The sequence below is a fragment of the Pinus tabuliformis genome, chromosome 7 (genome assembly GCF_031772625.1).
Source record: "Pinus tabuliformis cultivar Carrire ecotype Pingquan chromosome 7, CPIR1, whole genome shotgun sequence".
NCBI classification, from domain to species: Eukaryota; Viridiplantae; Streptophyta; class Pinopsida; order Pinales; family Pinaceae; genus Pinus; species Pinus tabuliformis.
This window is the reverse complement of record NC_142293.1, coordinates 1,723,962,514-1,724,034,602: the sequence shown is the minus strand read 5'-3', so window position 1 is coordinate 1,724,034,602 and position 72,089 is coordinate 1,723,962,514.

The window sequence follows — 72,089 nt, the reverse complement described above, 5'->3', positions numbered from 1 at the left end:
AATTCATATCCTGGATGCCCACAAGATACCAAAAGGATAACAATTACTTTATTTCTACCTCAAGGACTAAAATCCTGGAAATTACTCCCACCTTAATCCAAAGGGCCTTAATTTTTCTTGTTTCTTCCATAACTCAACCTTTCACCGACGCTACCATGGTCCATCACTTCGTTACACTCCCCCCTGATGAGAAAAAATCCTTCTTGGACGAAATCCTAGTCCCTAGAATTAAAGCCATCCCTCCAGTAGAGTGGTTCCCAATAAACCTCTTCCAAAAACTCGTTTGACCCATCCTGACTGTAATCGCCTGCTTAATGGGTGAAGATGACTCACAAACAATAAACAAAGCCACCTTGGGGTTTCTGCACAAGATGAGGCAACCATATTTCTTACTTAACATCCCACTCTACCTATCTGCTGCCATATGCCTTCAATTTCGTTTATTCCCTCCTTCTTCTTATTTTCACCACTATTCCCTTCTATTTTACCTGTTCCTATACACCCATGTTGAGGAATTCCAGTGTCTAGATCTTCAAGTGTTTTCTCCCAACAAGCAACAAAATTTTGTCTTTGATTGGAATCTCTCAGTGATAAAAAGGCCTGGCTTGGGTGGGTATTCACAATTCATCTCAACCTTCATGGATATTTCTTACCGTATTACCCATGGAACCCCACACCTAGAATCTTTCCACAACATAAATATTTTCTCCAACTCAGCAATGATGCCATGATAGGTGTTTGGTACCTCTATGAGGACTACACAAAAATTTGGGTTTACAGTTGTGAACTTGATTCATACCATTTGCCAGTATTCATGCCTATGAGGGTTTTCACCCTTGAATTCATCTAACAAATCCTCAGTGTCGACCTGCTCCATTTTGTACCAGCAAAGAAGGGCTACATATTTAAAATGGGACAACTAGTAGGTCCTTTTGTGGTAAACACAAGGAAAGATTTTAAAATAGCTGAGGCCCTACTTGAATCCATGGAGCTAGAAAAGGGAGACACTTGGCATTATGATCCCCATGACATCATTACTCGAAGGAGAGAAAAGATTAAAGAATCAACATACGTGCATGACTCTAAGCACGAAATTGAATGGAAAGCTAGCTTTGATTCATGGCCTCTTAATATAGAGATGGAGACCAAATCCCCAGTTAGCACGAGAAAAGCATCAAAGAGGACTACTGACTCAGCAGGGGATACTGACACCGAGGAGGGCCATATAAATAAAAAATCTAGGAGTCAAGGTCTCGAATAGGAAGAAGAAGAGGAAGATGAAGTGGGGATACAAATAGAAGCACTAGTTCCAAATTAGCCAAGCTTTCAGATCAACCTAGAAAATCCACCAACAACCACAGCTTCTCCTAAAGTTGATGTAGTTATTCCCGATCTTGAAGACATTGTTGCTGCTATAGGATCCAATTGGCCTATAGGAAGAGCTATTAATGAAAGCAACAAAATGGTCAAAGAGAGAATGCATAGAACAATGATTGCTGAATTAACTCCTTGACACACTAGAATACTGGCTGCTATGGACCTCGAGAAGGATGAAATGAGAATTTCACTACAACACCCATCAGTGCAAGTCTTTCCTACAGGACCTCAGTTCAAGACCTTGGATGCCTCCTTGAAACTAGCAATTGTCCCGATGATAGATAAGGTCAACCTACACAAGCAGGTTGGGAGATGTTATATAATTATTTGGGTAGAAACCTCATGACTATCAATAGAGATGAAACATATATAGGAAAGGTATCCAATAAAATGAAAATAGAGAAGGACAACTGTAGAGCTCTATATCTCCAGAAAGAATCATACAAGGAGTTGATAATTAAACTAGGTATCAACCCAAATGAAAAATCGGCAATAGAATTCATTCTGCGTACAAATCAAAAGGAAAATTAGGAGCTAAGGCATCAGCTAAAGATTCTTGTTGGTGAACATATTCAGACAAAGGAGCTAGAACAAGTAGAGATGAAGAAATAAAATATGATGAAGGAGTTGGCAAACAATAAAGATAAAGTATCATCTTTGGAGAAAACTGTGACTGATTTGCAAAAGAAGATTGATTCCCATGTATGTACAATAGTAGTGCCTAAAGATCCACAAAACCCCACTGATCGTCTCACTCAAGCTCTGATCGAGCTTCAACTTTCTGAAGGTGAACTAAAAAAGACACAAAGGGACTTGGACACTACCAAATCCCAGCTAGCCCAAAAAGAGAAACAACTGCAAAACTCGGTTATTAATGCTGAACATGTAACTAAAAACCTACAGGCTGCCACTCAAGAGATAACTGAACTGAAGGACAAACTGAAGGGGAACATGTATCTCCTTGAAGCCAGACAGTTGGTGTGGGAACATGCGACTTTGATACATGATCACAAGTTCTTTAGTGCAGAGTATGGATCACAAATAACAAAGGCTAAAGAGGTGAGAATAAGGAACTCCCAGTTTTCTTTGAAGTTCCTTCCAGGGAAAATTTTAAGAACCCCCCCTAAATTTATATGTATAATAAATGGGCGAATCTCCATGGTATATAGGAAAAATGGAAGGCGATTTTATCAATAATATAATATGTATATATAATTTTTTGGCGAATCTATCACCAGGCATGGTGAATATTTTACTCAATTATAAAATCATGTAAGATCTTGGCGAGTCTTTCACTAAATAATAAAACTTTGTAAAGTCCTAGTGAATCTTAGCATTTTGAACTCTTAGAGAATTATTTGAAAAAGTATAAAACCATATATGACAAGAGCCACATGGTGGCAATATCACTGTTCTTTTTTCACATTTCCATGACATGGAACTTGTTTATAAAATTAGAAAAAAGCCAACCAAGTCCCTTATAATATGGAGGTAAGCTTATAACAGAGTCTGATACCTCTACTATGCTTGTCTTCATTCAAGTGTCATAGCTGCTATACTTAACACTATGAATCACAACTCTCTCAGAACTCAACTCTATAGTGTAATTAAAACCTTTGGAAATTGAATCTGACAACTCTATAAAAAGGATTAGTGAAATAGAAGCTTTTGTGAATGAGCCCACTAACTATCACTGCTAAACAATCAATCTAGACTATGAAGTCTTCCATCTTGATCACAATCGTGCTCACGATCAAGGGAGTGAGACCACCTGGGCTAACATAATGGCCATCATAGCTTCCAATAATCAACAACCACCTTGCAAGGACATCCTAGCTCATGTCTCATGAATTTTATTCATCAATCTTAACTGATATAAATCTTATAAAGATGATATTAGAATCCTCTCCAGATTCACTGTTAATACAAGGGTAAAGGAAATTTTCTAGCTCAAGGCACTAGCCAATACCAACTTTGGTATTTGTGACCCCTTTGTGGGGATGCACCTACCCTGCCCCGTTGGGTTTCTGCCTTGTAACATAGTTCAAGGATCACAAGACTTTCCAATATTCCTACTCCATTAGACACACTTTATATGCTATACATAGTGAATGGAAAAGAAGCATTATAGAACACACAATTTCACAGAAGGAAGAAAAATCTTAGCCAGTTCAATATCAAAATCTTAACCACTGATTAATAAATAATAACAGGTAGTGTGATGAATTGTTCCGAGTTATTTATTTACAAGATGTAAGGAATGTAGTGGAATGGAAAATATTACTAGGCAACCCTTGAATATTTTCTACTAATATGTATATGCATGTACATATGAAATTAAGAGCATTGTTGAATACAAAGTTTCCTTTTCTCTTCCCTCCATTTTGACAAATCAGTGTCACTTTGAATCTCCTTTCCTGTGTGGATGCTTTGACAAATCAATGTGAAATCAAAGTCACTTTGAATTTCCTTTCCTGCGAGGGATCACATCCACAGTTGATTAGTAAAAGATAATCTACTATATATTATGTTCAAGAAACTGACTGCAATCTACAGCGGAAACGAGACCTCAATTCTTATTATGAATTTGAATATCTCAGGACAACATAAGAGATAAAAATGCATATGGCCTTAGTAGCTAGAAAACAATCACTCCATCATTACAAGACCACCTAGATTTTGGCACTTAATCTAAATAATGGCACTAGTTGCAGTGCTTATTTGCATGAACACCATGGAAAAGCAACAACAATGTTTCAAAGCACACTTACTGGAAAAGTTGTAACGTTCCGAGCATATTTAATGATAACATGAACCTCGTAGCTATGTTGGGGAAACTAGGGAACCCAAATCTTGGAAGATATCTCATACCAAATCTGTGAAAAAAATAAAAAAGGGAAAAAATCAAAATCTATAAATCAAGCAATGAATTGTTTACAAATCAAATAAAATTCCTTTAACTAATAGTTAAATTGTGGTGATATATTTAAATATTTAGTAAGAGGGGAACTTCAAACCATGGAATATTACCTTTGTCATTACTATCATCCCTCAGTGACTGAGATTACAAATCAATACTTATGGAAAGATTGTAAGAAATTCTGTGAAATAGTGAAGCCCAACCTCTATTTTCAAGTAACAAAAATCAAGACATTGTTACATCAAGAGCCATAATTGATACATAATCAATAAATCAAGTCCTTGTATGGCACAGGCTTGTTTCACAACCTCTATTTTCTCAATAACAAAATCAAGACATTGTATATTGCCAAAAGGAAACTGCGTTCTAATTTGGAAGAGGATCTTATCAAAAGACATGGATTTATTCAAAGATACAAAGCCTAATGGGTTACTGAAAAATAAGTTGGAATATGGGATCATGATACTTAAATTGAAAAAATATGCTTTCCTTTTAGAAACATTACAGTTATACAATGTCTTTTGAAAGCATTTGAATTTGAAATTGGGCCTTTCTATCAAGACAAATTTTCATTAACAGAATGTACTTTCCTACCTGAAACGTTGTAGATATCCAAGAAAAACTTGAAAAGCATAAGAGAACTTAGCATAATGTACTTTCTTTCCTTCCTTAATATTCTTAAAGAGTTGAGGTTCCCAAGTCATTAGGTAACTTTCGAAGGAAACGACAGCTAGTAATAGTCCAATTCACAACTGAAGATGTGTCACAAATACAAGGGGGCATCTCCTCCAAATCACAAAAGTGCTCCAGGTTAAAATCTAGCATTATTGGAAGCTTAATGCTGGACTGGGTGTTATTGAACCCACACATTTTTCCAATCTTCACTAAAAGCTTAAAGATAGCTTCTATAAGTTCTACATGACTTTACTATGCTCTTGAAGTGGGGGCACATGCAGCCTCTCCAAGTGAATAGTCTTAAACCAAGTGAAGATAAGGCCGATAGATCATTTAGTGTGGATCTCTTTAACCCATAATTGAATACTATGTCTCTCTTGAACCCATAATTGAATACTATTAGGACTTTCAATTTTTTCATGGAACTCAAAAATGTTGGAAGAAAGTATTTGCTTCCAGAAAAGAGTAAAACTAAAGCCTCTGCTTGAGGACAATTGATGTCACACCACTAATACTTCTCCATGGAATCTGTATAGGTAAACCACAAATGCAAAATTCCATTAGAATATTGTGTTTATTGAATACACAAATGAAATCATTGCATTTCTTTAAAATATCTTTTGAAATCAAAATTACCGAAATTACATATCGATAACCTAGTGGGTGTAGGATAAAATTCACCTGTGTCATTCACAGAAAGCATGAGAAAAAACCTAATACTATATATAAAACCAAGAAAAATTCAAATTTATCACTTCTAGGGACCTCGTAACCACCCTGCCAATACAAGTATGTTCCTGTTTGCAGTTGGAAAAATTACCCAAATTACAGTCTGTTTACTCCAGCATATGTTGGAAAGTTATAGAAGGATGACTAGTGCAATCAATCCGTTCCTTTTAGCCCTGGATTTGTTTCAGTTTAAAACAGAAGTATATAAATATACTTGTCCAATGTCTATGCTTTAACCATTCACCTTAAGATGTTTTTACAATATAATTTCCTAAGTCTATTTAATATCTTCATTATCATAAAAACCAACCTATATCCACCTTAACTCCACATCTACCACTCTTAGGGGGATGAAATCTATTTATCCCTCTGAGCACTTGGTAGACCCTGAATTAAGATGGATCTAAGATGATAGAATTTCCCCTTTAAATAGTATATGCTCACATGAATACCATGGTATTACCATGGGTCAATACCATGGGTTATCATAAACTTGGAGCTTAAAAATTACTACTAGTAATTTATAAAAATTAATAAAATTAATAGTTGATTTTTATTTTAACCAAGCTAAAATGTTTAACATACATTAAATTACAACATCCATTTTTACTCTTGATCCACCAAGCCCTGAGAGGGATCAAATATTTTTTCACTCTATGCTAGTTTGCACATCACGATATTTGATACCTCTCGGGGGTTAGTAGATCCAGAGTAAAGATGGATCTATGCTGGTTTAATTCCCCCATTTAAATAGGCTACATTCCAGGTGAATACCATGGGTCAATACCATGTGCCATTTTGGTGAATACCATGTGTCAATACCATGTGCCATTTTTATGTTTATTAATACTAATATTAGGGTTAATAATGTTTTTTTGCATGGTATTAATAATAGTCTAGCCCATGGTATTTGTCCCATAGTATTTTGCCCATAGGTTTCACCTAAATATAACGCATTTTTTGAGTGTTCGTAAATATAAGGTGACTTATGGAGTAAATATAAAAAAATGTTTTATTTGTTTACCATACCTCTCGTTTATTTATATTTTTATTAATTTACCATACCTCTTTTACAAATATGGTATTTGGCCCATAGGATTCACTTAAATAAAACCTCTTTTTTGAGCCTTCATAAATAGAACGAGGGTTATGGACTAAATATAAAAAGATGTTTTATTTATTTACGGTACGTCTAGTTTATTTATATTTTTATTTATTTACCATACCTTTTGAGTGAGTATAAAAAGACGTTTTATTTATTTACCATACCTCCACTTTACTTATATTTTTATTTGTTTACACCCTTGCATGTATATAAGGTGACTTATGGAGTAAATATACAAAATGATTTATTTATTTACCATACCTCTCATTTATTTATATTTTTATTAATTTACCATACCTCTTTTATAAATATGGTATTTGGCCCATAGGATTCACTTAAATAGAACCTATTCTTGAAAATTAGGGCGAATGGAAGGTTGTAACTCCTAATTTCAAGGGATAAATTTACCTTTTTTACCCTCTCCCTTAAAATAAGGTGGGCTATTTGAGGTGATTTGTAAAAATGTACTATGATACAAAATATTTGCCCACTAAAAATTTAAAACCCCTTAATTTCGCCCAAGGGTGAACATTCGCCCCTAAAATTTTCCATGGTTCCTTCATTTCTTAAGGAATAGGCTAATCAAAGATCTAAGGCCAATAGAAATAACAGATAGAGTCAGTGTAGTGGAGGAGATCTCTAACGTGATTTCGAAAGAGGAAGCCCTAGCTAGAGCAGAGAAAATCTTATTCAGAGTACAAAAAGATGTGGCTTTCTTCAATGAAGAGTTTGATCAAAAAATATAATCAAGAGAAATATAATAAAAAAATGATAGAGGCAAAGAGCAGGGCAGGGTCAACTCATGAGAAAAAAACCATGCTTAAGGGTAAAACTATGGTAAATTTCATGATGTAGGAATTTCAGTTACTTGGGATGGTTAGGACTAATTTTTATCATAGGATGGACTACTCAGGGGTGATTGATCTAAATCTTAGCTACAAGCGGTTCAGCTCTGCCCCCCTCCAGCCTTGTGACAATGGGTCAGGGTCAACTCATGAGGAAAAAACCGTGCTTAAGGGTAAAACTATGGTAAATTTCTTGATGAAGGAATTTCAGTTACTTGGGATGGTTAGGACTACTTTTTATCGTAGGATGGACTACTCAGGGGTGATTGATCTAAATCTTAGCTACAAGCGGTTCAGCTCTGCCCCCCTCCAGCCTTGTGACAATGGGTCAAGCAGTTTGTGAATTCACCGCTCGTACAATCGGTCCCTCCTCATGCTTCACATGCTACTCATCAGGCTTCATCATCTCGTCATTCATGAAGATCATCCAAATTATGCTAGTCTTGGCATTTCATTTACATTAGAGTTATTTTTACTCATGTTTTTCACTTTATCTTGTTATATCAGTACATCATGGTTAAACAACTATGCATTCACACACGCTGGAATTTTGAGTATTGTTTTGGCATAATGAACCAAATCAAGAAGGAATATCTCTCTAATGACCTCACTCTAGCCAAAGAGGCCTATATATAGAAATTTTAATAAAGAAAGAAAGGTTCATGATTTTGGAAAGAAACTCTGTGTTTTTTTGAGAACATTCTGGTTCTTTCGATGTATATGTTATTTAAAATATTAATGCATATCAATGGTGATTCCTTCATATATTTTTAGCTTTGGGGGCACTGCCCTCGATCCCCCACTAGGGGGGGCTCTTTAAAAGTAGTTGTTTCCCCCTCTTGCACCCCCTAGGTGGATATCATATGGGCATCATTGCTTCCCCATTTAGGAACTGGGGTCCAATGTGGTTGAGACCCCAGAATCAAGAAGATAATCAAACTCCACAACTAACAATCTCCCGCTTGGAGACTGATTATAGCAACTCCACCGCTACTTCATTTGTTGGAAAATGCTTCCACTTTGGACCTGATTGTTTCTCATATTCATCATTATACTTGAAGGCCAATTGAAACTGAGAAGGATCTCAGTGTCTCCCTAGTTAGAACTTTTGTTAACATCTCCGCAAGATTATGGCTAGTGTGTATCTTTTCTAGCTTCAATTGACTATCTTCTTATACTGACCGTATGAAATGGTACTAGAGATGTATATGTTTAGTCTTGGAATGAAATTATGAGTACTTTGTAAGATGAATGACACTCTGGATGTCACTGTATAACCTTCCTGTATCCTAGTTCTTGCCCAATTCATCCATAAACCTTTGTAACCAAATCATTTGTTTACTAGCCTCTATAGCAACAACATAATTTGCTTCTGTTGTTGAAAGTGCAACAATGTTTTGCAATTTTGAAACCAAACTGACCGCTGTTACAACTAAAGTAAATACATACCATGTGGTGCTCCTCATGTTATCTATATCACCTGCCATATTTACATTAACATATCCCAGTAGAGAAATATTTGAACCACCAAAGCATAATGATTGATTTTGGTACCTCTCAAATCCATGAGAATCCACTTCACTGCTATCCAATTATATTTTCTTGGATTGTTCATATACCTTCTTACAACTCCCACTGTATGTGAAATATCAAGCCTTGTGCAAACCATTGCATACATTAAGCTTCCAACTAGAAATATATGAAAAAGCAATGTAGGTAGAAATCAGGAGAGTATCGTTCAAGGGGTCTGCTTATCCTGGTAGATCTTATAACACCACTTTCAAGTGTTTGAGGTGCCTATTGTTGTTGTGGCTACTGATTATAATTTTCAGGCACCTTTACTTTTTCTGTGATCTCATTAAGTACTATGTATTCGTTATTTTCCTTTTCCTGTTTCTTTTCCTGCATCTGATCCTTATAAAAGACCTTTTCATTAAATATGACATCTGTGCTCCTAATTATTTTGTGATTTTCATATTCATATAAGAAATAACAAAAATCATTAAAACCATATCCAGTAAAGGTACACTTTTTTGATTTTTCCTCAAGCTTTGTTCTATTTTCTTTATTGATGTGGACAAAGGCTTCACAACCACAAGTCTTTAAAAATGCGTAGCCTATATTTTTACCTGTCCATGCTTCCTTTGGAATACCACCATCCAAGGAACTTGAAGGCCCTCTGTTTATTAGATAAACAACAATATCTACAACATCTGCCCAAAATTGTAAGGGAAATCCTGCATGAAATCTCATGCACCTTGCATTGCGCCATGATTGTCATGTTCATCCTTTCTGACACACCATTTTCCTGTGGTGTTCCTGGAACTATCTTCTCTTTGTGAATTCCATGCTCTGAACAATAGTTATCAAAATATCTGCTGCAATATTCACCTCCATTGTCTGATCTCAGACACTTCAACTTCTTTTATGTCTCATTCTCAACCAAAGCTTCCCATTTCTTTAAAGTATCAAATAAATCATATTTATTTCGAATACAATAAATCCAGGTTTTCCTAGTTGCATCGTCAAGAGCCATCGAGAGATGATACCTGAGAAAACCCCCATACATATGTATGCACAAGATCTATTTTTTCTCTCTTATTTTCTTTCCCAACTCTAATAAATCTAACTCTCTTCTACTTTCCATAAACACAATTCTCACAAAAATCCAAATCAACATGCTTCAAACCTGTGAACAAATTTCTTGAGTGGAGAATCTACATCCCCTTCTCACTCATGTGCCTGAGCTTATAATGCCACAATGTTGTATCTGTGCTTGTGGAGGTTAAATGATTAACAAAATTAGAAATATTATTGCATAAATACAATGTACCAACCTTTTCTACTTTTTCTATGACTAGGGCTCCTTTAATGACCCTCCAGGTTTTGTTTGTAAAAGTAGTTATACAACCTTCACCTCCTAATTTCCCTGTTGAAATTAGATTTTTCACTTAAAAAGGAATTACTCATGCATTCAATAATAGGTTGTACTTTAAGAAAAAAGGATTCTAGTTCTGGTGGTTATTCTCTTGAAATCAAATGATGAAATAAAGGCAATGCATCAAAACATAAAAATTAGTAAAAGCATTAAAGACACAAGGCAAAAAAAATCATTAAATCTAAACTAGATAAAAAAATAAGGAGGAAGAATGTTACCCAAGGTTGAGAGGCCCTTCCAAACCTAACTAAAATTGCCAAAAAAATCAGCCCAAGCTAATGTAGTGCACAAAAACTCAGGAACAAGTAGCATCCATTAATAAAATATTTGCTATGTTTACAAGAAGGAAGCACACAGGCTTGCTGCCACAAAAGAATCTCATATCAGCAATTTATCCCAAACATACTACAAGAATGAATCATAAAAAACTCCCAATAATGTTCTTAGTCTAAATATTTTTATAAAAAGTGCATTAGGGAGGATAAAAACCAATCCTCCATTCTTAGATTTTCCTAATGAGATACATTCAAGATAGAAAAATGATAATACTTAAGACAAATATGATCTCTTGCTTCCCAAAAATATAAATACATATTAACAAATAGTTTTTATTATTCAACGTAGCATAGATTCATTTAACCTTTCCGTCTTGACCACTAATTTGGCATTTTCCTAAAATTTAGGCATTGTTTGCAAATATAGGGAAATTTGTGCATTTTGGGTAGATTAGCATTAAAGAATCAAGGATTGTTGGAAACCTTTGAGAACCTTTGAGAGGGGGGGTGAATCAGTAGTGTGACTTGTATACAACTTTTACCAATTTAAAACTTCACTTACTAAATCATGCATATAACCAACAACTAATAACAAATCATAACATGTGCACCATATGAGAAGAAATTAAAAACCATAAGCAACAACATAAACAATAAACAATTCACACAATCACATCATCACACATGAAACACAAGATCTGGTGGAAACCCTTTTGGGAGAAAAACCACCCTTGGTGCTATTGTTGTGCTCTGAATCTCTATTATGTCGAGCAATTTTTATTTTATACAGTTAGATAACTCCAACCAGCCTGGAGACTCGACCTCATATAAAATAGGCCAACACTAATCAACAAGGAGACTTTCTTCTATTGATTAGCTCGGAAGACTATTTTCTCACACAGATCAACGGACTACCATCCGTTGAAGGCCACCACAATCAACGATCCTCGCCCAAACCTGATTGGACTATCCAACCTCGTCTGGATGGAGAAATTGTTCCTTTCACTGAAGCTTCAAAATCACTGCTCCACTCTCATGAAGTCACTTCTCCTCTACACTATGCGGACCTCATTTCATATATTTTCATACTGGAACCAAGACGCTATAATCAACAAGAACTCAACCTTGCAACCCAAGTCTCAACAACAAAACACCATCAATAAACCAAATAAAATACCACCACAAACATGCTCTCAATGCAAGAAAAATAGTGGCTCAAATGAAACCATCAATAAAGAAATCATCTACCAGAAAAAAATCTACTCCATATCTCTCAAATAAAATATGCTTCAGCAAACCACGAATATGATTTTAAAATTGATGCTCTCCTTCAAAATTTTTCTACAACACTGCCATTTCTCACACACACTGAATATTCTATACTCTACACTAAGTTTGAAGCATTCCTCTACTTCTCTGCAACCTTCTCACTCTTACACTCATTCATCCAACCATCACATAGGTCCAAAGTGAAGAATATAAAACATTAGGGGAAAATTTCACTTTTTGCCTACAATCAAAGGTGCACAAAGTTGACGAAATCAATCCTCATACATCACTACTTGTGCACTAAATGTGTTCACACCCACTGGAGGAATTACTTGACCATTTATGACCTTTACAAATTAATTCATAAGTTTCCTTGAACATACAATTCAAAATACATCTGATGCGTGTGAGGAATCTAGAGCATTTTTCGTGAAATTGCTCAATCGCATAGACAACTTGTAACAACCCTCATTAAAAATCCATGTAAAAATATATAAGACCACTATCATGGGACAAATATTCCAATATGAATGGTGGGAAAACATCCTAGTGGGTTTTCATTTCGGTTATTATGGCTAAAGGAAATTGGCAAAGGCAATGGGAAAGTCTTTGGAAAAGCAAATGGAAATTTGACGCATTTATTTATGAAAATAATGGAAATTAGGAGAAAAGTAAGGTGAAAGTTCAGAGGTTGCTTGTCAGGAGGAAAATGAAGGAAAATAATGGAAAATGAAGAAAATAGAGGCCTCATTAATAAAAAGACTTATGAGGATTAGTGGGTAAGCTTGGCCATTGAAGTTTTGGTGGAGCTCTCTTCTATTCTCTCTCTCTCATTCTTGGACACTTAGAGTTTTCTTGGAGCACTCTTGGAGTGTGTGGCATACTTGGAGTTTTAGAGAAAGAAGGCAAAGGAAGAGCAGGAAAGTGCAAGAGGACAACGCGATCAAAAAATACAAAGGATTTGGCTTGCAGGTACCAAGTTACATGTATGTTTTCCTCACTATTTTAGGCATTCATGACATATGTGTGTGGATTATTGGTCATGATTTTTCACTGACATGGAGGATTGCCTAGATTGATAGTGGATTACCCAACCTTGCCATCTTCTGGATAGCCATGGAGATTGTGGGTTTGTTTTCTTGTTTTTTTTTGTTGGTTCTCATGTTTCCTTTAGCTTGGGTTGAGTTATTAGTTCCTAGAAGTCCTGGTTGGAAAAATGCTCTGGAAGCCCTGTAACAGCTTGGGTTGAGTTACTAGTCCTGGAAGCATTGGTTGGACAAATGCTCTAGAAGCCCTGTAACAACTTGGGTTGAGTTACTAGTCCTGGAAGCCTTGGTTAGACAAACGTTTTGGAAGCCCTTGGTGGGTTGAGTTACTAGTCTTGGAAGCCTTGGCTGGACAAACACTCTGGAAGCCCGACGACAGCTGTGGGTTTAGTTACTAGAATTGGAAGCCTTGGTTGGAAAAATGCTATGGAAGCCCAATGACAGTTATGGGTTGAGTTACTGGTCCTGGAAGCCGGGTTAGAACAAAAACTCTGGAGCCCTAGAAGGCTTGGCTAGAGACCAATTTGATGATGGTTTCGTGATGTACAACTATTAGGTGGAATCATTGTTTAATGGGTTGAGGTGGTTTGACCTCTAGAAGCCCTGGATGGTTTTGACCGATGTGTTTTTATGAGATCCCACATTCATGCTTGGAATATGACATGCGGGTGAATGACTGAAGAGAGAATTGTCTCAGTCATTCTATAGTCAGGTGGAATGTGTTAGTCCCACACTAGGTTGGATTTTGCGTCATTAATATGAGGTTGTTTCTCCTTGTTATCTCATGAGTATTATACTAGTTTATATGTGGATTATATGGATGTTGTTTCCTCGGTATTTCTGTTGTTATTATTTTGGTTATGAATATGTATTATGACACTGGCTATGTATGGATCCCATCATGTTTTTACTTGTATATGAATGAACAATGTATCTATGGCCTAATGGATGAAACCACAACTAAAGTGATAAGGAAAAAATGCCTCATAGAGAATCTTAGATAAGTATAAGATAACTATGCTTAGATCTGTCATTTACACTTGGAGATTGAATTGATGCCAAGTGTTTGACAGAATGTCAGTCCTGGTTTGGGATGGTCAGGCCTAGTCCTAGAGTTATTTTTTATTTTGTTAGTCTTTTCGTCCTGTGTCTGATGGATTCCAGAAGTTACAACAAGTTTTGGGCAGTGGCTGGAAAAGTGCCTTAAATTCCCCAGACTCTGCCACAATTATGGTGGAAATAGTCCCTGGACATAGGCATGCATGCTTGTGGGAGCGTATAGAGCTCTCTGGACATTGGCATGCCCACGGCATGGGAGCATCTAGAGATCAAGTAGTCTAAAAAGTCATTAGGACTCAGGGGCTGGTTAGTAGAAAGATTGGGATGGATCCTAGGAGGCCTATTGCTGATGTTGAAGATCTGAATGGTGTTTTTCCATCAGTTCTACTTCCTTAACATGACTTAGGAGGTCGAATCATATCATTGTAACTTCACGTCACATGTTTACGCTGGTTGGCCAATTACTTGGGTAGATGTGGGAGGAGGGTGTTACAGAGTGGTATCAGAGCATGCTTCACCCTTGGGCTGGATGGACTATGTGTTGGTCATGAATTCATGTCGGTTGCATATGTGTTCTATATGCTTGTAGTACATATACTTGTTGCATTTGCATGGTGTTGATCATGGTTGTGGTGATGTCGCCATGTGAAGCTTGATGATGTTTTTGTTGAGATGATTTAGTCATGAATGCATGTCAGTTGTATATGCATTTGTTATGCATGTCAGTGTCCATATGGTATTATACATGCATTGTCATCATTATAGTTCTGCATGTATAATAGGTAAAACATGCATTGTGAGGTCATCATGATGTTGTTGGTTGTTATGATGTTGATCTGTTGGTTGGGATAGAGTAGGAGAAGTAGATCACTAAAGCGAGATTGCAACACTAGACCTTGAGGAAAGAGCATGTTGTCATATAGGTTTGGATATTGGGCATGCATGTATGTCAGTTAATGGATTGTTATATGCATTAGGGTTATACACATTAGGTTTATGTACATGACTATTGATGTTATAGTTACATCCATTATAGATGCTAGTTTATTATTGTAGTCATATGCACATGTGTCAGATAGTCATGAGTGGTAGTAACCTGTGGTTGTATGCATTTCTCTTGTTGTTTTATGTTAGATAACTTGATGATTATGTTATATGTTGTTGATGAGTATGTTATAGGTTAACTTGTTGTTGTTATATGATAGTTAGCTTGACAACTAGGGTTATTTCATTTAAGATCTTGATGATATATGTAATGTGTTAACCTGGATTGGACTATGCATATGGTTATGGTTATGATATTCAGGTATGAGCCAACATATTTGTGATATGGTGTTGTACTAATCTAGACTGACTTTGCATATGTGATTGTTATGCATGAATGAAAATTGTTTATGAGTTATGATGTGAACATATTAGCTAGTTAGTATTATGGATATCATGACCTTATTTATGTTTGAGTTGATATGTTGTGAAGTTGTATTGCGCTAATCTAGATTGATTGTGTAGACAAGATAGCCTCCCCTGAGATACATTAAGGTATGAGATTGCTTATGTCATCTACTTTGTGCTTGAATGTTTGGTTATGTCATCTATTTGGTCTTTGAGTGTTCGTGTCTATTATGTCATCTATCTATTGTTTGAAGGTCTGATTAATTGCATGATATGAGTATGTGTGATCTTGTTTTAAGATGATTGTACTAACACATATATGTTGAGACAGTTGATATGTACTTGAGTGTAATAGGTGAGAGTTGTAGTATTATGCATAATGAATGTGAGTTGACTATGTATTATGACATGATTGTTAGTCTTGGTAAAGGTTGATTTCATATTGATAGATATGATTGTCTTGAAATTGGAGCATGTGGTTGACATGTGTAAAACATTGCAGGAAACATGCTTGGTATTAATGTGACAAGGTAACAATTGATGCATTCATATAACTAACAGTTGGGTGATGTGTTGGGATGGGATCCCCATGGGCAGAAAGGAATAAATTAGTAGTTTTTTGTAAACAAATTTTGTAAAAGATGTAAATTATCTGCGATTTGTGGATGCGGAGCGCGCAGTTGAATAAAAGTCAAAGGGGCTTAGCCCCTTGTTTTAAGTAAAGTTTTGAGTCGGTTTTGAGATTCACCCATGGTACACAGACCATGGCATTGTATGAAAAAGTCTATAATAGTGAAAGGAAGAGGTAAATAGAGGGAAGGAAGATAGAGAATTGGGTTGATTGAAGAGTTTGGGCCAGAACTAAAGCAAGAAGGCTCTACATCTTGCACTTCGGTAGAGAAAGGGAGGCTCCACAGCTGAGTGCGCGGAGGCCTAGGTAGAGTTTGCATCTAAGTGCGTGAACCCCTGCAGCTGTGGGCACAAGGCAATTATAGTATGTAATCTGTGAATTGAGATCAATAAAGACAAGTTTCCGAAGAACTATTGAGTATTTTTGTTCATGTCTATTTATGTTATATGCCACTGATGAATGATTTGTTTTATGAAATATTGATTGAATGCTACACGATTCTCTTGAATAAGTCTTGATAATGTATGCAATGCATGTTTAAACACTTCCATGAATAATCTGGTGATTTCTCTTATGTTTACTGACGATTTAAGTAGATCTACGCAAACACCAATTTAGGATCTCTTTTTGATGCGCATAAGTAGGTATATTGACTGTTAGAAGTCTGCAAGGACTGATCATGGACCTTCACGAAGGTCTGAAGGCCATTTTAACAGAGTTACAATCATGAGCCCTAAAGGTTTGTTGACCTGCGTAGAGATAGATCTAAGTTATTGGAAGACATCACACTAGTCTTTAGATGCAGAAACTTGGTTCTTGCATCCCCCCATACTGCTTCATGTGAGACTGCAACCTGCGCTATGCAGGCTGTTGCCAAAAGGGCTAGTAGTGTAGGGTTTTGTTGGTTGGTGCAGCTAACTCTGAACCTAGGTCAGGAGCCCCCTAAACCAACGAATGTTTCTGTTGCTGGGACTGGGATCTGCTTAAAGAGGTGTGATGCTGCATCATTGAATCTGACCAAGAAAGAAACTGAAAAGTGATCGGATCGCAAGATTCGTGAGTTCACAGCGCAAGAAAATAGGAATCCGTGTCTGACAAAGGAAGAGTGGTTGAACAGGTACCCATATACAAAGATACATGAGATCTTCTTCTCCACCTTCCCCATTGAACTGTATGAGTGGCTAGCCAAATTACCAAATAGTAAAGGAAGGTGGAAGCTCGATAGTCCTATAGTGTGGACTCCAGAATTAGTGTGATGACTATAAGCCTTTGAAAACAAGATCGTGTGGGTTGTCGCTCACTGGCTCGATCGAATTCTCAGAGGATTTGTTACAGAATTTGCGGTTGATACCTCAGTCAGCTACAATGAACCAGACTGAAGATTATTCAAAGGACCGCGAGGTAAGTATTTAAGAACATTGAATACTTGGATTAAAATTCTGTTATGTGAAAATCGGGTGATGCCATTAGCTTGATGTTCGGAGCTACGTGGAGTGAACGGTTCTTTAGAAATAATGAAGGACCGGGACCAGAGTATATTCCATTGATTGGACCCCCTTCAAGTGACGAAAAAGGGACTGGGCAAACGATGCCGCGAAGTGTTGTTCAGTTAATCACTCAGGGGATTCCTAGAACAAGTCATCCTTCCACTCCAACTCCACCTCCACCTCCACCACATACACTTTCGCTCACACCTCCACCGCTGCCACCACAATTCAACATGGCGAACGCAATAAAGATGTTGATCTTCAAGGGCATAGGAAGTGAAGGTCTAGAGAAGTTTTGGTTTGTTGCGAATGATGTATAGACAACTCAATAGATTATTGATGACAATATAAAGAAGGCACAGTTGGTTACCGCTTTGCAGGATCGTGCGCTAACTTGGTACATTAAGTATTGTTCTGATAATCCTCTTGCAATGCTAGCAGAGACTAAGATGAATTTCAATAAAGAGTTTAGTAAACCTAAATATTACTCACAGTCAGTAATTGGATTCAAAGAGATCATGATGAGGGTTGAGGAGATGCCTTGGGAATTTGATCAGAGGTTGAAGTGTTAGATCAAAGAAGCTAATATGCAGATTATAGGTAGCCAACATCACGAATGGTTTATAACATTGCTTTTTCCCCACTTGAGAATTACTATATCGCAACAGAAGATAGAAACATAGGCAGAAGACTTGGAGATCACGATGAGGATGCATGCATCTCCTATTCAAAACATGAACCTAGGAATACAACAAACCCACTCACAGTTAGAGAGATTACACTTAGAAATACATAGTTTGAAGAAAGACAAGGAGATTAAACCAGAAGCACACACATAATTCTAGTGTTTGAAGTCAAATGGCCATGGGCATGATAAAGATCACTGTCCCATGTACACGAATTACATTACAGGGGGGGCCCAATTCCCCTGCAACCAGAATCCTTGTTAGGGCCGAGCATGGGGGCTACGCTATGGTGTGCCATTTATCAAGTTACTGGGAAACATGTGATGGATAATTTCCATTTACTTCAGAAGTTCATTCAGACACCCCAACAGTTTTTCTGTAATTTTTGCAAATCTGTGGGCCACGATGAGTGCCACTATCGAAGCTATGAGCTAATGATGGAAAGAACCCCTACATACCGTATACAAGAAGAAACTCAACCTCTAGATCAAGGTGTCGAAGGAGCACACGGAGGTTATCAGGGTCAAGGACGGGGCCAAGGAGGAGGAAATGGTAGAGGTCACAGTCAGATTATCTACTACAACTGCGGACAACCAGGGCACTATGTGTGAGAGTGCCATAATCCTACACATCCATCATGTCAATACTTTAGATAGTTTGACCATACTATAGAAGAGTGCTCGGTGTTAATCGCTAAGATGCAACACAAGAAAATGAAGCATCACTAGCCAACACGTAATTTACAAATGATGAGGGTTTAACCCCGCGAAGAAGATCAAAGCATTAATATTGTACTGAGGAGTGGAATGACGACTAGCATTGATAAAGGTAAACAACTTGGAGAAGAGGAGTGGGTTTGCAAAGCACTAGAAAAAGAAGCTGGCTTTGATTTGGATCATGTGAAGGAAACATTTATGGAAGCCAAGAAGAGCTTCAATAAGGCCTCTACCTCAGGAAGCGAGGACAAGATGCAAGAAATCAACGCACCTACAGATGTTGATCCCTCTGTGCTCACTACGTTTTTTGAGAAGCGCGTGAAGTTGCTGCACGATAGCAAGGCTATGGAGGGCCTACAGGAACTAATAAATAAATGCGCTAGTAAAGAAAAGGACCCTCATGGACACCGCGTAGTTAGAAATCTTGGTAAGCATAAGGCACGAATAACGAAAGAGATGTGGCTAACAAAATAGATAGGTGATTACGAATTAGATCAGGTCATCTTGGATCTGCGATCCGATGTGAATGTTTTACCAAAACAAACATGGGAAAGGATGGGGAGGCCTGCATTGTAGTGTTCTCTGATTCAACTTAAAATGGCGAACAGTAGAAAATCATCCCCATGGGATGACTATATGGAGTAACAATTGACATTGAAGGTGCGAGTCCGATGGCAGACTTTGAAGTTATAGAAATTGTCGATGACAGTAATACCTACCCCGCGCTCCTGGGAATTGCATGGGCTATTGATATGAATGGGGTCATTAATTTAAAGAAGAGGACAATGTCGTTTGAAAGAGAGTCGCTTCGAATTAGAGTGCCATTGGATCCAGTAGAAGGGGTGCACTATACTTAACCAGTCCGCGATTATGAGAAAAGTGACGATGAAATGGATCAAATTTACAAGATAACAATGCGAGATCAGGACTGGATCAATCCGAATGCTGATGGGAAAATTATATGGGACTGAGAGAGTTCCTGCACCTCTGATTCAAATGAGGAGTTAGAGCATTGGCATAATTGCTTACATGAAGTTTCCACATTGCGATGAAATATGATGACGAAGGCGCTGCATTGTGTTTCGTTGTAGGTAAGGAAATTACCTTATTATGATGGTTTAACTAACGTAGATCTGTTTTTGGATGAATTTGAGTGCAAAGTCCCCGAGGATCACTACTCTCAAGCATTGAAGTTGGCGCTGCGCGCTACACCCGCATGATGATGGGGTATGCATAAGGATAGTTTTGCTGGATGGCGAGATTACCAAAGGATGATGGAGATACGGTTTGGGCATGATAACACCAGATTGACTGAGAAGCATAATGGAAGGGATGATCTACACGATAACCTAGCGAAATGGACTAAGGCATGGGGAACAAAACCACAACCAGAATGGGTACACATAAATTTTGATACTTTGGATACAATTTCCATGAACTGTTATCTGGAGACAGAGCTCTGCCATGGCATCGCAAAATGGGATGTATTAAAGGAAGGGTTCATATTGACTTTCAGTTTCGAGGATGGGTTTGCAAGCATCGATGAAGCACTGTAGGAAATTAAAGCAGTTATCTTCAGAACACCGACAAAACCTATGGATTGGACGCAACCAGACTGGAGCCCCCAAATGCGTCACGCATTGGAATGCTATAATGTGATTGCTGAGGAGGAAGAAGAAGACCTAAGGAACATCAATATTTTGGAGGCAGAAGGGCATTGCGAAGTATAAGGCCCAAAAATAGAAAACTCTGGACATCTTCACACCTTTGAAGACAAAGCAAGTAAACATTGGCACTAAAGAAGAACCAAAGTTCGCAAAATTTGGAGATTATTGGGATGACGCTACAGTAGATAAGGTTGTTGAATTACTTCGTGAATACTAGGATATTTTCCCCACTAAGATTTTAGATTTAAATGGCATAATCAATGATTTCGGCATTATGGAGAGCACATTGAAGCAAGATGCGAAGCTTATTAAATAGAGGCCTTATTGCCCTAATCCTAAGTATAAAGAAAAGGTGAGCCAAGAGCTAGGTAAGATTCTGGAAGTAGGCTTCATAGAACTTGTTGAAGAATTCAATTGGGTGAGCTCGATGGTGGTCCAGGAAAAGAAACAAAAAGGTGAAATAAGAATATGCATAGATCTACAGAAGCTTAACGATGCAAGTGTTAATGATCCATTCCCAACGCCTCTCACAGACGAAGTGTTAGACAATCTTGGAAGGCAGGAGGCCTAATCCTTGACAGACGAATTTTCAGGGTATCATCCAATCAAGATCGTGCCAGAGGATAGGAGAAAAACAACTGTCGCGACAGAGTGGGGTTGTTTTCACTACACTGTGATGCCATTTGGACTCAAGAATGTGCCTGCGATCTTTTCCTGTGTAGTCATAGCAATGTTCAAGGAGTTCATTCATAAGTTTATGGAAGTATATTTTGATGATTGAATGGTGTTTGGATTAGTGAAGTGCCATGTAGCAAGCCTATGCCTGATGTTGGATACATGTCGTAGATACCAGATCACGCGGAATTTGAAAAATGCATGTTCTATGTTCTCTTTGAGATCTTATTGGGTCATGTTGTGTGCAAGCAAGGATTGATGGTGGACCATGCAAAGATTACGATAATTGTAAATCTGGAGGCCCCTAGGAATGTCAAGCAACTGCCCGCAACACTGGGACATATGGGATACTATAGAAAATTTATCAAAGCTTATGCTCAAATTACTGCACCCATGGAGAAACTGCTAAAGAAGGACACAACATTCTGCTGGGATGAAGAATGTCAGTGCAGCTTAGATGTGTTGAAAGAAAAGATGGTCACTGCTCTGATCTTGGAATTCCCTAATTGGAAAAAAGAGTTTCATGTACATGTGGATTCCTCTTGCATTGCGTTGGGTGTAGTGCTAACACAGGTCGGTGAAGGAGAAATGGACCATCCTATAACCTTCGCAAGTAGGAAGTTATCAAAGGTTGAGAAAAATTATTCAACGACTGAGCGTGAAGGGTTGACCATGGTGTATGCACTGCAAATATTTAGGCATTATCTGTTAGGAGGGCATTTCAAGATGTACACAGATCATTCTGCCTTGAAATACCTGTTCAACAAGCTTACGTTGGGGGAGAAGATCTGCAGATGGTTGCTATTATTTCAGGAGTATGACTTTGAAGTCATTGTGAAGCCGGGGAGGTTAAATGTTGGACCTAACCATCTGTTGCGAATCGAAACAGGAGAAGAACCTAATAATTTGGAGGAAGGGTTTCTAGATGCATAGCTCTTTGCGGTGCATGTAGAGGATGACCATTTTGCAGACATTATTCACTTCTTAACTATGGGGATGGCACCAGAAGGATATAAAAGTCAATAGAAAAAGGAATGAGTAGTGCACGTGACCAATTTTTTAGTTATTGTGGGACATTTGTATAAAATGGGTGTAGATGAAATATTGCGAAGATATGTGCCAGACTTTGAACGGGACAACATTCTCGTTGAAGCTCATGGGGGAGATGCGGGAGGCCATTATGCAGGCAAAGCAATTGCGCAGAAGATTTTGCGCACAGGTCTATGGTGGCCAACATTGCACAAGGATTCAAAGGCATACTGTTGTTGAGTTACAAAATGGGTATGTATTTACTATTAATATCATCATATTTTTCCTTTATTCTTGTCTTTTCCATAACTTAATGCGCTAATATATTGAGGAATTATGGTAAGAAATGAAGGAATTATTTGCAGTTACGATTTAGCTAATTTTTACCCTTCTTATGCAGGAAAGTGATAAAAGGAACAATTGTTGTTCCCTGACGTTGGAACAACAAAATACGACAAGCAAAAGAAGGAATGAGTCAGTTTCAGATAAGGCTAAGAGCAAATCAAAGTGATTAGCGTGGAATGGGAAGGATTTTTGAAGTTAGCAATTAGTTGCGAATCCCTCAGGATCGGGAGATCCCGTGGGATCACATGTACCTTTTACCCTTTCTGATTATAAAAGAGGATGATTGTAAGAATAAATGGGGGAGAAATATCTGTTATTTTTCGAATTGTAATTTGAATTACAAACTCTTGCTGTTGAGATAACACGCATATATTGTAATGTTCTTTAAGTTTGATGATTAATATATAACTGAAGTTGTTGTTCCCTCGTGTTATCTGAAGTAACTCAACAGTGTTCACCGGCGGCTAAGGGACTAGCCTTTGGTGGATTTAACTGCTTTCTTTGTGTCATACGTTTCCAATTATTGCAAGTGTGATTGGTTTGATAATTTTCCTACTTTTTGTAGTTTTATTCCCTTCGCTATTTATTGTTTTCTTGTATCGACAGTACATCTCTGCTTTATATGATTTTGAACATTGTCATTTGATTTAGTTTACCTTCATTTCAGATTGAGTTACTTAGATAAGTATTCAAATTGATTTAATCAATTGTAAAGAGTTTAATTATCACTATTGGACTCTCAGATTGCTATCATTGCTATTTGGATTATTTAGTGAAGATTGAGTTTGATTTAGATTAAAATAAGTTAAGAAGAGATGAGTTATTTCTACTGTACTGTCAACTGATGCTATTGTTACTTGAATTTCTGTAAGATTTGATTTCGTTAGAGGACTGAGTTTTCTTTAATTGCAATTGGAATTTATTAGATGCATCCGTTTACTCTTTTATTAAAAGATATATACTACAAGTTAGGAAACATTACTCTCTAAATTAATAGCAGCCACATACTATGTACACTCTTGAAATAAGAGGACTTGCCCGGGTCGATAATTAATGTGGGATAATTAGGAGTTTTAAAAGACAACTTATATCACCCAACATTTTGGCACCGTTGTCAGGTAGCGTGTAGCCATTTATAGAGAGTGATGTATATCTGATAAGTTCTTGTTCCTCCGCTCGCTTTTCAGCACAATTACAGAAAAGTGAAGTAGGTGTTTGATACTTGTCTTTTGAGAGAGAATTGGGTATTAAAAATGGAAGGTAAGAACCTGTGTACGGAGCAAGTAAAATGCCTTCTCCCCTGCCTGCTTTCCAACAAATTTGTTAGGAACTTAGGGTAGAGATAAACATTTGAATTGTTTGCATGAATGCCTAAGAAGAAAAGACTCGAAAACAATCCAATTCCACTACCCAAACCTGAAAAATCTAAGGGATCGGTGACCCTTGGACGATCAACTTTCATAGACGACATCTTAAATAAAGCTAAATCTCAGCCATCAGTAGGTCCTCGAAACATTTCTTCCAGACAACCTACTGTCTCCCTTCGGGCCATAGGCTCACCATCTGTAGCCTATGTTGAGGTCCATAGCAAAACGGTAGGAACTGAGCAGAGTTTTCAAGAAATTGAAAATTCGCACCCAATTTCCTCACAAGAAGGGAATTCTTGTAATATTCATGAAGGAGGAGGAGAAATAGGGGAAACAGAGGAACCAAGATCCCCTCAAGTAGTAATTGAGCAAAGGACACCCAGTATCCCAGACCAAGGGAGTGCTGTTAAGATCATTTCCACCCCTTCTAGACATCCTAGGAATAACTCTCTAGCTCCAGAGATCCCGGAAGGGTACTGGCATATATTTGATCAAATGGCCAATAATCCACAAGCACCCCAGACCTCTACATTACAGTATCCCATTGTTGACACAACTGTCAACGCACCCATGAAAGCTATCCCTCTACAAAATATTCCCACCTTTCATGGACTCACATCAGAGGATCCAGATGCATTTCTGTTTGAATTTGATGTATTATGTTGGGGTTATGATTACACCATCGACCCCCAGAAACTAAAGCTGTTTCCCTCTACGTTAAAAGGAGCAGCCCTGCGTTGGTTTATGGGACTAGGTGGGGGCACCATAAATGATTGGGATCAAATGAAAACTGCTTTCCTTAAAAAATATCAGGACTATTGCAGATCTAGGGAACTAAAAGACAAAATATTCCAAATGGTAGCAAGACCTAGTGAAACGTTGGAAGAGTATGTGGAGCGTTTTCAATATAACCTCCAAAGGTCTCCCTACGCAACTCTGCCTTTGCCTGATAATGTGCTAAAAACTACACTGATTAAAGGGATGAAAGACCAATGGATAGAGACATTAAATATTATGGGTAAAGGTGATATATATCAAGAAGACTATGCTAACATTATTAATTTGTGTGTCAGGTGCTCAAGGGGCAGTACGAGATTGAAACCAGCAGAACATGATATAACCACCAAGGACAACAAAATCTCTGGTGGAAGCATTACTCGTGCAGAAATCGGCAACCTGCTGGAGGATTTCAAAACAGATATCTTGGGAACTTTGATGATGCAATTAGACATCATGCAAGCCAAGCAGAAGCAGGCTGAAGCAGAACAAAACCTGGTGATCTTTTGCCCACGATGCAGGAAGAAGCATAGTCATAAAGAATGCCCACTGGATATGGTACAAACTCGTGCCATATGCACTAAAGATCATGCCACAGAAAGCTGCCCATCGCTCCCAGGGTTAAAAGCAATATTCAAGGAGGCAGAGGAAGAAACATAACCAATCTGCCTACTAAATCAGCGTCGCCAATGGAAAGCACGATAAACAGGTACACCTACTGACCCATCCTTTTTCTTTCAGCCCTCGCAATATAATTCTCAACAATATACAGGAGCTACGTGGCAGGACCAACCACCTTTCCCTAATTGCTCACAACAACCATTCTCTATGCCACCTTGGTCCAATCAAACAAATCAAAACAATAGTTAGCCAAATTCCCCTTACTTCCCACCATTATGGCAGAACAATACATATCCATCCCAATGGCCACCCCCCACTTCACAGAACCAGAACTGGCAGTCAAGCTGGCAAAGACCTACAAACCAGCCAGTAGGAACAATCCCCCTGTCTCAACCTACACTACCAACACCTTACACATTGCATCAGAACCCTCAACCCAATCTACGACCATAGCTCCCAGCCCAGCCCAACTCGAATCCCAACAATAGTCCAGTCCAATCTGTACAAATTATTGAAGGACCGGAGCCATAAATTCAGTTGAGGGAGTGTAATGAACTCAAATTAAGGTTTGGATGGATAATTGAGTTAGAAAGGGGTAAAAACATACAAATAGAAGATCCTTTACCTGTAGAAAAAACACCTCAAATGGAGAATATGGTTAAACAGAAAAGTCACGATCAAACTATTACCTCTTCTCCACCATTCCCAAAGAGATTGATTATAACCCGCCAGATAGAATATCCTGATTTTGATCTTCTGGGATAATTAAAAAATCTTTGTGTAAAAATACCCCTCCTCCAGGCTATTCAGGACATTCCAATTTATGCAAAAGCTATTAAGGAATTGTGTACTAAAAATCCTAAGAGGAAAATAAAAACAACCCCAACTGTCCATGTAGTTGGAACTTTGTCCGATTTATTATCAGGCAGAGAAACACCGGTGAAATATGAGGACCCAAGAAACCCTATAGTCACAGTACAAATAAATGGATGTTCCTTCCCCAATGCATTAGTTGATCTAGGAGCAGCCATTAATATTATCACAACAAAAACCTGTCAAAAACTTGTCATTACAGCCTTGGATCCAACTACGACCTTACTAGAACTTGCTGACCGATCGGTTGTCAAACCAGAAGGGACATTACAGGATGTAATGGTGTTTGTAGATTCTTGGTAATACCTAGTAGATTTCCTGATTATTAATCCTAGAAACCGGCTAGATGGACATCCCGTAATTCTAGGAAGGCCTTGGCTAGCAACCACAGATGATAAAATAAGCTGTCGAACAAGTAGTATGACTATAGCAAGAGGAAGTAATGTAAAGAATCTAGCTTTATATCCTCTAGCTCAGACAAGCCTAACAATAATAAAGACTAGAAAACAACCTGTATCATTTTTAACTGAAAACGTTCGATCACCGCTAACTGTAGAATATGCTCTCGAATTTAAGAATCAAACAGAAAATGACATCATTAACACTTACATTAACCAACTAGATGTTTTATCCAATCTAAAATGTCACATGATCAAAGTAGCCCTAGATAACGAAATTGAAGAAGATCCCTTAAAAGATATTAATGACCAGACAATACCAACAACAACTGTTTATAACAGTAAACCCATTGAAATTGAGCGAAGGGAAAGTTCTAAACATTAATAAAAACTTGACTGATGACCAGGAGCAGAGGCTTGTTCAACTCCTTAGAAAATATAAAGAGGCTTTTTCTTGGGATTACCCAGATATGAAAGGGATTGATCCCAAATTATGCATGCACCACATCTATACAGAGAAAGATGCGAGGCCCATTCGTCAACCTCAACAGAGATTAAACCCTCACCTTAAAGATGTTGTTAAAGATGAAATACAAAAACTGTTAGATGTAAATTTCATATCCTATATCTGATAGAAAATGAGTTTCTCCATTAGTTATGGTGCCTAAAAAGAATGGGAAGTGGCGAATATGTGTCGATTATAGAGAGCTTAATAAAGAAACCCAAAAATATCATTTTCCCCTCCCGTTCATCGACCAGGTCTTGGACACATTGGCAGGTAAAAAATTCTTCTCTTTCCTAAAGGGCTACAATGGCTACAATCAAATCCAAATTGCCCCTGAAGACTAGGATAAGACTACCTTCACCTGCCCCTGGGGGACATTTTCTTATAGGGTTTTACCTTTTGGACTGTGCAATGCACCTGTCACATTCCAGAGAGCCATACTCAACATTTTTTTCAGACTTGATAAACGAGGGACTCGAGGTGTACATGGATGACTTTACACCCTATGGAGATGACTTCGAGCCGACATTTCAAACGCTAGAGAATGTTCTGCAAAGATGCATTGCTACTAGGCTCTCCTTAAGCCATGAGAAATGCCATATGATGATGACAAAGGGCCTCATCTTGGGTCACTACATCTCAGCAGCTGGAATTCAGGTATATCCAACAAAAATTCAGATAATCCTCTTAATACCTACCCCCTGCACACAAACTGAGGTACATAGTTTTTTGGGATTTTCTGGATATTATAGAAGATTTATAAATAATTTCTCCCAAATTGCTGCACCATTATATGCATTAATAGGAAATATTGATTTCATATAGACTGGCAAATGTGACATTTCTTTTGAATATTTAAAACGGCTAGTATCAACAACGCTAGTATTACGGGGCCCAAACTGGGATTTCCATTTCAAATTTCATCCGATGCATCAGATACAACCATTGGAGTAGTTCTTGGCTAGGAGGAAGATAAAAAACCATATGTGATATACTACATCAACAAAAATTTATCTCCTGTTGAGTTGAATTACACTGTGACTGAGAAAGAATTTCTGGCTATAATCTATGCGATTAACAAATTAAAACACTATATAACAGGATACCCTTTGGTTTTGTATACTGATCACTCTGCTATTAAATCTTTAGCTAATAAGCCTATTATGAATGGAAAGGAAAATCCGGTAGCAGACTTCCTCTCAGGTGTGCCAAAGACAGATGACTCGATAGTAGTAGAAGACCAGTTCCCTGATGAGCACTTATTTGTTGTAACCGTGAAAACACCGTGGTACGCAGATGTTGTGAACTACCTAGCAGTGGGAAAATTACCCAAGCACCTGACGCCCAGTGAAAGAAAACAAATAGTACAACGCAACACTCGGTTCTCCTAGATCAGAGGATACCTCTTTCACACAGGAGCTGATATGCATATCCGAAGGTGTGTCAGGGAAGACGAAATCTTTGACATCCTCAAAGCTTGCCATGATGGACCTTGTGGTGGACATTTTGCAGACCGCAGGACTGGTCACAAAGTCTTACAGATGGGCTATTATTGGCCCACCATTTTTAAGGACGCCAAGAAGTTTGTCTAGGCATGCGATAGTTTCCAAAGAATGGGCCGCCTTGGACAGTCTGACGAGATACCCCTGCATCCACAGTTAGTCATTGAACCTTTTGAATGTTGGGCGTTAGATTTTATTGGCCCAATAAACCCATCATCTAATCAAAAGACATATATACTGGTTGCAACAGAATATGTGACTAAATGGGTGGAGGCAGAAGCATTACCAAGGGCAATGAAGGACTCAGTAATCCAATTTCTTTTCCAAATCTTCGTGCGGTGTGGCTTGCCGAGAGAAATAATAACAGATGGAGGGCCATAATTTGTAGGCCATAAGATTTCTGCTACATTAAAAAATCACCATATCATGCACATAATCACATATCCATACCACCCGCAGGCAAACGGATAGGTAGAAAGTACCAATAAAGTAATCGAGGCTATACTAACAAAGACAGTCACATCACATAGACGTGACTGGGCTACCCGATTTCCAGAAGCCCTGTGGGCATATCGCACGACATGGAGAAATACCACAAGATATTCCCCATATCAGCTAGTGTTTGGCAAAGAACCTATCTTCCCAATAGAATTTGAAATTCAGACATTGAGGATAGCTCAAGAGGTAGGCTTGAACCTGAATGAAGCACAGATTAACATGCTACATCAAATCAATGAATTGGATGAAATCCGACTATCAACTCTTCAACATACCACACTGATCCAACAACAAAGAGCGAAATGGCATGATGCCCTCATCAAGAAGAAGATCTTCCATGAAGGTGATTGGGCACTTCTGTATGATTCTAGGTTCCAGGATTTCCTGGGCAAACTCCAGACCAGATGGTTAGGCCCCTATGAGATACAAGAGGTGCATGATAATGGCATCCTTACATTAACCACCATTGATGGGTCTGGCTACTCTTTTAAAGCGAATGGACATCGAGTACGCCTCTATCACAAACCGCTTACAAAGGAATCATTTTGCTAGTAGTTATGGGAAGATTCCACAATATAAATTCTTGTTGAGGAGGACAACCCTTCCACAGCGCCAGTCTAGTGAAGATTTCATTTTTTTGAAATTTGTACATAAATTTTCCTTTTTGTTTGATTAGATTTTCTTGGATAATAGATTGTATATTAGTTTTTTTATCTATTTTTCCTTTGCTATTCCCTATAGGGAATAGCTACTATTACCTATAGGGAATAACTGCTATTACCTACAGGGGACAACAATCTTCGTGTGTATTTTCCCTTGCTGTTCCCTACAGGGAACAACAATTTCTGTGTACATTTTGCCTTGTTGTTCCCTATAGGGAACAACAATTTTTGTGTGTATTTTGCTTTGTTGTTCCCTACAGGGAACAACAATTTTCGTGATAATTTTGCTTTGCTATTCCTTATAGGGAACAACTGCTATTCCCTCTAAGGAAAAATAATTTCGACGTGTATTTTTCTTGCTATTACCCACAGGGAACAACTGCTGTTCCCTATAAGGAAGAACAATTTTCGTGTAAATTTTGCTTTGCTGTTCCCTACATGGATTTTTTTTTTTGTGTGTGTATTTTGCTTTGCTGTTCCCTACAGGGAACAACTGTTGTTCCCTCTAACTAACACTTTTTTTTGTGTGTGTGCAGTTTGCTTTGCTATTCCCTACAGGGAACAACTGCTGTTCCTTACATGGAACAACAATTTTTTAGCATGTATTTCCCTTGCTATTCCCTACAGGGAACAATTGCTGTTCCCTATAAGGAACAACAATTTTCGTATGTATTCCCTTTGTTGTTCCCTACAGGGAACAACACCGTTTTGTGACTATTTTCTTTGTTGTTCCCTACAGGGAACAACTGTTGTTCCCTATAAGGAACAACACATTTTTTGTGATTTTTTTTTGCTGTTCCTTACAGGGAACAACTGCTGTTCCCTATAAGGAACATCACCTTTTGTGTGGATTTTTCTTTCACCATTCCCTTCAAGGAACATCACTTTGTGAATATTTTTGAGAACATCCTCTTTCTCTTCTGTGCATAAACATCCCTAGACCATCCCAGTTTCACTCTTTATAATCCTCTTAATGGCATGAAAGGTACAATACATATTTAAGGACAACAAATATGGATTCTAGTGGAATAGGAAAATACCTTGAAGACTATCATCTTTAACAAGATTTCTTTGTGGTGATCAAAAAAGGAAAGGACACAGTTATCAATATCACTTCACTGTCCTCATTTCCACTATAAACCAAACTGATTGATTATTTGTACCATGCTGGTTTCCCCTTTCCCATATAAATCTCTCGGTGTATTATCGGTAAGATAATGGGTATACTTTTATATATTGATATGTCAAACTTCTTCCGCCATCCCTACTCTTAAGGAGTGATGAGCCACCCTCTATGTATAAAATGGGGACTAATATATATATATATATATATATATATATATATATTCACTAACAAGTTTTATGATGTTTTTCCACAGATGGAGGATAGGGGGTCTCATCACGAGCCAGCCTACCATGATCATAAGGAAGCAGTGAAGTGGCATTCCCACTATGGCCACCACACCAGGGATATGATTCAATGGATGCATAAACAAACAAAGTCCTTGGAAACAGGAGGTCTCATCACGAGCTGGCCTGACCACTTTCGCTCCTTCCCAGTGAATGGCAATGTGTTCACCTGGTTACCAAGCCAGCACATTGGTCTCTATTATGGACTTCATAAGACACTTCCCCAAATTATACATAGAGGACCATGGTTCCAAGGGTAAGAAAGCAACTCTATTGAGGCTATGGACGCCTGTAAGAAACAGAGGCTCTGCTGATGGTATTGAAGCTTTATTTTACATCAATAACTATTATAATACCCTCTTCTTATGTTTTTACGCAGAGATTATGTCCCTAACGTACCTTGAACCTTTATGCATGAGTAATTTTTAAATCAATCACAACAGTTTTAAGTGGAATAACCGCAGTAAAGTACTATTTCTTACGCAAGCTGTCCCTTTTTCTTTATCATATCACATCACGGTAGCCTATCACTTATTGATAATTCTCGGTACAAGCCTTGATTTCACCACTCCAATATCCTTTATGATCCTTTCATGAATAAGCATACCTTGCCAATTCATCACCCCTGTACTTCGCCGCCACCGCTTTACCCTTTCAATCATTCGGTCGTAGGCGACCTATTATTTCGAAGGGGGGCGAGGACCTCCAATGTACTTATGCATGTGCTGTCAGTTTTTAATTGTGTTTTGCAGAATGATACGACATTCTATGATCACAGAGCATGTGGTATGATGACAGCCCTCAATAACGATATTTATATTTATAAAGTATCACTTGTTAGAACCATTGCAACCATTTGCTGTTCCATCACTCAACTCTGTTCATTGTTGTGTTTTCTCTGCTACACTCATCGTTTGCAAAATTCAAGCAGCATGAGAGGAAGAACAGTGCAGAGAGAGCCGCTAATACTGGTTGTTTCTGATGCAACTAGAAAATTTTAGCTCAAGCTGGGTGGAGAGCATACTTTACGAGGTTTCAACCACCTAACGAGGAAATTGCCATCGCATTCTTACGAAATATTTAGAATGGACAATCCATGGTAAGGGGCAGGCAAATCACAGTATCAGACGCTATGATAGCAAAGTTTTTTGGGTTACTGGTAGAAGGACCAGTGTGGGATGGTAAGCGATTGAAGCTACAGGACGCTATCGAAGCTTTTAGGGATGAAGGACAGGAGCTGATCAAAAAGGGCAAAGGCGTTCGGTCATCTTCGCTTGGATAACCATGGGGAGAAATATCAAGAATTGTCCAGAACTACATTACATGCGATGGGTGCAAAAACGTGGTAAGGGTGTGTCAACTCAAGCTCCTAGCAGTTCTAAAATGAAAGTGTTCTGTAAATTTACCTACATTATTGAATTCTTTACTGCATGACACCGCCGAGGGGCTAAGATGATCCCAGCACATAGAAACTGCAGTAAGCCACCACTGTTTGATTATGATGATAGTTAGCTATAACCTCGCTTAGCAACAATCAAGCTAGGACGAACTAATATTAGCTCTCGAAGGAGGCTTAGCTCTGCCTGCACCTAACCCTGTCCCGAAAAGGAAGAGGACTACCCTTGCAAGGAACATACCTCAAAAGCACAGACGATCCACAAGGCTAAGGACAAAAGTAGGAGCGACCGAAAATCCTCAAGGCAGTGTCAGTCAACCCATAGAATTATCTAGCCTAGGAAGTGAACAACACTTGCAGATAGAAGGGCAGGATAACCCTAAATTAGACCATGAGGAAGAAACAGGGCATTCTAGAGATGAGCAAAGAAATGAATCAGGACTCCCCTCAACACCAAATACGAGTCCCCAAGGTGATTTATTGCACGATATCAAATTGGCCCAGATCCTGGCCAACATGAATGATTACATACAGCCTGAAAGCCCACTCAATTTTAATTTGGGAGAAACCCAATCTCTAGAGAACTTTTGATCTAGGTGGATATTGGTGGCCACCTGCCAAGTCCACCTGGACCCCCACCATTGTCTTTCTCAGCATTTTCAGTTTCCTTAATTGTAGCACAACTTACTATTTTTAGCAGTTTTTCGGGTCCTGAACTTCGGAGCCGTTTTGAGGCCCCTGGATTCCCCAAAAAACGTCGTTTAGGGCCTCAAAACGGTTCCGGAAGTTCAGGACCCGAAAAACTGCTAAAAATAGTAAGTTGTGCTACAATTAAGGAAACTGAAAATGCTAAGAAAGACAATGGTGGGGGTCCAGGTGGACTTGGCAGGTGGCCACCAATATCCACCTGGATCAACTTTGGCCACAACAGAATTCTATCAGAAGATGTAAGCCGCAAAGCGGAAACATATGCAGAGGCCATTCAAGAAGAGGTGAACCAACCTGGTGACATGCCTCCAGGAGAAACCAGCCAGGTAGGCCTAAACACGGAAAACATAGGCCAAAAAGAAGAAGTAGAAATAAATCAGGAAAACGATTACCAATCTGGAGACACGGTCCTTTTAGAACAGAGCCAGGATGAGAAACCAGGCTCGTTAGAAGTAAAAACTATTAACAGAACAGTTGCTCCTCTAAATAAGTATAGAGCCAAATTGAAGAAGCTTAGGAAAGAACAACAAAAGCTTTGCAAAATAGTAAAAAGGCTCAAAAGAAAAATAAAGGAAATCACAGTGGGAAAGGTCTCAGACAAAACCTCGGAGATAGAAAACGTGACTGTACAGATAGAATCATATGAAGGAAGGGCTACTGGGACTCAAACTGAGCCCATACCCACTCAACCTGTTATCACTCGAAAGGAATAGCATGCAATTCTAGTAGAAGCAGCTACTCAGACAGAGGATGTACCCTCTCACAACATAACTACCCAGATGGAGGATGTGCCCTCCTACAACATGGCTACTCAGATGGAGGCTTGGACCTCGCATAATAATGAAATACAGACTGGAGAAATCTCTTCTCATAGCATAGGTACTCAGACAACCATTCAAGCCAAGGATGTCACGACACACAATAACCCCATTATATTGAATCTTCAAGAAGAATGAGCACAAGCTCGACTCACTTTAGAACAACTTGAACAAGAAATTGTTTGCCAGTAAAAATACCAAGAGTTATAGAGGTAGCTTCGAGAAATGAATGCAACAGAGAGCGAGACCTTCGACAGATACAGAACAACAGAAGAGAGAATCGAGAAAATCAAGCTCAGATTACATAAGGTCATAGCTTAGACAGATACCATCTTCTCGTTATATACAGATGTCTTGGCATGCAGGGATCCTGCCACTAACTATGCCTTGTTTTTGTTAGAATGATACTTGCTGTTGAAAATTAAAGCCGTGAAAGATGGAAAACCAATCGAATTAAAAACAATTGAAGATTTTATAAATTGTTGCAAATAGCATGGGGTGAAGGTTCAGAGGCTGCTTTGTGAATTTTACCTACACAATTTTTTATTAGAGGATGAGGTGGAAAAGAACCCCAACCCTTTTGTGGGAGATGTTCAATTTCAAGCCTTTATCTTGTTTGTAGTCAATCAACTTAAATGGTTCAAAGCACATAACACATTCCAAAGACAAGAGCATCGACTAGATCTTTGGGTAAGAAGTGAAGCTAAGCACCCTTTGCAAATGCTTGCTAACCATAAGAGTCTGATGACAAGGGAAGGAGTGATTAAAATTTTAGGGCCTATTCAGAAGGATATTGTACGGATAGGAGTAGAATACTCCCTCTCCATTCAAGAAATTTCTTTGGCTGCAGCCAAGCTCAGGTGGACAGTCTCCACTAGTAGTGTACAGGATAGGGAGCCATTTAATTACAAAAATTTTAAACTAGCTGCAAACTATTTTTTCACGTATAGAAATCTCATTTTGAGAGAAGGTACTTATTGGTTAGGATGTCAGTTCCATAGCCCCATCATTTGGTATCCTGCTAAAGGTTATTGGGCTATATTTGAATTTCATGAAGGATAGACAGGTCCCATCTTTTAGCTCTTGGCCCAAAATCATGGTTTTAGACCACTGTTCTCCAGACTACTCTTTAACTGCTCTGCATACGAATTACTTGCTTTTCATGAGGCCATGAAACACGGTAAGAAGGGGAGTATGTTGAGTTACAAAATGGGTATGTATTTACCATTAATCTCATCATCTTTTTCCTTTATTCTTGTCTTTTCCATAACTTAATGTGCTAATATATTGAGTAATTATGGTAAGAAATGAAGGAATTATTTGAAGTTACAATTTAGCTAACTTTTACCCTTCTTATGCAGGAAAGCGATAAAAGGAACGATTGTTGTTCCCTGACATTGGAACAACAAAATCCGACAAGCAAAAGAAGGAACGAGTCAGTTTCAGATAAGGCTGAGAGAAAATCAGAGGGATGAACGTGGAATGGGAAGGATGTCTGAAGTTAGCAATCAGTTGCGAATCCCTCAGGATCGGGAGATCCTGAGGGATCACATGTACCTTTTACCCTTTCTGATTATAAAAGAGGATGATTGTAAGAAGAAAGGGGGGAGAAATATATGTTATTTCTCGAATTGTAATTTGAATTACAGACTCTCGTTGTTGAGCGAACACGACTATATTGTAATGTTATTTAAGTTTGATGATTAATATATAACTGAAGTCGCTGTTCCCTCACGTTATCTGAAGTAACTCAATAGTGTTCGCCGATGACTAAGGGCCCGATCTCTGGCGGATTTAACTGCTTTCTTTGTGTCATACGTTTCCAATTCTTGCAAGTGTGATTGGTTTGATAATTTTCCTGCTTTTTGTAGTTTTATTCCCTTTGCTATTTATTGTTTTCTTGTATTGATAGTACATCTCTGCTTTATATGATTTACAGCACTGTCATTTGATTTAGTTTACCTTCATTCCAGATTGAGTTACTTAGATAAGTATTCGAATTGATTTAATCAACTATAAACAGTTTAATTATTGCTATTGGACTCTCAGACTGCTATCATTGCTATTTGGATTATTTAATGAAGATTGAGTTTGATTTAGATTAAAATAAGTTAAGAAGAGATGAGTTATTGCTACTGTACTCTCAACTGATGTTTTTGTTACTTGAATTTCTGTAAGATTTGATTCCATTAGAGGATTGATTTTTCTTTAATTGAAATTGGAATTTATTATATGCATCTGTTTACTCTTGTATTAAAAGATCTATACTACAAGTTAGGAAAAATTACTCTCTGAATTAATAGCAGCCACATACTGTGTACACTCTTGAAATAAGAGGACTTGCCCGGGTTGATAATTAATGTGGGATAATTAGGAGTTTTAAAGGCACCTTATATCACCCAACAACTATAAGGTGTGCAATGCATGTCAAAGAACTAGTAGACCATCACGAAGGAATGAGATACCACTACATCCTCAGGTGTCCTTGCAGGAATTTGAAAAGTGGGCTATTGATTTTGTGGGGCCAATTTAGCCCCCTAGAAAGAAAATGGGTGCATGCTACGTTACCACTGCGATGAAATATCTAACCATATGGGTGAAAGCAAATCCCATTAAGGATTTCACAGGGGCTACGACAACAAAATTCTTATTTGAGTATGCCTTAACCAGATTTGGATGCCCGAAAGTGTTGATGAGTGACAGGGTACACACTTTCTTATCGAAACAATCAGCGCGTTGATGGAGGAATTCCAGGTCTACCATCAGAAGAGTACACCATATCACCCGTAGGCAAATGGAATTGTTGAAGCCTTTAACAAGATCTGGAGAATGTGCTGATAAAGATTTGCAACATGCAACAGAACAACTAAGATGTATGCGTACCTATAGTGCAATGGGCATATAGGACTACTTGTAAGAAGCTGACAAGGCAAATGTCGTTCAAATTGGTCTATGGGGTTGAAGCTGTAATGCCGATGGAATACATTCTGCCTATTCTGCGCATAATAGCTTTGACGAACATGGAAGATCGTGAGGCCTTGGAGGAACAACTCTTGTAGCTGATGGAAGTTGAAGAAGGCCAATTTTTGGCAGGATTCCATCAACAAGTGCAGAAGGAATGCGAAAAAGCATGGCATGATAACCACATCAAGCTTCACACATTCAAGGTAAACGATCTTGTCCTATTATATGATAATAAATTCACTAAATTTCCAGGTAAATTCCAGATGCATTGGTTAGGGCCATATTGTTAGGTCCCTATAATACTAGTGATTCCCCCATTACTATTGTTAGCGTAGCCCTTATTGTTATTATTGTTCCCCTATTGTCCCCATATTGTTATTAGTGTGCCCCATAGAAGCCCACTATTGTTATTGTTGTGCCCTTAGATTATTATTGTTATGTCGGCCTTGATTATATTGTGACCCCTTAAAATCCTATATATAGAAAGGAGGTTTAGTCATTTGTATCATCTAAGAATTGCTCCTTTATGTAATGTAAAGGAGGTTGCCCCCTCGAAGAGGCTGATTTCTAAGGCGTTGATATTTATTTTCTATCTTTTTGTGAGCTTGTTTCATAACACATATATTGTCCAAGAAATTACAGATGGAGGCGCAGTTCAGCTCACGAAGTTGAATGGGGAACCCTTCTCAGGAAGAGTGAATGGGAGCAGGTTAGAGTTGTATACAGTGGATCCTGCACAAATACTATATGGCAATAGGATAGTCTTAGTGCTCTAGATAGTTGCAAGGGAGCACGGGACTATAAGATACATTGCCCGGTTTGAGGGACAAAGTAGCGAGCAGGGTGTGCGAAGATGCGACAAATGAAACTGTGCCATGGGGAAAGGTATCGTGCAGACCAACAAGAAAATGACCATTGGAGTTATTGTTCATGACTTGATGGCCAGAAAACAGTTAAGAGGAGGGAGCTAGTGGAAATTAAGGGAAAACTCTTTCAAGATCTGCTGCCAAAACAACACTTATTATCCGAATTTGGGGGGAATCGTTAGAATTGAATTCAAAACCCCCTATAAATTACGTGTGCGGGTCCAACAGAGAACACTTTGTGATCTAACACTTGTTACTAAATTTCGTTGTTTGTCGCCTATAAGCCGAGCATTCTGGAAAGAATTCTTATCATGAGAAAACGTTTCTCCTATAGCCCAAGAGTTATTTATGGAGAGAATGACTGCCACTAACCCTGCCGAAGCCCTAAGTTCGGGAGCCACTGTGTCCGACGCGCTAGGACCAGAAGTGTCTAGTGTAGAGGCTGCGCTTGCAGTGCCAACAACACCTCGATCACCTAAGCCAAAGAAGAATATGGCTAAAGAAAAGAAACCCACTACAAAGGAAAAGCAACTAGCCAAGAAGGAAAAATTGAAAAATTGGTGCCGGTGCGCATGTCGCCGAGGAAGCATACTGAAACACAGGCAAAGCAGAAAAAGGATAAGCAACCCGAAAGAGTAGTGGACTTGGAGGAGGAAGAATTCTAGGGAATGGAGGATATTGATGCCGAAGGGGTGGAGCCGATGACCAGGTTGCCTGAGTATATCCCTCCATGTAAGGGAAAAGCTAAGGTCATGAAGGATCCCAATATGGGAAAATTTTCAGTGTCAACACCGTTGTTGCCTAAGCAAGTTGTGTTCGAGGGTCCTAGGCTCGCGTGTATTCCATTGATCAAAATGGAATATTGGGACCTCGCGGACCACACAAAGTTTTGGCACTTGGAGACTCACAAGTACATGCAGAAATTCTACTTTGAAGAGACATGGGTTGCAACTTTGGAGCCCATGAAGTGGGTGCACGGTGTTGAGAAGTCAGGACTGCTCAACCTACTATTAGTGCCACATTATCATTGTTCCCCCATTAATACAGTGTGTGTGCGACAACTTCTTACACTGATACATGATGGGTTCCTATGGCTAGGTGATCCTATCCCCATCACCGACGTGTTGATCCATAGGATCACAAAATTACCTTACAAAGGCATGAACCCTGCTAAGGAGTTTGGGGGAAAAACTGGAGAGAAAAAATTCACAGACAAGATGAATAAGTAGTTTGGGCTACTAAAAAAGTTGTGTGGGTATTTTATCATATCCATATCAGACCCAATAGTGTAGTTGGCAGCCTAGATCTTAGCAGGTAAGGTAATGAGAAAATGTCACGTGGATGATTTTTCGGTGTTGGTAGTATTGCTCGCAGTGCAGTGCATGAAGGAGGTTTAGTACAATGGGCCAAGTACCTATGTCAAGAGTTCCTAGCAAACTATTGTGAGTCTTAGGAGAAAAGCAATCCATTCCACTATGCATGGCTATTATTGTCAATCATTTTGGTTTCTTGGAGATTACGGGAGGATTTCTAGTTTCCTCCGCACAAGGAGGACTTGCCCGAAGCAGTGTGGTTTGCCTCGTTATGGGCTTCAAAAGATCTAGAATGGGTTAAGGAGACAAAGATATTTTGGGTATTCATGGAGATGGACATGCACATGGCAATTAGCCAGCGGCCATGATTTCCCCCCACCTTGTACGAATAGCTCTCGATTTATGCAGAATTTAGAGCCATTTTTCATAGGGTCTCGATCAAAGTGTGCAAAGACCCTGAGTAGAAATGGCACACATTACCTTATATGGTGATAGATGCAGACATCCAAGAAGTGGTGGGGATGTGGCCATGGGAATGGTGCATTCTTATGAAGTTAGATGCAGGCACAAGCACAGGAGCAGAAAGCTCAGATGCACAGAAGCAGAAGGATGCTGCTTAGCAGGCTGCGTGCACCTTAGCTGCGTAAAAGAAGAAGGAGGCTACTACGACAACTGCAAAGAATTCCCATTTGGAAAAGGAGCACGCTACTAAGGCCCAGGCAGAGTGTGAGTAAAAGGATTCAGAGGACAACGAATAGTCTACTTCCCACCACATTTATGAGCAAGAAATTTCCGTGCAAGGAGGAGGTGGCGGTGAAGAACATACCACTCCTTTCATACTAAAGAAGCACACGCAGGAGCAGTGCAGTGGGCAATGAAAGAAACAAAAGTCGGACAAGAAGACGCTTATGGATCGCATGGTACAGACAGAGGGAAATATCGATGAGATCGGTGATGAAATTCAGGACACCACAACAGAAGTGTTGCAACAATTCGAGCAACAATATATGCAGACACTTGGGGGCGTCCAAAAGGATCTACGCGAGCTGTAGATCTAAGCAAGCATAATTCAGGCAGATGTAGGGAAGACGAGCAGTGTGAAAGCTAGCCTAACATAGGGAAGGACTATAGTATCAGAGATAGACTGGCCTCAAGACATTAGAATCTTTCCTTTTCCTAAAGGGTTAGTCTGCATGGAGATGAAGGAGCAACATGCGGTGCTTCACATAGTAAAAAGCATGGGGCTGAACCTTGCCATGTTTCCGCTTGAGTCTTTGCATGCACTACTTTAGGGGGTCGTGGAGGAGCTCAGAATTAGATAACATCATGCACTCACTGCCACCAGTGAGTTCAAAGTTAATAATCAACAAATTTTCATGGAAAAGACTCAGGCCTTGAAAGAGCAGGAGGAGTTGTGCACACAACGTAAGAATCTGGTCGTAGCCATTGAGCAGGCCTACAAATCTGTACCTAATTTGGGTATACCTAATGATGCAGAGGTTCAACCAAGGTAATAAAATTGGTTGCTGCACTGTGCGATTCGAAGGAGAAGATTGACAAGGTGACTTTCAACTTGAGGATGTAGATAACTGAGCTACAATTAAAGTTGCAACCGATCACACTGCTGGAGGTTTGAGAACAAAGGAACGCGACGATTAAAGAATCCATGGCTCGGTTAGATGTCATTGTTCAAGGGTGCAACAATCTCTTCACTCAGGCACTGGGCCTCTAGGATACATTGCAGGAGGATCCTACACTGCAAAAATAAACCACGGAGCTTAGGGAAGCACAGCAACAGTATGATGAAATCAACAAGACAGGGCGAACGTTGGTGCCTGTCCAACATTTCATGTGTTTACAAGAAGGAAAGGCAAAGCTGCTGCACATTCAGGAATTACAGAAGAAAAATTATGTGCTCAGTGCATGACTTGAGCCTTGGACAGAGGAAGCCAACCAGTTCTCATAGAACATTATTGAAAAGTTGAAGGCTATGTAGTAAATGCAGAGGACCGCGCAATTGGTAGTAGAGGGGTCAACCATGGAGAAGTTGGTCCAGGAGGTGCAGTAGGTGGAAAAACAATGTACAATGGAGCTCCAAGCATTGAATAAAGCATTCATCGAACTCTGTCAGAAATTACAACAGCTAGCTGAGTGACTCGAGGGAAAGTCATGATCTTTGTGTTGGGTGAATGTTGGGATGGGATCCCCAAGGGCATAAAGGAATTAATTAGTAGTTTTTTGTAATAAAATTTTGTAAAAGATGTAAAGTCCACGATTTGTGGATGCGGAGTTCTCATTTGAATAAAAGTCAAAGGGGCTTAGCCCTTGTTTTAAGTAAAGCTTTGAGTTAGTTTTGAGATTCACCCATGGTCCGCGGACCATGGCATTGTATGAAAAAGTCTATAAATAGTTGAGTCTTAGCGAAACAAAGAGGTAACTAGAGGGAAGGAAGATAGAGAGTTGGGTTGATTGAAGAGCTTGGGGCAGAACTAAGGCAAGAAGGCTCTGCTTCTTGTACTTAGGTAGAGAAAGGGAGGCTCTGGAATTGAGTGTGTGGAGGCCTAGGTAGAGTCTGCAGCTGAGTGTGCGGACCCTTGTAGCTGTGTGCGCAGGGCAGTTTGAGTCTGTAATTTGTGAATTGAGATCAATAAAGAAAAGTTTTTAAAGAACTATTGAGTATTTATGTTATATGCCACTGATGAATGATTTGTTTTAAGAAATATTTATTGAATTCTACATGATTCTCTTGAATAAGTCTTAATAATGTACACAATGCATGTTTAAACACTTCCACGAAGACTCCAGTGATTTCTCTTATGTTTACTGATGAATTAAGTATATCTGCATGAACACCAATTTAGGATCACTTTTTGATGCATGTAAGTAGGTAGATCGACTGTTAGAAGTCCTTAAGGACTGATTGTGGACCTTCGGGAAAGTCTGAAGGCCGTTTTAAAAGAGTTACAGTCATGAGCCCTAAAGGTTTGTCGACCTATGCAGAGATAGATATAAGGTATTGGAAGACATCATATTAGTCTCTAGATGCAGAAACTTGGTTCTTGCATTCCCCCATATTGCTTTGAGTGAGATTGTACCCTTCGCTACGTAGGTTGTTGCCGAAAGGGCCAATAATGTAGGGTTTTGTTGGTTGGCACAACTAACTCCGAACCTGGGTCAAGACCCCCCTAAACCAGCATGATGTGATAGTGCATAGTAAGCAGCAATTGAAACAAGGTAGAAAGATAAAAGAAAGGAATTGGGCAAGGATTCCTTTGACCATGTTCGGAAACGCTAATTGCAAATGAATGACTGCTTTGGACACATGAAGTCTTCTTAACCTTGACTTTGTGTGACATTAATGGATATATGCTACATTCATGAACATATATTTGAGAGGTATAACGACTGGCTTCCATCCATGGCCAAAATCATCAAGGAATTGGAGTTCCTTGAGAGGTGTACATGTTCAATTGCAAGACAACATGCTTGACACAACAAGGTAAGGTAACTAGTATGTTGTTATGTTAATTTATGCGCTGGAAGTTATGTGTTTATGGCAATATGATGCAGGGGATTGCATGGCAAAGAAACTGCCATGGAATTTTGAAGAAGGCTTAGGTTGAGATTTTCTTGGGAAGCATTGGGAACGATGGGATTGAGTCATGTCTTTAGTATTGTGCTTTTGGTATTTGTGATTTGGTTGTGCTTGATTGTATCTTTGTTATGTTCGGTACAAGGCCTTTCCACTTTGTTTGCAGTGTCATATTGTTATTGATTTTCATGGTTTTCTTCTTGTTTTTTTCCTGTCTTTTCTTTTATTTTTTGAGAGTCTTGGGAATTGGTTGGGAAAGCAGGAAGTTAATGGTGCTTGGGGAGAGCTGTGTGGTACCCAATAGGTAAGGTAAGACCTAAATGAAGCTCGGTGCATGTATAAGGGCAATTGAAGGCAAGAGTATGACAACCAGTTGGACTGGTTGGGTCCATTGGTGTAAATGGATGATGGCAAGACAACCATGGGAAATGTAATCAATAAAGGTAAGGTGAATGGATTTAAGGCATCATATGCCTTGGCTATGTTGGGAATTGTTGTTCTCAATGTTGCGCATGTGTTGCACGCATAAAGGGAGTTCTCTCAACCTTGACCTTATGATATCTAGTAATTACGTTGTGAGCATGATTATGCTCATGTCTATATATGTATCGATGTATGTATGTACATGTGTCATGTTTGAAAGGGTTGTCATGGATCATGGTTGTTTAATGATAAATGTTTATATGTATATATGTGTGTGTGTGTATGTTGTTGTTTGATAGGATCATGATTGTTTTATGCTAATGTTTATGTATATGTATATACGTATCCATGTATCTATGTCACTATCTGACAGGGTTGTCAGTGATCATTCTTGTGGAGGAACGATTGATTATGCAGGTGAATGACAAGAAGAGGTTCATGGTCTATGAGGAATCAAGTGGGAGAGTGGTCTTGAAAAATCTACGAGGTCAATATCATGTGGTTATGAGTTGATAATATGTGATTATAATAGTATACATTATGGATAGGCTATACTGAGGGATAAATCAACAAAATGAAAGCAATGTCATTTGCGGGATGCTGAGACACTGAAAGAAAGGTTGTTTGGTAGAGACAGTGTGGTTTTAGATGTGCAGTCCTACTATTGTGCATATGTTGTATATTTTACATGTTACATCTATTATGTTGTGCACATGTGGTGTTGTGTATATATAGTGTGTGTACATGTTGTTTATGCAATGATTATATACTAGGTGGTACATATAGTGTTGTGTGAATGTTGCATATGCAGTGTTGGGTATAGATGGTGTTATGCACATGTTGGATATGTGGTGCTATGTACATATTGTACTGTGCGCATGATGGATATGAGGTGTTGTGTGAATATGGTGTTGTGTGCATGTTGGATATGTAGTGCTATGTACATAGGGTGTTGTGTACATAGGGTGCTATGTACCTGTTGTATATGCAGTGCTATATAAACATGGTGTTGTGTGAATGTTGTACATTTGGTGTTGTGTACATGATTGTACAAGTGGTGCTGTGAGCATGTGGTGTTGTGTACAAGTTGTACATATGGTGTTGTGTGCATGTGGTGTTGCATACATTTCATGCATGTGATGATGTGTACATGTGGTGTCGTATACATGTCATGCATGTGGTACTGTGTACATGTGGTATTGTGTATACATTGTGCTGCCGTGTACATGTGATGTTGTGCACTTGTTGTGCAGGTGGTGCACTATACATGTTGTACATGTGGTATTATGTGCATGTCATACATGTTGTGTTGTGTACATGAAATTCTATGTATGTGTATTATGTAGTTGTGGTATCATTGCATGTGTACTTGTTGTGTTGTACTTTGAGTAGTACATGTATTTTATTGTGTTGGATGCGAGGTGCAGGTACAAGTATTGTGTGGATTTGTACATTGGATATAGATGTATGTATTGTGTTGTACCATTGGGTGTAGGTGTATGTATTGTGTGGTGGCCTACACTAGATGTAGGAGTATGTATGTGTTGTGTCATACATCGGGTGTAGGTGTATGTATGTATTATGTTGTGTCGTACATTAGGTGTAGGTGTATGTATGTGTTTTGTTGTACACTCGATGTAGGAGTATGTATGTGTTGTGTCGTACACCAAGTGAAAGTGTATGTATGTATTGTGTTGTGTCATATACCAGGTGTAGGTGTATGTATGTGTTTTGTTGTACACTCGATGTATGAGTATGTATGTGTTGTGTCGTACACCAGGTGCAAGAGTATGTATGTATTGTGGTGTGTCGTACACCAGGTGTAGGTGTATGTATGTGTTGTGTTGTATGTCAGGTGTAGGTAAATGTATTGCATGGTGTTGTATGGCAAGAGTATGACAACTAGTTGGACTGGTTGGGTCCATTGGTGTAAATGGATGATGGCAGGACAACCATGGGAAATGTAATCAAGAAAGGTAAGGTGAATGGATTTAAGGCATCATATGCCTTGGCTATGTTGGGAATTGTTGTTCTCAATGTTGCGCATGTGTTGCACGCATAAAGGGAGTTCTCTCAACCTTGACCTTATGATATCTAGTAATTACGTTGTGAGCATGATTATGCTCATGTCTATATATGTATCAATGTATGTATGTACATGTGTCATGTTTGAAAGGGTTGTCATGGATCATGGTTGTTTAATGATAAATGTTTATATGTATATATGTGTGTGTGTATGTTGTTGTTTGATAGGATCATGATTGTTTTATGCTAATGTTTATGTATATGTATATACGTATCCATGTATCTATGTCACTATCTGACAGGGTTGTCAGTGATCATTCTTGTGGAGGAACGATTGATTATGCAGGTGAATGACAAGAAGAGGTTCATGGTCTATGAGGAATCAAGTGGGAGAGTGGTCTTGAAAAATCTACGAGGTCAATATCATGTGGTTATGAGTTGATAATATGTGATTATAATAGTATACATTATGGATAGGCTATACTGAGGGATAAATCAACAAAATGAAAGCAATGTCATTTGCGGGATGCTGAGACACTGAAAGAAAGGTTGTTTGGTAGAGACAGTGTGGTTTTAGATGTGCAGTCCTACTATTGTGAATATGTTGTATATTTTACATGTTACATCTATTATGTTGTGCGCATGTGGTGTTGTGTATATATAGTGTGTGTACATGTTGTTTATGCAATGATTACATACTAGGTGGTACATATAGTGTTGTGTGAATGTTGCATATGCAGTGTTGGGTATAGATGGTGTTATGCACATGTTGGATATGTGGTGCTATGTACATATTGTACTGTGCGCATGATGGATATGAGGTGTTGTGTGAATATGGTGTTGTGCGCATGTTGGATATGTAGTGCTATGTACATAGGGTGTTGTGTACATAGGGTGCTATGTACCTGTTGTATATGCAGTGCTATATAAACATGGTGTTGTGTGAATGTTGTACATTTGGTGTTGTGTACATGATTGTACAAGTGGTGCTGTGAGCATGTGGTGTTGTGTACAAGTTGTACATATGGTGTTGTGTGCATGTGGTGTTGCATACATTTCATGCATGTGATGATGTGTACATGTGGTGTCGTATACATGTCATGCATGTGGTACTGTGTACATGTGGTATTGTGTATACATTGTGCTGCCGTGTACATGTGATGTTGTCCACTTGTTGTGCAGGTGGTGCACTATACATGTTGTACATGTGGTATTATGTGCATGGCATACATATTCTGTTGTGTACATGAAATACTACGTATGTGTATTATGTAGTTGTGGTATCGTTACATGTGTACTTGTTGTGTTGTACTTTGAGTAGTACATGTATTTTATTGTGTTGGATGCAAGGTGCAGGTACAAGTATTGTGTGGATTTGTACATTGGATATAGATGTATGTATTGTGTTGTACCATTGGGTGTAGGTGTATGTATTGTGTGGTGGCCTACACTAGATGTAGGAGTATGTATGTGTTGTGTCGTACATCGGGTGTAGGTGTATGTATGTATTATGTTGTGTCGTACATTAGGTGTAGGTGTATGTATGTGTTTTGTTGTACACTCGATGTAGGAGTATGTATGTGTTGTGTCGTACACCAAGTGAAAGTGTATGTATGTATTGTGTTGTGTCATATACCAGGTGTAGGTGTATGTATGTGTTTTGTTGTACACTCGATGTATGAGTATGTATGTGTTGTGTCGTACACCAGGTGCAAGAGTATGTATGTATTGTGGTGTGTCGTACACCAGGTGTAGGTGTATGTATGTGTTGTGTTGTATGTCAGGTGTAGGTAAATGTATTGCATGGTGTTGTATGGCAAGAGTATGACAACTAGTTGGACTGGTTGGGTCCATTGGTGTAAATGGATGATGGCAGGACAACCATGGGAAATGTAATCAAGAAAGGTAAGGTGAATGGATTTATGACATCATATGCCTTAACTATGTTGGGAATTGTTGTTCTCAATGTTGCGCATGTGTTGCACACATAAAGGGAGTTCTCTCAACCTTGACCTTATGATATCTAGTAATTACGTTGTGAGCATGATTATGCTCATGTCTATATATGTATTAATGTATGTATGTACATGTGTCATGTTTGAAAGGGTTGTCATGGATCATGGTTGTTTAATGATAAATGTTTATATGTATATATGTGTGTGTGTATGTTGTTGTTTGATAGGATCATGATTGTTTTATGCTAATGTTTATGTATATGTATATACGTATCCATGTATCTATGTCACTGTCTGACAGGGTTGTCAGTGATCATTCTTGTGGAGGAATGATTGATTATGCAGGTGAATGACAAGAAGAGGTTCATGGTCTATGAGGAATCAAGTGGGAGAGTGGTCTTGAAAAATTTACGAGGTCAATATCATGTGGTTATGAGTTGATAATATGTGATTATAATAGTATACATTATGGATAGGCTATACTGAGGGATAAATCAACAAAATGAAAGCAATGTCATTTGTGGGATGCTGAGACACTGAAAGAAAGGTTGTTTGGTAGAGACAGTGTGGTTTTAGATGTGCAGTCCTACTATTGTGCATATGTTGTATATTTTACATGTTACATCTATTATGTTGTGCGCATGTGGTGTTGTGTATATATAGTGTGTGTACATGTGGTTTATTCAATGATTATATACTAGGTGGTACATATAGTGTTGTGTGAATGTTGCATATGCAGTGTTGGGTATAGATGGTGTTATACACATGTTGGATATGTGGTGCTATGTACATATTGTAATGTGCGCATGATGGATATGAGGTGTTGTGTGAATACGGTGTTGTGCGCATGTTGGATATGTAGTGCTATGTACATAGGGTGTTGTGTACATAGGGTGCTATGTACCTGTTGTATATGAAGTGCTATATAAACATGGTGTTGTGTGAATGTTGTACATTTGGTGTTGTGTACATGATTGTACAAGTGGTGCTGTGAGCATGTGGTGTTGTGTACAAGTTGTACATATGGTGTTGTGTGCATGTGGTGTTGCATACATGTCGTGCATGTGATGATGTGTACATGTGGTGTCGTATACATGTCATGCATGTGGTACTGTGTACATGTGGTATTGTGTATACATTGTGCTGCCGTGTACATGTGATGTTGTGCACTTGTTGTGCAGGTGGTGCACTGTACATGTTGTACATGTGGTATTATGTGCATGTCATACATGTTGTGTTGTGAACATGAAATACTATATATGTGTATTATGTAGTTGTGGTATCATTGCATGTGTACTTGTTGTGTTGTACTTTGAGTAGTACATGTATTTTATTGTGTTGCATGCGAGGTGCAGGTACAAGTATTGTGTGGATTTGTACATTGGATATAGATGTATGTATTGTGTTGTACCATTGGGTGTAGGTGTATGTATTGTGTGGTGGCCTACACTAGATGTAGGAGTATGTATGTGTTGTGTCGTACACTGGGTGTAGGTGTATGTATGTATTATGTTGTGTCGTACATTAGGTGTAGGTGTATGTATGTGTTTTGTTGTACACTCGATGTAGGAGTATGTATGTGTTGTGTCGTACACCAAGTGAAAGTGTATGTATGTATTGTGTTGTGTCATATACCAGGTGTAGGTGTATGTATGTGTTTTGTTGTACACTCGATGTATGAGTATGTATGTGTTGTGTCGTACACCAGGTGCAAGAGTATGTATGTATTGTGGTGTGTCGTACACCAGGTGTAGGTGTATGTATGTGTTGTGTTGTATGTCAGGTGTAGGTAAATGTATTGCATGGTGTTGTATGGTGTAAGTGGTTGTATGTGTTATTCACATTATGTGTATGTGCACATGGTTGAGGAGAAAGCATTGGGTATTTTTCGGGTTTGGCAACCAATCTAGAGTGCGTAAGAAATAAAGACAAAGGTAGAAGCTAAGGATTGTTTAAAGGATAAGTATCATCATTTTATTTCAGTTTTATGCATATGATTTATGATTATGGTCTATGATGATTACATGTGAACAATGATTCTAATTTATGATGGTTACATGTGATTCATGATTTTAATTTATGATGGTTGATTTTGAGCTAACCAAAGGTAATATGATTATTCATGATGATTTGATCAAACAGTTAGTTTGACTTGTTGTGACAGGAAGAAAACAGGATTGCAAGTGTAGCTTATTGACCAACTCCCAATGAGGTATGATGTGAATTTATTTCAATTTATTTTGAATCTAATGGAAGTTATGTGCTTGTTACAGGAAAGCACAGAATGCCTAGTTGGGTGGTCAAAACTGATGGTAATAATTAGTAGCATCAGTGAGATAAATTGGAACATGCAACACTATGTTGGTGTTGATGGTGCTAGACCTGCCAACATTCAAGGGATCACCCCGGTATGAAGTCCCAACCAGACCTCACACAGTTTGGTGTGGGAGTCCCATCTGGTATGATGGTCGGGTTGCCATTGTCTTAAGGATTTTCCTCAAATCTTGCTTGTCAACACAGGAGAGTGGTCCGCTTTGTCTTCGAGAAGTGATGTTCGCGTGCCTGGTGAATGCTAGTGTACTTTTGTCAATGGTTCTTTCGCTGTAGAGGGAGAGGGTGGGAGTGAGTCCCAAGTTGGTTGGGATGAAGTCCCAACTCCTTTAGGAACACAAAACACAACAGGACACGCACAACTTCTGGAATAACAGTCCACATGGATGCGGCAGTCACAACACACAAGGTAAGATAACACGTACAACACTCAGCGGATGAGTCTGCACGAGTGTAATGGTTGTTATAGCAAGTTTTATGTGAAAGGTTTGTTTGTTATCCGGGGGGTAGCCACCACGGGCGAGACAACATTAACAACATATACAACACATTTTCATTAATAGATTATATATTACAACAAGTGAAATAAGTTCAAGTGTTCAACATAGGTTAAAGCAACATGCATTACAAGTGTTCAAGATTAGTATTACAACAATTACAATACATGTGAGAAAATGTGCTGGCATGTTAGCAGGCTTTTGAATTAAGCGAAAGTTCAAAGACACATCGTTACACCATACAACACTAACCCTGAACGCGGGACGTTGGAGCCACTACTTACTCCTCAAAGAAAATATTACAAACTCTCTTGGCTATGTGGGAGGAGCTGAGGTGAAAAGTCCCTTGCATGTACAAATGAGGGGGTATTTATTGCCAAGGGTGAAACTAACCCTTGCGGCTGTTCGACTACCCTCATGACTATTTGACTTCCATGGAGTTTCAACTTTACATGACTCTTTGTACAACAAGTGGGTCTCTTGGAATTCCACGTTACATTACATTGATTTGAAAACATGGTCCATAGTGGAGATGTGGACAACTTGACTCGTGACATGACTTGACATGAAAATACTAGTACATTCATGCTGCTACTAGAGTTCATGTCGAGCTGTAGTGCTGTTGGGTGATGGATGTCTTCATGGTGTATCACAACTTCACCTCCTAATGGCAAAGTGCGCGGAGTCTTCAATGGTTGTTGGTTCGCTTGATGTTGCTTTGGCACGTTGCTCCTTGCTTGTATGTTGGAAGGCTTGACAAGTTCAATTGTTTGCAAAAGGTGCATGTTCATCCATTTGTCCATCCGTGAGCACATTTTTCATGTTTTCTCATCCGTCTATCCACGAAAACATCTTTGCATGATCATCCATTCATGAGCACATCTATTCGCATGCATCATTCATTTGTTCGTTGGTGAACCTGATCTTCTGTATGTCCTCCCTTTTTTCATCCCGTTCGTCGTCGCGCCATGTTTGTCAGTGTACCTGTACCTACAGTCACTCATGACAAGACGACATCAAATCTAAAAACCTCCTAGTCTACGATGACACATGATCATTTTAGATGCATGTGACTGGGAGAGGCAGCAAGGTTGCGATGCAGGATGATGGCTCTGGGCACTACTGATGAAAACTGCGCAAGGGTCATTGTGTGATGAAGATGGGAAATCCAAGTCGACAGTGACTATCTGCGAGGTCTGGCTCGGCTGGAAGGAAAAATTGTGAAAATTTTGAGAGGGACAGTCTGGGATGCAGGAAGGAAAGGCAGAAAAAATTTGCGCATTTTCTGGAACAAGCGGGTAGCAGGGGCTTGACAGCAAAATTTGTGCAATTTCCTAGAGGAATAATCCAAGCTTTCATGGAGGATCAACAATCATAAATTACGCAGTTTTTTGGAGGAACTGACCGGGATCCTGGAAGCCAAAACTACACAATTCTTGGAGGGAACTGGCAACTAGCTACTAGGTCACTCGTAGCAGAAATTGTGCAATTCCCAAGGGGAACTAGTAGTCAGCTGCTGGGAGCTTGACAGCAGAAACTGTGCAATTCTTGGAGGGAACAGGCAGTTTGCTGTTGGGAGCTGTTAGTGAGAGAAACTGCACTAAGGTTGGGAGGCTAGCCTATTGATCATCTTTGTGCAATTTCTGAGCTGAGAGGTCTGCTGGGCAGCAGAGGGATTGCTCAGGAAAACTGCACAATTTCCTAGATGAGCAACCGGTCGACTGTCGGGAGGATTGACTTGAAAAACTGTGCAATTTTATGAGGGAGATAGGGATGGGCATTGGGTGTCTGTATGACCTATCTGCGCAATTTCTCCAGTCAGCAGAATGGGCAAGTTCAATAGCCTTTGCAAATTTTTTTAGGGGAGTCAGTCCCGGGGTAGCTGCCAAGTTTGATTCTCTGGGTGGCCAGCATGAAGGTTGAATGAATTTCTTGGGGGCAACACACCTTGACAAGACTTTCTTGGTTCTTTTGTGGTGTTCTGAGTGACTGTCGATCAAGTTGATGGCGGGGTGATGGTTCAGCTGTGATAGGGAAGTTCAGTCATCAGAACTGAGAAAATTGACTAAGTGTGTGAATGAGCGAAAGATGCAAATGTGATCTTACAAACTCACACCAACATGACTTGACAACACGACGACTCAAACCAGCCAGACACACATGTTTGACATGACTGACCGATGGTGCAAATGACAATCGTGACACTTGTGATTGATCGTTGATCGAATGTGATGACACTTGTGCGAGAGTGGATGGGAATCCATGTGTGAGAATGACAAATACTTCCATAGCGAAGACAACAAGTACACACAAAGTGAATACTTTGAGCATAACCAAAACAATGGTTGTAAGAATGATTTTGACATCAACATGTACGAATTGGTGAAATGAACAGGAAATGCGAATGCTAAGACTCACACGAGCTCACGGAGTGAACCCGAATGTGTGCGGGCCAAAATTTTGGAGGGTGGTTGTAGCCGCTACAGCAATTGGTGACACACTGGTAGAACTTTGCCTTCTCTGTTTTGGTTCATTGCTAGCACAGGGCCTCGGTCTTTCGGGGAGTATTGAATCGCTATTCAGGTTACTTCTGCTTCCCCACTTACCCCGTGGACATACATGGTTCACCTTTAGCCAACTCAGTCAAACATAAGCAAAATTTTAGCTTGATCATAGTGTTTCAAATCCGAGAAGGGTAGTTTAGCTTGCGAGTTGAATATTTTCAAAGTATAAGTTTCCATCTCTGGTGTTTCTCCGTTGCTAGCAGGCTTGGACAGTACCTCGACAGAGTCACATAGGAACAAATACATTGCTCCACTGCCAACGAGCCTGGTCAATACCCTGGTTGTTAGAGGTCTATTTGGGCACATAACTCCCGACATTATGATCAGTACAATTAGGGCTCATCAAACCCTAGTTTAGTTTTTACATGCCCTAGACAAGTCATCAAATTGAATGCTTCCATCCCCCTGCTAAAATGCCTGCTTGGGACACCAGCGCAACCTTGGTCAGGGGTAACTGTGCTGCAATGCAGGTAGGCCCATTCAGGCCTGCACTGTAGTGCACTTAGGACCTCTTTGATCTGCGCTGGGTGAGAATGAGCGAAATTCACATTGGATTCTGGGAATATTCCTTAATTCTAGATGATTCTAGAAGGATCCCATCTCTTATCCCCTCATATGAGCTTGAAATTGGATAGGCTAAGGATCCATTAACCTCCTATCCTCTCATCCCTTGCTCCATGGAAACTAAGTCCAAGTTTGGAAGGCCATTCAATACCCTCATTTATGAAAAAACCACCTCCATTTCCTATAAATTGAGCACTCATCATAGTGATCAGGGGGCTAGAATCTGAAGTTTGTAAGGAAATTCAGTTGGTTTGAGAATTGAGTTCATGTCAAGCAATGTTATGCTGCTAGATTGGTGTGATTTTGATGTGGCGAGGGTTGAACTAAAGCTGGAGGAGTGGCACATGATCAAACTGTATTGGGTGATACTCTTCCTTCTACATTAATTAATAGTTTATTCATTTTCTCATATTATTGTTCATATTTATGATGATTATGTGTTCCAATGTCTTCGATTCCATTGGATTATAGTAGATAGATCATGTATGCTTTGATCGTTTCTTGTTTTTGTTTCTCTTGACACAGGTACCAATTGAGCAGATTTAGTTCAAGTGGGAGTGACGAGAGCGATTCAAAAGAGATCAAGGAAGCGAAAGACTATAAGTAAGTTCCTTCATCTCATCTATCTACTATAGGAAAAGGTTAAACTACTTTATTTTTGTTGTTCTAGGTGTAGCTACCCACCTAGGGAAAATGTGTTTATTCGTAGATGAAAATTCCATATAAAAAATTGGCGACCATACTGGGGAAGGACTGTCACTCCTGGTGGCTCACCCTCATCATATTACACCCTAGTAGGCTTTTCTTGATTTCATTGATCTTATTTGAGTCTTTTTTAAGTGTTTTTGGTCAAAACATTGTGTTTATATGTCTTTTGATTGGCCTCTCTAGCACCAACGTAGGCTTGGTCAGGGGACAGTGCACTGTAAAGCACCCTTGACTTAGAGACAGTGATCTACAACGTAGTCTCTCCCACTCAGACCTGCGCTGATCCTCCTTAAGCCAAAAAACCAACTTTTGACTTGGATTTTTCCAAATTTGCTTATGAAGTTGTTTTCTGAAAGATCAATGACTGTTAGGGTTTTGAAATCAATTTGAATTTCCTCTTATAGGCCTACTTTGACCTTGATGTTTAGTGTTTCTTAAATGATTTATTTATCATTATCAATTCATTGTCAAAATTAGCTTATAGTTGATTAATCTTTTATGAAAATGAAGTGTCGTAAAGTCTTCATTTCTTTGAAAAGGAACTGTCGTAAAGTCTTCGTTTCTTGCGAAAAGTATTGATTGATTGTATGTGCATTTAATTTCATTTTGTTCATCTAAACATTAAGGGAAATGTAAAGATAAACTTGCATTATGCATGTAGAGGTTTGTGTGTTCTTGTAGGAATAGTATAGGGAAGGTTGCATTAGATGTGTTCTATGCTCTTTGATTAAAGATTCTGATTGCTCTATCCCTTATAGTTAAGGTTTTCATTGTTCAAATCAAATGAAAATAATGTTTCTCATCATAGTTTCATTTTAGGAATTTCAAAAACATCACGTGGTGAACCTTGAAAGGAAAATTCTTAAGAAGATTGACTTAAAAATTTATCTCAATTAACCTAATGGAGCATTGTAACTTAATGCATAACATTAGAGGTCTAGGCTAGATACATGTTCCAACGTCGTTAAACATAGCAGCTGTCGCTAATGGTCTGCGATACATTCCAAGTGTGATACCTCATTCCACGTATGTAAGTATATCGTAGCTCATCCACGTACTTTCGGGTATATAAGGTGGTGTTATAGTACGGAAAGTATAAAGGAATGCTCTCACTGTGCGGTTTTGCATTAGACAACAGTAACACAGATTGGGCCTCCATGTACTTTCAGGTATATTTGGGAGGACTAAATTAGGTTGCTATCCATCCATAGGTAACTGAGTCGGCCGCCTTGTATACTGTGACACCGAAAACAACATTCGGGGAGATTGCGTGCATGTATGTTAAGTCGTTGGTTTACTGAGTCAGTATATTGTAGTTCACAGTTACTTGGTAATCCTTTTTCCTAGATTATCCTTATTTTGTTTTGTTATGTTATTTTGATTAAAAAAAAATTAATTGACCGCGGATAACATCCTCCACGTCACTCCTTAGTTGATCTTAGGTTGAGACATATGGCAACAACTCCAGAGTCCACCGATCAAGGAATTCCTTTTGATGGGAATCCTAGTCCTTTTCCTCCTTTCAGAAATATTAGTGCTCCTTATATGGCTACATTGTCCCTTCTGGGACTTACCATTGACTTTCCAGTATGGTTGTTCTCAACCTTCTTGGCCCTGCAACTGAATATTCCTACAACTAGACAAAATCAACCTCCAGTTGATCCTAAAGTTGACCCTTTACCTTCTTCGTCGGTTGTTTCTTCCTTCCCTTCTTCCTCTTCGCCTGGTGAAAGTATTGACACTAGTAACTAGGTGGATAAGAATAAGAGGAAAGGGAAGAAGAAGAAAATTAAGCAGGGGGGCAACCAAGCAACCATTGCTTTGAATGCAACTTATGATGAGAAACCGTCCGAGAAGCCTCACAAACTTCGATATCCCTGAAAAATTTGTACGAGAGACCATCTTCTTCGAAACTATTCTGGTATTCGTCAGATCTTAGAAGAATGGTCTTCTCGTTCACATCATCCTGTGTCATCAACTTCTGGAGATCATGCTCGTGACACACCATCAACTAGTGGTAGTAAAGTTCATGGAAATAAGGGTAAAGTTAAGTTTTCCTGTAGGTTATGCGAAGGGAATCACCCCATTCACCTTTGTCCCTATCTGGATGAAGCCCAAAAAGTGTTTGATAACCGTCTTGCTTCTTCGCAGCGACTTCCATCTGGTTACAGGAGACTCTCCCTTAATCCTTCACTAGTTGATGAAGTGACTAACCCAAATCAACGGTCTGTCAAACCCACTCTCTTTGAATGTGAATTCCATGAGTCTATACCTGACCAATCATAGGTTGAGGAAGCAGTTGACCCGATTTCACCTTTAGTTAATCATACCTTTCCCGTAAAGAATGAGTATGATACCACTCAGGTTCTTTTCATTTCTTCAGATTCCAATGAGCTTAAAGGCAACCTTCTTGTTCCATCAAGACAGGAGGAAAATCCTCCCATTCTCGTAACTCAAAGGGGAAATTCTCCCGTTCTTACGGTACCCCCTCCAAGTAGTCTGGCCACTTCCTTTGATTGGAATCGACTGGCAAGATGCCGTCTTCTTTTTTATGTGCCTTTCCAGATCATAGTACATGTTTATAATATGATTGTTTCTCACACAATTATATATGAAGGTGCATCTATGAGTATCCTTTCCTCCACTGCTTGGCAAATGCTTAGTTCGCCGCCACTTGTGTTGGTTACCCAGAATTTGTTGGCTTTTAACAGAGGAACCAGTCAACCATTAGGGATCCTTCCTCAGTTTCCTATTACTTTGGGAAGAAAAATTGTTTATCTCAATGTGATGGTAGTCCCAGGCCCTTTAGATTATAATTTACTTCTTGGGAACGACTATGTTTATGACATGGGAGCTATAGTTTCAACACTCTTTCGAGTGATGTGTTTCCCACATGAAGGCAGAATTGTCACCGTTGACCAACTTTCATTTCCTGGTCCAAATATGGATTCCAGTAAACCATCTTCCCTAAATGGTCCTTTTGTCCCAATGGTATCTTCCCCGCCATGGGTGAATTATGTGGCAACCCGTTCCATGCCTACATCAACTGACGATCAATTCCATGATGTTGTGCGTTATGTACTGGGGGCATTAGAACCAGATCTCTCTAATGGATTCCTTGCTATGTATTCCTTCCAGAGCATTTTTCTCCCATCTGATGAGAACCTCTTGGAAGTCATGACCTCTTATGGGTCGTGATCAAGGAATCATGAGGATAGTTCCTTGTCTTTTGTTAACCTCATTAAGAAATGAAACAAAGGGTATGATCATAGTTCCTTGTCTTGTGTCAAGCTCGTTAAAAAATGGAACAAGGAATATTAGGATAGTTATTTTACTGTGTCAACCTCATTAAAAAATGAAACAAGTCCAAGAGCATAGTTCCTTGTCTTGTGTCAAGCTCGTTAAAAAATGAAACAAGGAATCTGAGAAGAGTTCCTTGTCTTGTGTCAAGCTCAATAAAAAATGAAACAAGGTCCCCTGGAGTAAAGTTCCAATTCGAGTTTTTGATTAGATCTTGTAAAATCCCAGTCGAGTCTTTCACTTGATCTTGTATATGAACCTTCATTCCATCCACCTCATAGCCACGGATAGTCTATTTTAGGTGAATGAAATGAAGCTTGGGGGGCATGCACCTAGAATCGAGTCATCATGATGGGGGCATGTAAACCAATGTCAAGCATAGTTTTTCGTTTGAAGCTTATGTAAACATGAAACTGAATCCAAGCATAATTCCCTATGGTTCAAGCTTGTGTAAAAATGAACCCATCTCCATTTTAACCCTCATGATCGCCATTCTACCAACCTCTTCCGTCAGTTGAGCGTTCGTTTTTTCCTTCCATCGTCACTATCTGCTTGGCCGATCATACACTTTCACTTGGTTGTTTTACCTTTGTTAGGAACAATTGCAATGAGTGGTCTTATTCGCTAGCCTCTTCACATAAATCAACATGTTTTGAGAAGTTTCGACATCACCAAAACTATTTGCTATCCTAGACACCAATGGTTCCCCTAAAATAATGTAAACTTTGAAACGGGAACTGATACTATTACCCGTTTTGTAGAGATAGCAAAAAAGTGACCCGATTTTGAAAAGGGGTGATGCAGAGCACACATGTTTTTTTAGAGCATAGTTTTTGGCACTATAGATTTTTTTATGTACATTGCGTTTTAGAATGGTAGTGATTTTGATGTTGATTTTAAAAAGTGGTAATTCTACACCATGCCCTTTTTTTAAGAGGCTTTTTTTTTTTTTTTTAATGTATGAAATGTAAATAATTATTTTGTAAATTTAATAACTTTGGTAGTGGTCTTCTTCTTCATATTTTATTGTTTTTATTTTTTTTTTATAGTAAGGTTTTTATTGTTTTGCATATTTATAGTCGATATTTTGCATTTTTGATATTCTACATATTTATATATCGTTAATTAAATTTTCAATCCACATGAAATAATTGTCTCTAAAAAACATATATAAAAATATATAAAAAAGACAAAAATGAAAAATAAAAAATGTTAAAAAAAATTATCTCATAAACCATAAAAGAATTTGGAAAAAAAAATAAAAAATAAAAAAAATATAAATATAAAATTAAGTAAAAAATAGAGAAATTAAAAAAAAACATTAGCAAAAACTAGGAAAAAGAAAATAAAAATTAAAAACAAGCTAGTTAAAAAAAAAAAAAAAACTGAAAAAAAATTAAAAAATAGTAAAATTAATATTAAAAAAACAAAAATTAAGTCAAATTATTAAAAAAAAACACAAAAAATATGAAAATTATTTAAAAAAAAACCAAAAAAATATTAAAATATAAAAAAACAAAAAAAAATTAACATTACTTTATTTATTTTTTTTTCTTATTAAAAAAAATTATTATTATTAACCTTTTTTAAAACAATTTTTTTTTTCTTATTTAAAAAAAATCATTAAATTTTTTTTAATTTTTTTAAACTAATTAAAATTTTAAATTTTAAATTTAAAAATTAAAAAAAATAATTTAAAAATGTAATTAATTAATTAATTAATTTTTATTTTTATTTATTTATGGGTTTTTTTTTTAAAACATTTAATTTTTAACTATAAATTTTAAAATATATAATTATTATTTAAAAAAAAATTAGACATTTAAATTTTTTTAATGTAAAATCTTAAAATATATAATTATTATTTAAAAAAAATTAAACATATGAAATTTTTTAATTTTTAATTTTAAAATTTATATTTATTATTAAATAAAAAATTAAAAAAAAATGTGTTTTCCCGCCCCTCGGATGCCCGTTGTGGCGTGGCGGCGGGCGGAGGGTCCTGCGCTCAGGGCCTTTTCCTGCTGTCGCGCCACCACGGGCAGACGGGGGGCGGGGGGGCAAAACACATTTTTTTTTTTTAACAATAAATATAAATTTTAAAATTGAAAATAAGAAATTTCATATGTTTAATTTAAAAAAAAAAAATTGTTATATATTTTAATATTTTAAATTAAAAAATTTTAAACGTATAATTTTTTTTTTTTTAAATAATAATTATATATTTTAAATTTATAATTAAAAATAAAATGTTTTAAAACAAAAATTTAATATAATACATATTTTTTAAATAAAAAAAAATTGTTTTTCAAAAAAGACCCATAAAAAAAAATCTAATTTTATTTTTTTTAAATAATTTTTAAAAAATTATTAAATTTTAATAAGAAAAAGAATTTGTTTTAAAAAAAAAGTTAATAATAATAATAATAAATTGTTTAAAAAAAATTTAAATGTTAAATTTTTTTTGGCTTTTTTATATTTTAATATTTTTTTTAATAATTTTCATATATATATATATATAATTTTATTTTATTTTTTAATTTGAGTTAATTTTTGTTTTTTTTAATATTAATTTTACTAGTTTTTTTTTTTTTTTTTTTTTTAACTAGCTTCTTTTTATTTTTTATTTTTTCCTAGTTTTTGCTAATGTTTTTTTTTCAATTTCTCGCTTATATATATATATATATATATTCCAAATTCTTTTAGGCTTTATGACACAATTTTTTTTTTAACATTTTTTATTTTTCATTTTTTTCTTTTTTTATATATATTTTTGTATTTGTTTTTTTAAGTAATCAATATTTTAATCTTAATTTTAGTAGTTTTTTTAATTTAATTTAATTTATTTATTTCTTTACTTTTTAAATTTAGTTTGTTTTTAATTTTTTCTTAATTTTTTTTTGCTAACTTAATTTTTAGTTTATTTTAAATGTTATTTTTTCTTTTCCATATTTTGTTTGTTTGTTTGTTTGTTTTTTTTTTTTTTTGCCAATTTTTTATTTTTATTTTTTTTATTATTTATTTATTTATTTTTATTTTATTTATTTATTTATTTTTATTCTATTTTAGCTTTTTTAATTTTATTTTATGGTTTAGAAGGTTTTTGTTTTTTTTTTCCCATTTTTCTTTTAAATATTTTTTTTACTATTTATTTGTTTATAATGTTTGTTTATTTATTTATTTGTTTTTTAATTCTTATCATTAATTTTGTTTTTTTTTTTTTTTTACATTTTTAAGATTTTTTTTTTTTTTTAGTATGTATTTTAATTTATGTTTTGTTATTTTATTTTTATTTTTATTTTTTTTTTGTTTTGTGTTTTTTCATTGTTTTAATTTTTTTCTTTTAATTTTATTTTATGGTTTCATTATTTCTTTTAAATTTTATTGTTTTTCGAGGTCATGATAAATACTTTACGCCGTTATTTCAAAATATTGAAATTTTACTTTTGAAAAAAAAAGTGTTTTCCCAACATTAACACTTTTCGTTTTGAGGGTGTTTTTTGGACAATTTTTGCGCAAAAATTTGGTTTTCACTGCCATTTTTAAAACATGTTGAAAATTTACCCAAGGAAAAAAAAGGTGTTATTCCAGCATCAACACTTTTCATTTTTAACATTGTTTTTGATGTTTTTTCGAGGTTTTTTGGCCAGAGTTCCCGTTTTGAGTTTATAGTTCCCGTTTCAAAGTTTACATTGTTCTAAGTGGAGTCCTCTTTAAGCTCTTTTCAGACTCTCAAAATATGAAAAGATTACCGAGAGCTTGTCCTTTTTAGCTCATAAACGGATTGGAAATGACATCTACTCAGTATAAGTTTAACCCTTTTCCAGATTGAGATAGATTACTTACGAAAAAGGAATACATTGATCGAACATGGTCAATAGTTTCTCTCTTGTATTATTTTTCGCTTTTTTGGACTTGAGAGACAAATTTATGAAAAATAACTTGTGGAGTTTTCTTTTTGTCCCTTTTCAAACTCTCCAAACATGAAAAGGACTGAGTTCTCATTGTTGTTAAACTCGTTAAAACGTCATGTTGGGGGCATGTTGGCTTGTTGGGGCCTGACCTAGGTTCAAAGGTGATTTAGCCAAACAAATCCCGCTACTACTGGCCCTTTAAGAATTAGTCTGCGGAACGCGGACTGAGGTCTCACCCAAAGTAGTATGGGAGGTTGCTAGAACTAGGTTTCTGCACCCTGGAGATGTCTGATGAGTTCAAGGGGTCCACGGTTCGACCCTGCGCGCATGTCGCTACATGCACTTACCTGTACCCCGTAGCTTGAGATGTTGTCTTCGCGTAGCCCTACTCAGGGGCCGAGCGCTATTATTACCCGGGTCCTTACTAGTATTCCACTATTAGTTGACTAACTTAGCCTACTTGCATATGTTAAGTTATACTTAGCAATACAAATCATTCATACAAGTGCGCGCAGTAAATAAACAATATATTTTCAATTTACATCAAACATGTAATAACTCAAGAATAGATACACAAAATTTGGATAAAACTTCTCTTTATTATTCTCTTCTTCAGTTACAGACTTGACTCCACCCTGTGCACTCAGTTGTAGGGGTCCACGCACTCAGCTGCGGACAACTAGGCCTCTGCGCACTCAGCTGCAGAGCCTTCTCCTACTCTACGACCCAAAGACACACTTAGACACTTACGACTCAATCCCTTAGACTTATTATCTCTTTACACTTAGAGCCTCGCTCTATTTATACAATCCCATGGTCTGCGGACCATGGGTAGGTAGAAATTACATTACAAACTAGGGCGGACAACCCTATGACTCTAACATACTTTCGTGCTCACAATTTGCAAGGCTTTACAACATCATTCGGCCAAAACATGGGCTTTGAGCCCCAAAACATGCCTTAGGTGGATTCCATGCCCAAAAACCCCCCAACACAAACATCGTGACTCATGCTTGAGTCACTCTGTCGGCGCGGTGATCTTGGCATAGAATTCCTTCAAACGTCCTCGAACTGTGCTGATGTCGACAACACAATGAGCCGTTGCTTGCTGAATCTGTTGCATCTTATGTTCTGAGACCTCCGTGTCTGAATTGTTTCCATACATGTGTATCAGTAGTTGTTGCTATGTTTATAGTCCCACGCCTTTGTCCAGCTCCTTGGAGCACAAAGACTGTGCTTTGACCAGCTAGTCAGATAGCTGGCCCACCCATGTAGGGTTTCAAGCGCCTGCCATTCACTTTGCCAGGGAAAGGTTCTCCATTTAGTTTTGTCAGGCTAGGAGTAACTCCAGTTTGGCAGAAAACTCAGAAAAACTGATTCGTCTGATTATTCCATAGGTAGGCTATTGTTTTATACATTAGGAGTGATTGTTCAGTTCATCTTCCGATGACTGTTCACATTCCTGATTTATTTATTTTACAAATTCCCCAATCATGAAGATTAGGTGTCAACATTCCCCCCCTTAATCTGAAGGAATGTTGGTGAGTCCAAGCATCATTCTGAATCGTTCAAGCTTTTCCTTTCCAAGTGCTTTGGTGAAGATGTCTGCAATTTGCTCATTTGTGGAACAATGACGGAGATGGATTGTTTTGGCCTCAACATGATGTCGAATAAGATGATATTTAGTATTGATATGCTTTGTTCGACCATGGAACTTTGGATTCTTGGCCAACTTTATTGCAGAGGTGTTATCAATCATGAGTGGAGTTGATTGTACTTGTTTTACCTGCAAATCTTCAAGAATTTTCCTGAGCCACACAATTTCTTTCGTTGCTTCAGCTGCTGCCACGTATTCTGCTTCAGTTGTGGAATCTGCTGGAACTGATTGTTTGCATGATCTCCAGGAGACAGCTCCTGATCCAAGACTCATAGCATATCCTGAAGTAGATACCCCAGTTTCTTTGTCTCCATCGAAGTCTGAATCAGAGTATCCAATCAAGCTGAAGTCGTCCACCTGTGTATACTTGATTCCAAGGTCTTGAGTTCCCTTCAAGTACCTTAGAACTCTTTTTGTAGCAGACCAATGTCCCTCACAAGGCTTTTGCATGAACCTGGAGAGGATTCCAACAGTAAATGAAATGTCTGGTCTGGTAGTAGTGAGGTAGATGAGACTTCCTACAAGTTGTCTATACTTTGTTGCATCCTCAAATTCCTTTCCTTCAATAGATGTGAGCTTTAAGTTTTGTTCCATTGGAGTAGAAAGAGGATTGCACTCTGTCATGCCAAATCTGTTTAACAAATCTCCAATGTATTTCTTTTGAGAAAGAAATATGGATTTTGGATGTTGGGTTACTTCAATGCCAAGATAGTAATGAACATAGCCCAAATCCGTCATTTCAAAACTTTTCCCCAATTCCTTCTTTATGGATGCAATGTAGCTTTCATTGTTCCCTGTCATTAAAAGATCATCTACATATACCACAAGATACACAACTGTTTTTCCAACTTTCTTGACAAATAAAGTTGCATCATCAAGATCAAAATGATTGAAGTTGAGTTTCAGAAGATGCTCCATTAGCTTTTCATACCAGGCTCGTGGTGCTTGTTTGAGGCCATACAAGGAATTCACAAGTTTGCATACTTTATGTTCATGTCCTTTCATAGAAAATCCTTCAGGCTGGGACATAAAAACATTCTCTTTTAGATCTCCATTCAAGAATGCAGTTTTTACATCCATTTGATGGACTTTCCAAACATTCTGAGCAGCTAGTGCAAAGAGTGTCCGGATGGTGGCCCATTTTGCTGTGGGGGCAAAAGTTTCCTCATAATCGACCCCTTCCTTCTGCGCAAAACCTTTTTCCACAAGCCTAGCTTTGTGCTTGTCAAGTGAGCCATCAGCTTTGTACTTGTTCTTGTAGACCCACTTGCAGCCAATTGGTTTGGTTCCAAATGGAGGATCAACGAGCTTCCAAGTGCCATTCTTTATTTGTGAATCATACTCCTTTTGCATCGCTTCTTTCCATTCATCATGAGAAGCAGCTTCTTTGAAGGAAGTTGGTTCAAAATCTGTCGACAAGTTCAATTCACAATCATAAGTAACATCCATATCAACAGGTGAATTAGAGTCATCTACATCACCTCCATCTTGTCGGTTTGAATTCCTGGTTCCTGTTTTTCCAATTTCATCAGGATGAACACTTTCAAGTGTCTTTGTCAGCCACTTTGGGGGACCTTTCTGAGATGGTCCAGAATGCTCTGTTGATTGAGTTGGGACTGAATCAAGATTGAGTCTCCCAATTCTATCAATTACATCACTTAAAGGATCATCCGTTGTTGGAGTTTCATGCAGGGGAGATTGTTCTTCAGAAGAAGATTCCACATGTTGATCTAGTATAGGAATCCCCCCTTCAAGATGTGGAATCTGATTATCAAACTCTTTAAATGATTTCGTTTTTGTGAATCTATCCAAGCGATCAAGTTGTCGCTCAACAACATTGTCAGATTGGATGATTCAAGAAAAATGACATCTCTAGATACAACAAACTTTTTATTTACTTCATCATAGAGGCGGTATGCTTTGGAGGTGTTTGAATACGCCAGGAAGATACACTTACGACTTCTAGCACCAAGTTTGTTTCTATGTACTTTTGGTATCAAAGCATAACAGGTGGAACCAAAGATCCTGAGATGTTTTACCAAAGGAACATGTCCATACCACAATTCATAAGGAGTCTTGTTTCTTATAGCATTAGATGGACATCTATTCTTTATATATGTAGCACATAGAACAGCATCAGCCCAAAACATTATCTTTACATTTTTGAAGAAAAGCATGGATCGCACCATATTCAAGATTGTTCTATTCATTCTTTCAGCTACACCATTCCGTTGGGGATTATAAGGCACAGTTGTTTGATGTTTGATCCCATGTTGGCGAAGATAGTTTTCAAATTCATTTGATGTATATTCTTTTCCATTATCAGTGCGAATAGACCCAATATGAGATTGTGCATCATTTTCAATCCATTTATGAAAATTCTTGAATGTTTGAAAGGCATCAGATTTGTTCTTCAATAAATAAACCCAACACATTCTGGTGTAATCATCAATAAATGTCATGATATATTTATTTCCATTTGCAGAAGGAACAGGCATTGGACCACATAAATCTGAATGAATGAGTTCAAGCTTCTTATGTGCTCTTGAATGTGAATCATGAAAAGACTGTTTGCTATGCTTTCCTAGAATGCAAGCATCACATTGCTTATGTTTCCTAGGAATTGTAGGCAAACCAACAACACCATTTTTCTTCAATAAGCGGAGACTGTCATAGTTTAAATGTCCAAATCTAGCATGCCATAATAAACTTGATGGAAGTGTACCTTCTTCATGATGAAAAATATATGACAAATGTTGTGCATGAGCAGAGGTTCCTTGCAGTTTGAGAAGCCTTTCTTCTTCTATTCCCCTCATGACAAGTGAGTGGTTAGAAGCTTTTCTTACCTCAAGCTTGCCATCAAACATATGAATGGAGTGACCTTGCTGGCGAATGTGGACCAAGGACAACAAGTTTCTCTTGAGCTGTGGGAGATATATAACATGATCCAGAAGAAAGTCTGGAAGACCAGGCAGTTTAAGCCTGATTGTGCCAAGCCCTGATGGCTTGATTTTTGTCTGATCTGCAAAGTATACTGCTCCATCAACATTGTCAGTGAAATATTCAAAAAAATCTTTCCTATGAGTCATATGACAAGTTGCTCCTGAATCAAGCAACCAATCATTTTTCGAAGAAGCAAGTGAAGCATTAAACAAATCTTCATTTACTCCAATGTTACATTATGCCTCAATATAATGAGCGGATTCAGGTGCTTTACCTTTGTCTGTATCATCAGTTTTACCTTTCTGTTGGTTTCTTTTCTGCTCAATTTTGTCCCATGGTAGCTTGCATGTAGAAGCATCTTGTGATCCATTTCGTTTGCAGCGAATGCAATGCAGATCTGCCTTTTCTCCTTGAGAATGTCTACCCCCCCGCCTCTGAAATATCTTCCTCTTCCTCTTCGTCCACCTCTTCCTCTTGTAGAGTCTTGAGCAAGATGCTTTTCTTTATGAGCAAGGCAAACAGTCTTTTAAGAAGATTCAGGGATTGTCTTCTTTCCAAAGGCATTCTCTCTTTCAGCAAACTTTTTCACAAGAGAGTCAAACTTTCCATTTGCTTGTAAAGACTCAAGATAATTGGAGTAAGTAGGATAGAGTGCCTTGAGAAAAGCAATAAGAGGGATATCCAGCTCAACCTTAGTGGATTTGATATCATGCATTATGGATTTTACTTCAGATGCAAGAGCAAGAGGATCGTTATTTTTCAGTTCAAGAGTGAAGAGTTTAATCATGAGCTGAACAACTTCAAGTGTAGAATGTGAGTCATAGAGTTCTTTCAGCTTTTGTAAAGCTTCAAAGGCAGTTGAATATGATGAAATATGACGACTTACTTCTTCATTTACAGATGCTGCGATCAATGCATAGGCTTTGCTGTTCTTGTTTTCCCAAATGACAAGCTCTTTATCTGATGTAGGCTGCACTGGGTCTTTGTCTTCTTCTCCGACACACACTCCTTTCCACAACTCGTTGAAGATGAGGGTGTGTTTTATCATCCGGGACCATTCAGGATAGTTCTCCTTGCCAGTGAGAACTATTCCTACCATAGAGATGATTGAATGCATTCTGTAAAAAATTACTTCTGCTGCTGATAAAAAAACTTTTGCTGATAAAAAACTTAAGATTATCTGAATACTTAATGATGCAAACTCGGTTTCACCTTATAATTATTACAATGAAGACCCACGTTGAAGAAGCGCCTTCCCACTGGGTAAGGCTGAGAGCCACAATTCTGCAACCAAGCAATCTGTAGATAACAATCCACTGCCATGTAGAGCGCCCTAAACTCTACGACTTAACCTATAACTAGGTTTTTTTTTTCTCAAAAGATTCTGCCAAATCTAATTCCCATCAATTGGACACTGTAACATGGATTATTAAAATTCATACAGACTAAAATTCATCAGTCACGCCGACAGAGAATAAGGATATCATGTTTCGAAGTCTGAGAGCAGCCCAAAATTCACATATCACAAGGCGATATCATCGAAATTGGAACATGCATATTAACATTGCAGTCGAAAGGATTTAAAGAGTCCACGACTTCAATCACATTCTCATTAACATTGCAGGCATATTAACATTGTCAGGCATATTAATATTGCAGTCAAAAGGATTTAAAGAGTCCACGAATTCAATCACATTCTCATTAGTTATCTCCGGGTATGAATGACCTTTCTTCCTCAAGATCTCAATCTGTGGAGATCTTTGTTAATGGGTGAGCCCGCATCGATAGCCACAAAAGCTTGTTGAGTTAAAATATAATTAAATCGAGCGGCCCATTTTCTTGACCCAAGCCGTGATCCAAAAAAAATGGGAGCGTATACATTCAACAAGCATGAAACATCATAAATCGAACAGCGTATAAATTTAGAATACCAGCGTTTCTTCCAAAACAAGAGCAGCATACAAGTTCATAATACCAGCGTTCTTCAAACTTTAGTTTACTCAACGTGCCAGACTTCTTGCATCAGTATTTTTCTTTGACGATTGCTCTTGAGCCCACGCAGCAAGACAATATTCCACCGAAAGGTCTTCAGACAATATTCCAGTTCTGAAGCAGTAACTCTCTCAACGCTTTCTGAATTTAGGCAGGAAGAACAGTAGGTAGACTGCGCAGAGGACAGAGAGGATAGAGAGCACAGTAGACAGTGGACAGAGAGCTCAGTAGGCAGACTCCAGAGGGGCAGAGGACAGAGAGCAGTGGGCAGAAGGGAGTTACAACTATTTTGGGAACTTGGCTCTGATACCATGTCAGGCCAGGAGTAACTCCAGTTTGGCAGAAAACTCAGAAAAACTGATTCGTCTGATTATTCCATAGGTAGGCTATTGTTTTATACATTAGGAGTGATTGTTCAGTTCATCTTCCGATGACTGTTCACATTCCTGATTTATTTATTTTACAAATTCCCCAATCATGAAGATTAGGTGTCAACAAGTTTGGCTAGATGGACCACGCCTCCGTCTGTGACCTCCTTAACCATGTATGATTCCAGCCAATGAATTTTGAATTTTCCTAGAAATTTTTCAAACATACTATCATATAGCAACACTAAGTTGTTTACCTTGAAGGTGCGCAACTTAATATGGCGATCGTGCCAGGCCTTTTCATGCTACTTTTGTACCTGCTGATGAAAACCAGCTAAGAATCGTTCCTCCTCAAGTTCTTCCAATTGTGCGAGTCTTTCCTCTAGAGACTAGGCTTCACATTCTCCTTAGGGCTTACGGCCCCTGCTTCATATTTAAGCTTTGGAAGTGCTCACGTGGTCAGGGTTTTGCACATGGTCCTATAAGCCCATAGAATCGCTGGTACACGTAGGTCCCAGTCAGTGCATTTCACATGGTGGACTGGGTTCAGCACTTCGCACACCTTGTCAAAGGCTTCCATGCGGATAATCTTCGGCACGCTTGGTCTTATCATACTTCGTCGTTTGCTTCCTCATCGTGCCCACTCCTGCTTGTTGTTCCTGTTTTCTATCATGAGGACAGTGTGCGTTCGTGCAGGTTGTGTACCATACGTTTGTACCCATCTAGAGAGGTGGGTGCATAGGCTGTTTCATCCATCATAGCCGGCTTCCATTCGCAGCTGAGGTTTTCCAAACCATATAAGCATCACCCTTCTGTATTCACGCCAGTCCTCAAAATGCAGCTGGCACATACCCCACCACCTTGCAGGCGTAGCACGCAGTGTCCATTTCAGAGTGTCAAAACGCTGCTGTTCTGGCACTTCGCTTTCAAATTTGTTCAGGAATTTATCCACCACTATCAACCCGTCATACATAGGTAGATCCCTTACCTCTGTTGTCATGCAGTGCAGTGATCTTACCATCATGTTGCAATTGGGCGTAACCGGTTCTGCCATCGTTCTATTTCTTCATCCGAATTTGAGGTGCAGGAGCTTTCGCGCTCCCATAAAATCCTGCTATCTATTTTTGGATTCATCCAGTCCTGCTCCCGAGTGGTTATCTTGTAGATATAGTCTACATCGTCGTCGCTCTCATCGTCATGCACTGGCTCTGTGTAGCGTGATACTTCCGTAGGGTCTAAAGGTACCACTACGCGTAGTGAATTTTTCTCAAAAATCATTTTGCACTTCTTTAGATTTATCACTCCGTTCATGTCAGTGGCCCAATCTCTTCCCAATAGTGCGGGATAGGGTTGCCATCATCGACAATCTCTATCACTTCAAAATCTACAAGTGCACTCGCACCTTTGATGTCTACCGTTATTCCTTGAAATCTTCCCATGGGTAGGATCTTCTGTTGGTTGGCCAATCACAATTGAATAGGAGACTATTGCAATGTGGGCCTGCCCATGTGCTCCCATGTCTACTTTGGCAGTATGTTCACGTTCGATCCTAGGTCAAAAATCACTTGATCCATTTCATATTCCCCAATTTGCGCAGTCAATCTCATCTCCCTTCCTGTTCGCGTTGTGTGCTTCCCAAGCTTCTGGACTATGCGCGGTTCTCCTAACCCCACGCACCTAGTGATGAGTTCCTGTAGTCCTTTTACAGCCTTGCCATAGTGCAACAGCTTCATGCATGTCTCCAAAAAGGTAGTAAGCATTGACGGGTCCATCTCTGGTTCTAGTTTGTCCTTACTACTTGAAGTGGAGGCCTCCGTGAAGCTCTTCTTAGCTTCCATGAATGTCTCCTTCGCGCGCTCCAAATCAAACTCTGGTTCCTTTGTTGGATCCTTGCAAACCCAAGCACTCTCTTCGGTTTACTTGCCCTTGTCATCTCCTGTCCTAATACCGCTTCGGAGCACGATGTTTACATTCATCTCCTCCTCGCGCGGCTCAGGCCTCATCATTTGCAGGTTCTGAGTTGGGGGAGGCTGGAGCTTTCCTTTATCGCGCAACCTTGCTATCAGTGTAGGGCAGTCCTACGTCTCATGATCAAACTAGGTACAATATAAACATGATGCTCTCGTCAGATTTGTACAATCACGGGCATAATGCCCTGGCCCTCCACAATTGTAGAAAATCAGCTGTTTGTGACCCCTTCCTGGTCCCATTCCTCCTTGACCTCATCTGTGCCCTTGAAATCCAGTGCACATCATTCTTGCATTTTGATCGAGGGCTCGTGTTTCGGTCTGAACTCTGTAGGTAGGAGTTCGATCCATCATCAGTTCATAACTTCTACAGGTGTGCTGATCATGGCCTACTAACCTGTAGAAATTAGAGAACAATTACTGGGATGTCTGTGTATGCTTCTGTAATAGGTGACAATTATCTGTAGTGTGCTTCCCTCCTATCTGAAAAATCGTGCACCATAATGCAAATGCCGTGCTTGGCCCTGCTTGTGCCTCTGGTCTCAATGTCATTATCCTTCCTCCCACTAGGTAGTTCGCGAAGACTAGACAATGGTCCTTGTCATGCCCCTGACCCTTGCATTTTATGCACCATACCTCCTCATGCGCCTCTGGGTGAGTTGTCCTGTCTTGTTTCAAACTCTGCATTTCCAGACACACATTTTTCAGTAGCGCATGGATTTATTGGACTCCGAGGTTAGGATCTTGTATTGGGGTCTCATGTAGTCTCATTGCAATCTCTAAAGCTTTGACCTAGATGGATAACATCTGCTGTGACAGCGCCGTCCTTAGATGCGACATTAGTGATGCTACAAAACATACGCAGTGCTACCCATCCGTCAAGGTCATGTTGGCTTTGCGAATCATACCCTTCAGTCGCTGATCCAGTTCCCAGGGGGTCTCCCCTGAAAGCATTGTGATTTCCTTAAACCTGATAATCGACTTTGTCTCCCATTTTTGGCTTGCTAAATTCCCTATTTAGCACAGCTTGGATATCTGTGATCCCTACATTTTGTTCGTCATTAGAATGCTTAATGTACCACATTAGTGCGCGATCCTACAACGTGATTACCAGCGTTTCCTTCTTTATGTTGTCATCCGTGACTCCTTGTGCTTCTCATACAGCTTTTACCATGAACCAAAATTGGTCCGGATCTTCGTTCCCTACTCCTTTGAACACCGACAACTTTATTGCGCTCACCATATTGAACTGTGGTGGTGGTGGAGGTGGTGTGGGTGGAGATGGGGGTGAAGATGGTGAAACTGGTGGTGGTGTAGGTGGAGGTCGTATGCACGGACTTTGCTGCCTTATCAGACTGATCATACTTCTTAGTGAAACTTTCCCGTTCTCTTCCTCGCTTTCTCACCGAGGCGAAATCAAGGGGCTAGTTTCTATATCTGTGCTACATTCGTTTCTATAGATCCTCCCACTTCACATAGCCCCAAACATCAATTTATTCGCATAACCCACTTTTCACACAATAGCATTTTAATCCAAGTGTTCAAAGATTTAACGTACTTACCTAGCAATCCTTTGAGGAAGCATCGTTCCACCTCGCTGTAGCTTACTGAAGTATCTACCGTGAACTCAATGATAAACCCTCCTATAATTTGATCGATCCAATGGTCCATAGCGTGCGCGATCTTCTCTTTCAATGCTTCTAGTCTATGCACCAACTTTGGAGTCCACACAATTAGTTTGTCGA